The 72,089-nt window shown below is 44.7% G+C and overlaps 1 pseudogene; it reads left to right on the top strand.

The window, feature by feature from the left end:
• Window positions 1–16,292: 16,292 nt before the first annotated feature.
• LOC137504809 (RNA cytidine acetyltransferase pseudogene) lies at window positions 16,293–61,588 on the top strand (annotated as a pseudogene).
• Window positions 61,589–72,089: the final 10,501 nt, after the last annotated feature.

Genomic DNA, 72,089 nt, shown 5'->3' with positions numbered 1-72,089 from the left:
TTTGGGCAGCAAGATAACAAAGGCGATCTTCACCTGTCACAGCAGGACTTACCTTTTGAAAATCTTACCGCCCTCTTTGATTAAGTGACTTTCCGCTGGTGGGTCACACCGATCTCCCTTGTCCCATCCTAGTGATCCAGGTCTCAGGATTAATTTTCAGGGTTTCAGGTGGTCTCCCAGCGTGCACGCTTTGCAAGGTACCTCTCGGATAACCAGGACGCCGGAGCGCTCCCCGTCACTACGCGGTTGTCAGGCCCCGCCCACCTATGCATTGCGCCCGCCTCTCGCGGGCTTCAACTGGATGTGCGCGGCGGGGGTTCGCTTCCTCCTTTCCTCGCTTCAAGCCCGGTATTTCCCTTCCTGCGGCGCTAACATCACTTCCTGTCGTCAGTCCCAATGGGATCTTGCCGGTATGTGTGTAAAACACACTATCTTCTATCCGGCTTTTTGACAGATGATGCTCCGTCTTGCTTATAACACTTTTATAGATATCCGCATGGCAAACAGCATATCATAACTAGAAGGTAAGAGGTTTCTTCCATTTCTTTCTTATTTTACTTTACTGTGCGGAGAGAATTCACATCTTAATTCTTCATTCCTGCACTGTTTATATTCATTTAAAGTTCAACCAACAACAGTTCACCTAGCAACTAAGAATGGGGAAGGGGAAGTTTTCTTTGCATTAAGCATACACTTTTTTGCCCCATCTACAAAAATGGAGTATAATCCAGGTCATTATTTAAGCCTGCTGGTTCCAGGGCTTTCAAGGTGTAGATCCACCTGCTTTCTTTTTGGAGGAGGGCTTTTTCCCTATCACCTCCTCCTTTATCTGGTAATCTGTAAATGCCTTGACATTTAAGGCCATTCACCTTTCCCTGATGTACAGTCCCAAAATGTTCTGCCACACTACTCCTAAATTCTCCATTTTGTTGCATGCCGCACCTTATATCACTGAAATGTTGTCCGATCCGTTTTTTCAGACATTTTGTGGTCATACCCACATAGATTTTATCACATGGGCAGGTCAATTGGTAGACTACCCACTGCAATTAATGTAACTCCGTATTTCCCACTCTTGATCACCCGTTGAGTCTTTAAATGTTTTAGTCACATCCACATACGGACAAATAGAACAACCTCCACACCTAAACATGTTATTTGGAGGCTTTCCTCCCAACCACATCTTATCCCTAATTTTTGGAACCTGTGAGTGGATCAATGCATCACGCAGACTAGGGTCCCTGTGTGCTACCATTAGGGGTCTTCCCCCCCACCATTCTGGAAATCTCAGGATCAGTCAAAAGGACCGACCAATGTTTCTCCAGTATTTGTTGAATTTTTGACCACTGGACATTGAAAGGACTAATAAAACGAATAAGGTTAGATCCCTCTTTCTCATCTTTACCCTCCTCTGTCCCACTTAACAAAGATAACCGTGGCTTGTTCATGGCCTTATCTATACTGGAGCAAAATACTTCATGTCTATACCCTCTTTTTCTGAATCTGTCGTACATTTCACACGCCTCTCTTTTAAAATCGCCTGCCCGTGAGCAATTACGACGAATACAAAGAAATTGGCCCGTCGGTATGCCATCCTTAAGAATACGCGGATGATGGCTGGTGGCATGGAAGAGGGTGTTCCCTGCAGTAGGTTCCCAGAAGGTTTTTGTTAACAACTTCTGTCCCTCTACCCATATCCACAGGTCAAGAAAAGACACCAATAGATGGTGACACCAGCAGACACCAATAGATGCACTATATCAATTCCCGAGTCTCAGCAATCATGTTTAGTAACCTTAGAACCCCAGCATCTGAATTTTCCAACTTCACAGTTGAAGAACTGTGGTTCAGATTTGCAAACTCTGTGTTATGATACTTCTGTTTCCACACCATGCTCTAGTTCCGCGAATGGTTCAGAACATCTGTTATGTGAACCTGAAATCACAGAATCATTGCCTTATCCAGAAAATGTTCCAGTAAATTCGCCCTGTACCATGAATTACTCTGTAGTTCTGTCCAATGAAACTCAGGTCACAGAATCATTATGCTGTCCAACAGGTGCTTCCATGGTTCTGCCCTGCAACATGGACTGTTCAGTGATCCTGTCCAGTGAAGCTGAGGTCGCAGAGTCTTATGCTTCACCTAGTACTTTGGATACTTTAAGATCCCTAGTAGAGGACTCAGAGACTCTGCTTACTTCAGTTGGTGTTGCAGTGATATTCACCTGTTTAGCAGCTGTCTTAGAATTACAACCCACTCTAGTAAAACTTGATGAATCTCTGTCCAGTAAATCGGAAGCCATTGAGGCATTGTCCTCATCAGCAAGTGTTTTAGATACCTTACCCTGTACACAATCCGATTTAGCTAATGTTGTGGAATCCATGTCTGATGTTGTAGCAGCCAGGGAACTCCAGCCCTGTCCCAGCCCTGTAACATGGATAATTCTGACTCTCTGGTAAAAATAATAGAAGTCTCAGAATTTCAGTCCTGTTTAGTGAGTGTTCCTGAAATCCTGCCTTGTATCTTGGAAAGTTCTGGTTCTCTGTCCAGTGTAGCAGAGGTTCCGGGGTCCCCTTCCTTTCCAGTGAGTTCCTCAGTCTTGACCAGTTCAGTGGGGGCTACTGCAATACTGACTTGTTTGGCAGCTCTTTTGGAGCTCCAGTCCAGTGTAGTAGATGAGTCTCTGTCCACTCCAGAACAAGTTGTGGAGACCCTATCTAGTTCAGTGCATATATCAGAATATTTGTCCTGTCCTGTTAATGCCCCTGAACATGACTTGTTAATAACCTTGGTGAAATCAGTGACACTTAAGTCTGATTCTGCATTCTTTCGCGAGAGTCTAGTATCTGTAAAGTCTAGTCATGATGATTTTCTGCCCAGTCCTGGTTTTGGTCCTATCATGACTGCTGTGAGGTTCGCAGTTCCTTGACATGCCCAGAAGTTTCTCTCGTACCAGTGTGCCCAGATGTGCTCTGTGTGCCAGAATGCCCAAGTGTGTCTTGTGTGTCAGCGTACCCAGATGCTTCCTTAGTGGTGACATGTTCTGATATTGCCAGTCTGCCTGCATGCCTAGAGATGGTTCTGGTTCCTGAAAGCCTTGATCTTGATGTTTGTCCTTGTAAACCACTCTGGAATTGCCCTAGGTTCCATAGGGGTTCTTGATAGTTCTTCATGTGAGCCTAAAGGGCGTTCTAACCTCTTGGGATCTCTATGGAGCTTCAAAGTGTTCTGGGAGATTTCTGAGGAAACTTGTCCTGGTGCCTTGGACTGGTTCGACAGTGGGTACTGTGTTGGAAAGGACAGTTTCGGTGGGCATTGCATTAAAAGGTTTGGCATTTTTGGACAGTCCCTGGAAGATGTTGGGTATCGCTCGGAGAAGTTCGGGGGCTTTTTCCTGAAAATAACAGTTCTGATGGGTATCACACTGGGGCTTGTAGTACTGATGGACATGATTCTGGAGGTTCTGGTTCCGATTGGTTCAGTCTTGGTGTGACTGATTCTGGAATTAGGTCTTGTCGGGCTGTCCTGACATCCATGAGTTATCAGTCAGATCAGTTTGCTGGACTTTCTGCATCTAATTTTCCGGTTTGGGTGGTTTAGGAGAATTATGCCAGTTTCTATAGGCATCTGGAAGCCACCTTTAAAGGAGGGGGGTACTGTAAGGATCCCTCCTGTAGCGTATTCTGTCCGTTGCAGTGGAGCTGCAAACGGACAGTTCTGGCTTATCTGCTTGCATTCAGTGGTGCATTCGCAATAAATCTCAATGTCATTTGCAATCGCTCTGCAGTTCTGGGTAGCTCAGGATGCTGTCATCATTCCACCAATTGCTTGTTGCAGCTGAGCTGCGGCCAGATAACCCTGGATTTCCTGCATGCATGTTGTTACATAATACTGCATGTATTTTTTATGGGAGTCCTTTGCATTCACAGCCAGCTTGCAAATGGTAATCAAGCCAGCTCAGGATTGAGTGATTACCATTCACCTGTGTGGAAATTTGCTTGCTTGCATCCTTTGGCTGATGCCACCATAAAAGTCTCCCATTTCTGACCCCGCCCGACATAGCGTTCAGCTCTATGAGTTGTCGTTGGGTCTATGCTGTGAACGTTGTTATTGTAAATGTATAATGCCTTGCTCTGTATTGTCATGTCTGCTGGATGTTTGCTGACCTGCGGGGGTCAGTGAAGTCCTTCTGATCCTGATAGTTAGATTCTGCCAGCACCACGTTGGTGACTGGTAGTATTCCTTCTAGCCTTGTTCTTGAGGATGAACTATAGCAGTGGTTACCATTAGTTCGCTACTACCTGTTAATCTTGTCTATCTCAGTGTGAATGTCGCCGTCGCTGAAACAGCAACTAGATTGGCTGAGCATTCCGTCTGTCTGTCTGTTGTCTGTGTTGTTAATTATCATTATTTGTGCTTTAGCTAGTGAGTTATTTGAGAGCTACATTTTATATATTGCGCATCAGCACGATATATATGTACTCTAGTCAGTCAGTCTTGTACTTTGTAGTTATATATCTTAATATCTTAATATATCCCAACAGGGGACCTGACCTATATGTACAAAAAATAGTGATGTGGGGAAGTCACTTAATCGGTCAGCTGGGTACGTAGTGTTATACACCAGTGATCAACAGGTCTCTGAATCAGTACATATACACAAGAGGGACCTAGCACATGATTGTCATAATAAGTCAGTCTCACATCAATCATTTAATATATATATATATATATATATATATATATATATATATATATATATATATATATATATATATATATATATATATATATATATATATATATATATATATATATACATTTCAAATTAAAAAACACACTGTTATGTAATGAGAGGTCTTTGCTGATCCCCCCCCCCCCCCCCCCCCAGGCGGCTGAAAATCAGTCAACAAATACTGGGGTGTAGTTATTTACATCACAACAGGGTACTGATAAAACTGCAAGTGCAGGCATCTGGCATTTAAGAGTATGGTTAGTGTATCTGTAGTCAGGGCCGGATTTGTACTTTTTACCGCCCAAGGCCAACTATACTGTCTGTATGGTTGTTCTCTCTGTGTGCCCCAATGAGCATTTTACTTACTTTCCATCATTGGATGTCACAGACAATAAGTATTTTAGTAATATGCGTATAGATTATAAGTTGTGTTTTCCTTAAGAACTTTATGTTATGTTTGCCATTTTGTTAATGATGGACCCACTGTGTCACCATAAGAATTAGGCTGATATGTACCTGCAGGGATAGAGCTTACAGGTCTTGCAGGGACGACACAAGTACAGGACACAGAGTACGAAGGGTTAAAGCTGTCCTTGTAGATGGGGATGGCTGCACAGAACAGCTTTACTGCCCCTCACCCACCCTAAATTTCTGGTGCCCTAGGCCATGGCCTATGTGGCCTTGCCAGAAATCCGGCCCTGTCTGTAGTGAATGATTGATACAAGGCTCCCATCATTCACAATCAATCCAAGATACTCCTACAAAGTAGTAATTAGCCATAAAATGCCTTCACAGAAGGTACAAAGCTGAGGTATAAATGGGTGATATATTTACAATATTAACAGTGTGGGTGTTATTCATCTAGGACTAGTTTCACTCTACGAAAAGAGCTTCATCAAGAAATAGAACACACAGTGTATAAATCATAAAAAGTATCCCCCCACCAGCAGATTTTCCCCCAGCAATATAGCCCAAGACAGAGCCGGAGCAGGCATTACGCACTGCCCTTATATACAAACACTAATGGCTGTTTCAGCCACGCCTGTGTGTGTCCACACGCCTCAGTGTTATTTCACATTCATGCTCCCAGGTCACTCCATAGCCTCCAGGCGTTTAGCCCTGCAAATATCCAAACCCAGGATATCAGCATGGAGTCATACAGCCTCACTCTATGCTGTATCGTATTGGAGGAAGTGAAGTCAGCGGAGGGTTCCACCTAGACGTCACTGATTGGTCAGTATAGTGGCGCCATAGCAACACTCATAAGCTTGCAGCGCTGCGCGTATAGGGGAGAGGGAGTGACTGGAACTCCTCCCTCATTTCCTGATTGGACAGAAGGGCACTCCGTGGTTTGTTTGTAAACAAACCTACCTGACACAATGGGCATAGATCCTGCCCATATGTTGGCACAGGGGAGCGGGTTATAACAGAGGGGGGCAACATTTCTAAACATGCCTACGTGGTAATACAGGCTTACGTCCTGCCCATACTTTGGCACAAAAGAGCTAATGACAGAGAGGGGCAGTGCAATCCTAAAAATCCCCCCAAAAATCCCCAAGGGCCCTCCAGACCCAGATAATACAACCTGACTGCACTAGAAGGGATGCCTAGTGCAGTCCCCAGGAATTACTCTAAGATAATCTTAGCAAACGACAGCAAGGCTGACACTCCAGGAGAGTTTGCAGGAACAAACCATCCTGACCAGCAAGGGATTCTGGGAGAACATGGTATTTATACTGCAAGCCTTCAAAGGAGGCAGCTAGGCAATTTGCATGACAAGTGTATGCAAATTCCTCAGCAGAGCAACTCTGAAACTTGCAAAGCGAAGACAGGTCTCTTTTCCAGAGACCTGCAGCATTCAGACCTAAAGAATGGACAACCAGCTGTCTGCCTGTGCAGACAGCTGAGCAGATCCTTACATTACTATTGTTTCTCCATACCAGGCACATTGTGTACCTGCTAGGCTCAGGTGCCTTTCTCCGTGCTTTGCTTTCTTGGCCCCTTACGCTCGCTGACGCCTCGCAGGTCTGTATTGTGATCCTCATGACCTTTTACCCTTTTTTCATACAATATCACGATGTCAGGAACAATATTAATTGGTCCTTGTGGGACATTGTGTATTTCACCACACATGGGATTAGGGTGGGGATGGGGATCTGCCACACATTTCAAAACTACAACAAGGCTTCATTAAATGTGACCAAAGTCCAAATACACAAGCCCACATGTGTTGGTATGGAAAAACACAAGTCTGCTCCTATGTCTTTACTCCTGAACCCTGATCTAAGGACTAATATTTACCTGTCCCTTTATGATTCATCAGAGTGACATAATTTATGCTATGATCTTTGGGTCACCTTAACCTTTTTGGTTGGTTTCATCTTTATCTTTACATTCTCTGTTATGTGAGTCCATATGATTCATTTGGACTCTGTGTTTAGACATACCTGATACACATGGTCTCTCTCTACTTCACTTGTTTGGTGAGATCTCTCCTTGACTGCGGTGCGGTGCTTCTTTGGATAAATGGCATTGGATTTTAATATGTGTTGTATTTGTTTGCCTTTTAGAAATTGTAAATTCGCTTATATGACCTGACGAAGGGCATAATCAGCGCGAAACGGACTAGTGCCGTTGCCAATTCAACCATTATGCCAATTCTACTAATATGGTCCTTTTTTTCTGCCAGCCAAACAATTTGAATAAGCATTTATTGAGCCTCTTTATTCAAGTTACACAGATTTTTCATGTCAAGTTGTGTGTTTTGTATCAATAAAGTTTTTGTACTATCTTTGAGACACTGCATTTTTGCACAATTTTTTTGATATATTACATAAAGTCGAGTACTTATTGCGGCAGAGAAGTCAGTCAGTCATGCGGCGTGCGGAGATGCTGGGGGGGAAGGGGGGGGGAACTGCTGTGACATCACCCTTGAACAAAGTGTACAGCATACTTCACAGGTTGCTGTGGAACTTGGTTATCCTTTCCGACTGATTGTGATTTGGTAACCGTTCCGCCACATTGTGCTTATACCAAGGGTCTAGTAGCGTTGCCACCCAGTACAGGTCATTTAGCTTGTTTATACGGGGGTCCTTCAACAGACAGGCCAGCATGAAAGACCCCATTTGCACAAGGTTGGATGCCGAGCTAGAAAGATCCTCTTGCTCACTGAGCTCATGAATGGTCTCCTCCTACCCCAGCCATGTACAACACCATGGGTACCAGAAAGTTGACCGCAAGCTCCCTGGGATGCCAGCTGCGGTTGTTCTTCTGCCTCCTCCTCAATGCAACCTTTCTCCTCTGACTCCTCTTCCTCAGACGGCTCCTCCCTCTGCACTGCCGCAGGTACAGCAGGTGTTGAGGACAAGTCTGGTTCTGGTGGTGATGGTGCCCACAACTTCTCTTCCTGGTCACACTCGCACTTTTCGCAGGGCACGCTCCATGAATAATGCATATGGGATCAGGTTGCAAATACAACAGAACAGTAGCGCACCAATGGAGTAAATGAGCAAGCCGGGTGTACTCAGGGCCAGTCCTCAAGCCCCTGAAAGGAAGCAAAAAATGTACAAAATGGAGCACCTGGCGCTCAGTGAAAGTGAAAGCACAGTTATAGATCAATATGACCAATATAAGTCCCACAAAATGTCTATTCCAAAGGAACAAATATGTATACACAATTGGCGCTTCACCCAGTGGCGTCCCTACCATAGAGCGCAGGGGGGCGGGGCGCACCGGGTGACAGACACCCAGGGGGGTGTCGCCACGACCCCCCACATCAGCACAGCAGGAGGGGGAAGCAGGGCTAGAAGGAGAGGCTGTGGAGGCAGCGGTGGGGAGGGGGTAAATATCTCCCCCCCCTCCCTCACCTGGGACCTCTCCTTCTGCCTCTCTCTCCCCCTCCAGAAATTAGCGGCGACAAGTGCGGGGCGGCCGGAGGTGTATGGACAATTACTCACCTGATTTCCGCGTTCCAAGCGTGGAGCGCAGCGTCATGACGTTACAGGTCTCCGTCTTTAATGCCGCCCACTGTGCTTCCTGATTAGCGGAAGCACAGTGGGCGGCATTTGAGGCGGAGACCTGTAACGTCATGACGCTGCCAGCGCTTGGAACGCGGAAATCAGGTGAGTAATTCTCTGTACGCCTACGGCCGCCCCACACTTGTCGCCGCTAATTTCTGGAGGGGGAGAGGCAGAAGGAGCGGTCCCAGGTGAGGGACCCCTCCACAGCCCCTCCATCTAGCCCTGCTTCTTCCCACTCCTGGGGCACCTACATTGGGGGCAACTATACTAGCTTACTGGGGGCAACTATACTAGCTTACTGGGGGCAACTATACTAGCCTACTGGGGGCAACTATACTAGCCATACTGGGGGCAACTATACTAGCTTACTGTGGGCAACTATACTAGCCATACTGGGGGCAACTATACTAGCCATACTGGGGGCAACTATACTAGCCATACTGGGGGCAACTATACTAGCTTACTGGGGGCAACTATACTAGCTTACTGGGGGCAACTATACTAGCTTACTGGGGGCAACTATACTAGCCATACTGGGGGCAACTATACTAGCTTACTGGGGGCAACTATACTAGCCATACTGGGGGCAACTATACTAGCTTACTGGGGGCAACTATACTAGCTTACTGGGGGCAACTATACTAGCCATACTGGGGGCAACTATACTAGCTATACTGGGGGCAACTAAACTATACTAGCTATACTGGCTGGGGCAACTAAACTAGCTATACTGGGGGCAGCTATACTAGCTATACTGGCTGGGGCAACTATACTAGCTATACTGGGGGCAGCTATCCTGGCTAGGGGCAACTATACTAGCTATACTGGGGGCAACTATACTAGCTATACTGGGGACAACTATACTTACTGGGGGCAACTATACTAGCTATACTGGGGGCAACTAAACTATACTAGCTATACTGGGGGCAACTATACTGGCTGGGGCAACTAAACTAGCTATACTGGGGACAGCTATCCTGGCTGGGGGCAACTATACTAGCTATACTGGCTGGGGCAACTATACTAACTGTACTGGCTGGGGGCAACTATACTAGCTATACTGGGGGCAACTATACTAGCTATACTGGGGACAACTATACTTACTGGGGGCAACTATACTAGCTATACTGGGGGCAACTAAACTATACTAGCTATACTGGGGGCAACTATACTGGCTGGGGCAACTAAACTAGCTATACTGGGGGCAGCTATCCTGGCTGGGGGCAACTATACTAGCTATACTGACTGGGGCAACTATACTAGCTATACTGGAGGCAGCTATCCTGGCTGGGGCCACCTATACTAGCTATACTGGCTGGGGACAACTATACTAACTGTACTGGCTGGGGGCAACTATACTAGCTATACTGTCTGGGGGCAACTATACTAGCTATACTGGCTGGGGGCGACCATACTAGCTATACTGGGGCAACTATACTAACTATACTGGAGCAACTATACTAGCTATACTGTGGGCAACTGTACTAGCTATACTGTGGGCAACTGTACTAGCTATACTGTGGGCAACTGTACTAGCTATACTGGGGGCAACTATACTAGCTATACTGGGGCAACTATATTACCTACACTAAGGGCAACTATACTAGCTATATCGGGGGCAACTATACTAGCTATACTGGGGCAATGGCAGCGACATTCTCCAAGCACCCCTAAAGCACCCCCCAGCGTGAACTGACTTTCGGCGTCTAATAGATGCTGTGTCAGTTCACTGACAGCAGCAGCCCACAGCTGCGGCAGAGCAGGGCTACAGTAAAATGGCGTCTGAAGCCCTGCTCTGGAGACTTTGAATCTGCAGTGCAGGGCTTCAGGCGCCATTTTCCCATAGCCCTGCTCTAAGCGCGGGAGTTTCAGTTGCTTGCTTGCTGCATAGGATTGTGGGAGCAGGACGGAGGCAGGACAGGAGGTCTGCTGCTGCTTCAGGTGAGTAAATGTTTTTTTTTTAATTTATATTAGCAGGTGTATCGACTGTTCTGGCCAGGTCTGCTACATGATTGAAGTGTTTTCTGGCCAGGTCGGCCACATTATTGCATGTATTTTCTGGTCAAATCTTCCACATGATTGCATGTATTTTCTGGTCAGGTCTGCCACATGATTGCACGTATTTTCTGGTCAAATCTTCCACATGTTTGCATTTATTTTCTGGTCAAATCTTCCACATAATTGCATGTATTTTCTGGTCAAATCTTTCACATGCTTGCATGTATTTTCTGGCCAGGTCTGCTACATGATTGAAGTGTTTTCTGGCCACGTCTGCCACATGATTGCATGTATTTTCTGGTCAAATCTTCCACATGATTGCATGTATTTTCTGGTCAAATCTGCCGACATGATTGCATGTATTTTCTGGCCAGGTCTGCTACATGATTGAAGTGTTTTCTGGCCAGGTTTGCTACGTGATTGTATGCATTTTCTGGTCAGGTCTGCTACATGATTGAAGTGGTTTCTGGCCAGGTCTGCCACGATTGCATGTATTTTCTGGTCAAATCTTCCACATGATTGCATGTATTTTCTGGGCAAATCTGCCGCCATGATTGCATGTATTTTCTAGGCAAATCTACCGCCATGATTGCATTTATTTTCTGGGCAAATCTACTCACTTTATGTGTATTTTCTTGAGAAAACCTGCACAATTGTGAATTTTCTGGGAAAAGGCTCACCAAAACTTGGGCCCACTGTCTTTGCGTTGCACTTTTAAAGGGAACCCGAGGTGAGAATAATATTGAGGCTGCCATATTTATCTCCTTTTAAGCAATGCCAGTTGCCTGGCTGCCGTGCTGGTCCTCTGCCTCTAATTCTTTCAACCATAGATCCTGAACAAGCATGCAGCAGGTCAGGGGTTTCTGACAATATTGTCAGAACTGACGAGATTAGTTGCATGCTTGTTTCTGGTGTAATTCAGTTCACTACTGCAGCCAAATAGATCAGCAGGGCTCCCTATTGTTTAAAAGGAAATAAATATGGCAGCCTCCATATCACTCTCATCCCGGGTTCACTCTAAATTAGTTAGCTCCGCCCTCATCTGGTCATGGCCATGCCCATTTTTCACCGCAGTGCGCTTTGCGCGCCGTAGGTTATAGCCACACTCATTTTTTTTTTGGGGGGGGGGGGGTCTTTTAATACCCAGCACCGGGTGTCAAATGCCCTAGGTACGCCACTGGCTTCACCCCAATGGCAATGGGGATTGATCGTTCATGTACTGCACTAGAGTGACTACGTACAGTACCTCTATGGAGTGTATGCAAAATACTTCCCCAATGTGAACAGCGACCTCTCTGTTAATGTCCAGTCCGTTCCCGGGATGAAGAGGAGTCCTCCTGACTGAACGGGAATCAATGCTCGCGCGGAGACGCCAAGCCTGTCTCTCTCCATATCCACCGGTAGTGACGTCACTGCCTGCGTTCCAGTGCATACCAGGCACTTGTCGGCTAGTTCTTGGATATGGGAACACAGAAGGGACAGCGCAATTGTGCAGACTGCGCCAATAGCTGACAGCACTACGCATAAAAATACACTTAAGGACGGTTTCTTTGGTTTATTGCATGTCTAAGAACATATAATCCCAATCCAGATTTCAGCCCAACGCCTTCATCAGGGGATATATTGTACATACTATAGCAAGTTTATATAGGTACAAATACATACTCCCACTCCCACTTCTCTCTAATTAATGGCCGACAATACTGGAGGCGAGAGTGGACATTGTGGATATAAGCATATGTTGGCTGATGGTGTAATGGTTAAGGGCTCTGCCTCTGACACAGGAGACCAGGGTTCGAATCTCGGCTCTGCCTGTTCAGTAAGCCAGCACTAATTCAGTAGGAGACCTTTGGCAAGTCTCCCTTACACTGCTACTGCCAATAGAGCGCGCCCTAGTGGCTGCTGCTCTGCTCTGGCGCTTTGAGTCCGCAAGGAGAAAAGCGCAATATAAATGTTATTTGTCTTGTCTGTCTTGTCTTATGTGTTTGTGCATCAAGCTTAGCAAGTGTTAAAGGGTTAACTTAGTATTACTGTTTGTAAGCAACTGTCGTGTTACCTTGTAAGGCTAAAAGCCTGTCAGTGAAAGTAGGAACAGGGAACTGGGTTGACAAATGTGTTTGCATAGAACAGCAAACTGCCGTGGATATTTTTACTCTCCTCAGGAAATGAGCACGTCTGGAGGATGAGGCCCACTCTGTCTGGACATGAGACTTACACAGAATAAGGAACCACCAGGGAGCCTTGGTTTCAGTAGAGACATATAAGGAGAAAGCGCTGAACTCTGAACTTCTACTGGTCAGATACCAACTTTCACTGATGACACCGCCTATGACCTGACATCACCAAAGAGACACCCAGAAGACAACGGAGGACTATATAGGGGGGGTTGGCTGCGCGGGAAAGTTACTTCTCTTTTGGGTTGAGCTGTGCTTATCATAGACTCGTGTAATCCAGGGAGAAGCTGCACGTGTGTAATAAACAACGCTTTGTTTCTGAAATCAATTCTGTTTCCTCCGGTTCTTCTGAGTAGATAAGGTTGCTTTTTACATCAACATCTTTGGTCTTTTCGAACCGGAAGCACTGATCGTAGACGAATTGGACCTCTGGTCGAGTGCTGCTGGACGTCTAATCACAGCTGACGTCCACCCAAAGTCCTCCGGGGACCCACAAGGTAACCTGTCAACAGAGGCCACTCGACACAGACTCCATCGTCCTCAACAGCTGCTTCCAAAGAACCACAGACGGAGGAGACAGTTCAGAGACATCGCGTGCCACTCACTGAGGGTCCCGGGTCCATTGATTCTAACTGCAGAAACGTAAGTGTTACTTCCTTTTTCCTATTCACAGGAGTAGATGTGAATGTTTGAGTCGTGAGGTGATAGAAAAATCCTTAAGGTAGTCCAGAGAGAAAGGGACTGAAAATTGTTGTTGTCACAGCTCATTTGTAATTCTCAAACCCAGGCATGGGACAAGGAAGTAACAAACCCCGTCCTCTAGAGGCTACAGATGACGAGGTCATCATGCACAGAAGGGATCCTTCTTACACAAAGAAGTGTGGCCTCTGGCGGGCGCGGTTTCAATTCCCGGGTCACTTACACCCCAAACAATGCCGGGCCCTCATAAAACGTATTAAGGATGAAGCTAAAGGTGATGTGAGGTTAGAAAAAAGGTTTGGTCTGCAGCAAGCAGAAATATGGAAGGATGAGGCAGATAAGAAAAAGAAAGATGTTTGTTCATTTTATTTTGGGAAAAAGACTGATGTTGTTGAAAGTGACTATGTGACTGCACACACACGACAAGATGACCCAGAGAGTAGTGACGAGGAGGAGGTGGAGGACGAGGTAGTCGATAGGCGTGACCGGTCTCCTTCCCCCGTTAGCAGGTCACCCCGACTCAGAGCTAGATCAGTGGCCGCACATAGATCTGCGTCCGCCCCTGCTAACAGGACGACAAGCAAAAAGACTACATTTAAACTTGAACCAAAACAGACAGAGAAGAGAAGGGGTAGATCAAGGAAGGAGGAACCTGCCATCAAGGAGGAGGAGGCGGAGGCTCACCTACAGGAGGATTATGCCCATCCTCCTCCGCCCCCCTATGTTAATGTATATCCACCCTTGCCAAAAGAGGAAGTACATACAGCACCTTCCCCATCACTTGACCCAGTGGTGCAGTCTATGCCCATGATAGAACTCCCAAATGGCTCAGGAGGCATACAGGAGGTCTACAGACCTTGGACTGAGGATGATATGATTAATGCTCTCAAAGGTATACCTGCCCCAAAGGAAGATATAGCAGGCTGTGTGGGCTAAGGGGCTTGAGAGCTAGCTTTAAATTGACAGTATTAGAGTGCGACAGAGTCCTCAGGCGAATAAATGGTACTTCCTGGAGTGAGGTAGAAGAGAAATGGAAAATGTATCACCCTGCAGAAGGGATAAATGCACCTAAGCTTTTTGACTGGGGCAGTGGAGAGCTAAAAGATGCGTTTGAAGCGGTACTAGACCGCATGGAAACATATTACAAAGTAACCCCAGACTACAGTAAGCTTTCATCCATAACCCAAAAACCAGCTGAAACTGTAGATGACTTAGTAGCAAGGGTGATGGATGCTTTTGACAAATACAGTGGCCTTACAAGGCCTGCAAGCAGGACTGATGACAGTCCATGGGAGCAGCAACTTAAAGCCCAAATAGACAGATCCTTGCGAGAAGACTTGCAGTGGTTTATCCACAAGCATTTGGTGACCTGGCGTACTTGCAGGTTACAAGACTTTCTGGAATATGCTAGGCATGCAGAAAGAACTGCTAGGGACAAGAGAAAAAAAGCAAAAGAAAGTTAACACAGCTGCCACATATGCTCTAGACTATGACAGCAGCAGTGACAAGGACAGCAGTGATTGTGTGTATGTGAATGACACTGTGCCTCGCCCTAGGCGAAGGATCAGAGATTATGAAGGAAGACATGACAGGAGAGAATGTTTTTCTTGTGGTGAGAAAGGTCACTTTGCTCGAAATTGTCCAAAGAGGGAAAGAAGAAGTAGACCCACTGCATGACTAGATGGTACAAACAGCAGGGAAAGTGAGACTAACATTCAGCACCAGAGGACGTGTATAAACATTGAGTACGCAGACACCCATAAACCTGAAATAACCCTGCTGGTGGGAGGGAATAAGATCAGATTTCTGGTGGATACTGGTGCATGTCGCTCTGTCTTAGGAGCTTCAACTCACATTCGCTGGGAAAGAGCAGGCACTGTTCTGACTCGGAACGCAGGGGGAGGGGTGGAGTGCGAGCCCACCACTAAGCCCATAGAGGTCAGAGACCCCTTGTCAGGCATAACAGTGTCTTGCAGTTTTGTGATTTCCCACAAATGTCCTATAAACCTGTGTGGGAGAGATTTGATAGGTGACTTGCGACTGTCAATTGAACCCGGCAGAGACTCACTACAGATTAAAAGACTGAAGCAGCCATTCCCCTCCCCGCAGTCGGACGAGCATGGGAAAAGCATGGGCCTCCACTGGTATGGGATCATCCTGGGAAATGAAGTACTTGACTGGATGACGAGGGACGCAGGTTCCCCCAGTAATGACCAAGACGTGATAGAAGTACCTCATGTTACCACTCATGTCACACTTGATGGTAGCAGCGACACAGACTATGAAGCAAGCTTCCCACTGGGCATGACAGTAAAAATAGCTGTTGATGGCCTCTGGGAAGACAACAATGGGAACACACTGTATGAGGTCACAATTCCAGGCTGGGCTCACAGGCCAACTAAAGGCATATTGCAGGACACCCTGTACACACTTTCTGATTCAGCACCTCACATCTCCCTGTACAAACCAAAGTGGGGAAAGTGGGAGGTGGGGGGGGGGGAACTCCTGAAGAGATGGAAACAGGGGAGAACAACAGGGAACCATTATGAGAGGTTCTCAGAGTGTGTGGGCATCCTCACACACCTCACCAGTTTGCCTACCAAGGCCAACTGCAGGATGAAGTTAGAATGACATATACTGTCCAGTGTTCCTGAGAAGTTGTGGGCAATGTCTAAAACTGATGTCGGTCTGATAAAAAATTCTGAGCAAGTTGTTGTTGTACCCAAGGGCCCCTACAGGCCATACAAACCACAGTACCCTTTAAAGCCAGAAGCTATGGCAGGTATCCGTCCCATAATACAGGGCCTACTTGACAAGGGCGTGTTAATCCCATGTGACTCCTCCCCTTGTAACACGCCCTTTTTCCCTGTACTCAAGCCAGTAACAAAGGAATACAGATTAATACATGACCTACAAGCGGTTAATGCTGCTGTAATACCAAGAGCACCTGTGGTACCTGACCCTAACACCATACTAAATGGTATTACACCTACCTGCAAGGTTTTCAGTATCGTGGATCTCTCGAATGCGTTCTATTCAATCGAGGTCCACCCAGACAGCAGATTCTGGTTCGCTTTCACTTTCCAGGGCAAGAGGTATACGTACACCCGGATGCCTCAAGGGTACTGTGAAAGCCCAGCAATCTACTCACAGGAAATAAATCGCTCTTTAGAGCCCTTCCCTGTGCCAGAGGACTGCAAACTCCTCATTTACGTAGATGATCTTTTGGTAGGGGCCCCTACCGCTCAGAAATGTGAAAAGGTGACCATACAGTTGCTCTGCTTCTTGGCAGAGCAGGGTCACAAAGCCTCAAAGGCCAAATTACAGTTCTGTCTGCCTGAAGTCAAATACCTAGGCCAACTGATCTCAGCAGCTGGCAGAACCTTAGAGCAGACCAGAGTTCAGGCCATACAGACCATGACTAAGCCAAAAACAAAAAAAGACATGATGTCATTTCTTGGAACACTGAACTATTGCAGGGCTTGGATAATACACTGTTCAGCCCTAGTGAAACCACTTTACAATGCCATACATCAACATCCCATGGCACTCAATGACACAATTATATGGACTGATGAACTTAATGAGCAGTTCAAACGTTGTCAGCAAACACTTAAGGATCCCCTTGTACTCGCCTTTCCTGACTATACTAAGGCATTTCATTTGTATGTTGATTGCAGAGACAAATGCATGACAGCTGTAATGACACAAAGGTGGGGAGACAAACAAAGACCTTTGGGCTTTTACTCACGCCCACTTGATGCTGTAGCCTGTGCTTTACCATCCTGTGTTCAGGCTATCATTGCTGCAGCTACAGCTGTTGAGATTACTGCCTCTCTTGTGCTGTACCATCCCTTAGAAGTGCTTGTTCCACATGCTGTTCATGCCCTCTTGTTGCAGGATAAAATGACACTGCTTACTCCTGCACGCCATCTCTACTGTGCTGCCACCCTGCTGGGCCAGCCTCACCTAAAGGTGCAGCGTTGTACGACCTTGAACCCAGCCACACTTTTTCCCACATCAGATAACTCGACTGATGCTGAGGACCACCATGACTGTTTGCAAGGCTCTCGCAGAGAGTTTCTACCCAGACCAGACCTTCAGTCTGAGCCCTTGACAGAAGGTGCACTAGTCTTTGTGGACGGCTCAGCCTCCAAAGATCTAGTAGGCACTAATAGAGTGGGCTATGCAGTAGTGACTCTGGATGAAGTAAGAGAGTCCGGTAAACTGCCTATTAGTTATTCAGCCCAAGCTGCCGAGCTCCATGCCCTTACTCGTGCCTGCACGCTGTACAAGGATCAAGCTGTCACTATCTATACGGACAGCCATTATGCTTTCTCTACAGTGCATACTTTTGCTGCACAATGGCGTAACAGAGGCATGATTACCGCGGCAGGTAAACCTGTCCGCCATAAGTCCCTATTGGAACAGCTCTTACAGAGTGTCCAGCTGCCAAAGAAACTTGCTATAGTCAAGTGCGCAGCTCACAAAAATGATGACACTCCCGTCACTAGAGGCAACAACTTCGCTGATTCTGAAGCTAAGAAAGCAGCTGTGAGCGAGGACACTACAACACTAGCTACCTCACAGTCCTCGCTCACCTCCATTTCTATTGACATATTAACAGAATTCCAGCAAAATGTCCCAAAGGCAGAGCTGACTTCCTGGCTCAAAGCTTCAGCCACTCTCAATGCACAAGGTCTATATGCTGTAAACAACAAGGTCTTTCTCTCCAGGGTCTTATTCAGATTGCTTGCCTTAATGACACATGGTGTTACCCATGTGTCAACAGGAGGAATGATAGCTACAGCTACCGTCCATTTCCACTGCCCTGGCATCAGCACATTTTTTCAGAAATTTGTGTCACAATGCACTATCTGTGCACAGCATAATCCAGCAAAGGGGCTAAAACCACCCACAGGCACTACACCTATACCAGCCTACCCATTCCACACAGTAGCGCTGGACTACATTGAACTGAACCCCTCGGAAGGGAAGAAATATGCCCTGGTAATACTGGACATATACTCAGGGTGGGTAGAGGTTTTCCCCACAGCAAAAGCAGATGCACTCACGGTAGCAAAAGCACTAACTAGAGAAATCATACCCAGATGGGGAATACCAGAAAAAATGATCAGTGACAATGGTAGTCATTTTGTAAATGAGATCATCAAACAGCTGACAAGCACACTGCACATTGATGTAAGGAACCATTGTGCCTACCACCCCTAATCAGTTGGGGCTGTGGAAAGAGCTAATGGCACAATTAAAAATAAGCTTAGTAAAGCAATGACAGAAACAGGGAAAAGCTGGATGTGGTGTCTGCCATTGGTGTTGTTAAGTATGAGAATTACCCCAAAGAAGGGCAAATTGTCACCCTATGAAATTCTGTTTGGCAGGGTATACAGGATACCGACATTTGACGCAGTCCAAGGCTCCCCAGAGGAGTGGGAGCTCGCAGATTACTTAAGACACACCTGCAGACAGAGAGCACGATCACCAGGGAACCCCCCAGAGGGACCAGCTGTAAGTGAGGATTTACTTGTAAACCCAGGAGAGTGGGTATGGGTCAGAATCATTAAAAGAAAACATTGGAATACCCCCAGGTGGGAGGGACCGTACCAGGTTTTGATTGCTACCCCTACAGCAGTCAGAGTGGCGGAAAGGAACTCTTGGGTTCACCTGACACATTGTAAGAGGGCACCTGTTCCAGAGAAAGGGACAGAATAGGTAGCATCCTGCGAGGGGAGGTGGTGGCTCCTGGGGCTCTGGAGTGACAGGAACATTTGCTTGAGCTCCAGTCAAGATCACAGTCACAGCGGGTGGAGGAAAACGTTAGAGATCTTCCTCTATTCATAGCGGGTACAAGCCCTGAGCGGGATGACTGAGGAGATAGAACAGGGAGAGATGGTGCCCTCTACAGACACCCTAGAGCCCAACCCAGATGCAGATCAATCAGCCACTAGAATCCTCGCTCCCCAACCAGTCACTAGAATCCTCACTCCCCGGAGACTGGGACTCATGGACGTAGGCTTCCACAGAACCCCAGAAGGGAAAGCATACATAATTGTCTCAGCCCTGTCAGTAATTATGATGCTTGGAATTTGGACATGGGCGCTGCATGAACATGAACAGCCGTTCACTGAGGTAGTTCTCTCACCCATGTCAGACAGGACCGATTGGCAGCAACCACATTCCAGGCAAAAACGCAGCTTAGTGATTGCTACAAAAACTAAGAGAGACCAGGGACAGGTGGATATTACAAAGGAAGGCACCCAGCCAGTATTCTGCTATAATTCCTCAAGCATCCATGTAGCAACATACACCTTTGACTATTGCAATATAGTGTCCTGCCCACCAGTCCCCTGGCAATGCACCATGTACACTCGTGGACATATTTATGTGTGTGTGACAGATGACTACTGGGGAGCAGAGTGTGGGAATTGGGGAGCAGCAGCCTGGAACACTGGAGACGACTGGGGTTACAAACCTGACACAGCAATGACTCGAAAAGACACAAATGGTAAACCTCTCCGCGACAGAATGACCCTGATAAAGACAGGGACCTGTACTAACTATGGGCTTTGGGGATACCTGCTGCACCTATATACCCAATAACACAGGCCCAAATGGGAAAGTCACCATTGCTCTGCAGAAGTTAGAAGACCTGTCAATAGAGTTAAAACAGAATTCAGGGATCAATAACCCAATCTCTGACTGGTTCCAAAAAATGTTCGGATCATGGGCCTCCCTTTTTCAGAACTTTGGTGTCACACTAATTGCTATACTCTTTATATTCTGTTTGCTAGCGTGCTGTGTATTTCCCCTAGCAAAGAAATACTTGATGAGTTTCATTGAGACAAAGACTAAGATCACAATGTATAATGGTACAGAACTGTTACATGACAATGCTGCAATACCAGTCATAGACTTTTCCAGCATTTGATGTTTTCACAGTGAGCTATCGAAGTTAAGAATTGTAATGTTAGTTTTGCAGTAAGCTGCTTTAAAAGTAATAACAGGAGGGAAATGTGGATATAAGCATATGTGTTTGTGCATCAAGCTTAGCAAGTGTTAAAGGGTTAACTTAGTATTACTGTTTGTAAGCAACTGTCGTGTTACCTTGTAAGGCTAAAAGCCTGTCAGTGAAAGTAGGAACAGGGAACTGGGTTGACAAATGTGTTTGCATAGAACAGCAAACTGCCGTGGATATTTTTACTCTCCTCAGGAAATGAGCACGTCTGGAGGATGAGGCCCACTCTGTCTGGACATGAGACTTACACAGAATAAGGAACCACCAGGGAGCCTTGGTTTCAGTAGAGACATATAAGGAGAAAGCGCTGAACTCTGAACTTCTACTGGTCAGATACCAACTTTCACTGATGACACCGCCTATGACCTGACATCACCAAAGAGACACCCAGAAGACAACGGAGGACTATATAGGGGGGGTTGGCTGCGCGGGAAAGTTACTTCTCTTTTGGGTTGAGCTGTGCTTATCATAGACTCGTGTAATCCAGGGAGAAGCCGCACGTGTGTAATAAACAACGCTTTGTTTCTGAAATCAATTCTGTTTCCTCCGGTGCTTCTGAGTAGATAAGGTTGCTTTTTACATCAACAACATACAAATACCGAATACAAAAATGTTGCATAAACTACAACTCAGAAATTAATTAAATATACAATAACCAATACGTATGTCGATATAAGAGCGATGATAAAAAAAATATGAATATATAAAATTGAAAAATTAATTAGATAAAAAATTAATTGTATAAAAATGAAATTGAAATTGTATAAAAATAAAAATGAGATTAAATGTATTCGTCCTTAATAAAACCGTTAAGGTCTATGTGGGCATTCAGAGAACCAGGTCTGAGTGTGTCTAACTGGTATATCCACCGGGTTTCTAACTGTGGTAATGTTTTGATGGTGTTCCCACCTCTCCAATGGGGTTTTACAGAATCTATAGAAAAGCATCTAATACCTTCAGGAGATTTATTATGGCACTGAGAGAAATGCTCAGGAATACTGTGCAATTTTTCATCAGGATATTATAGATATGTTCAGACAAGCGTTTCTTTGTGGTCCTGCCAGTGCGGCCCACATATTGCAGGCCGCAGGGGCAGACAACCAAATAGACCACCCACTTAGTGTTACAAGTGAGAAATTGCTTGATTTTAAATTCCTTACCATTCACACGCGAAGTAAAAGTTTTGGTTACCCTCCCACCAAATTCACATATCTTGCAAAGATGTCTCTTTTTACATGGGAAAAAACCCCTTCAGATCAGAGAACATCAGCGGTCTTGTAGAAGTGATACAATTTTTTTACCAATTTACTGGCCATACAGTATTAGGTGGTCGTCTGTAGATTATACGGGGTTTTTTGGGGAGACTGGGGCCAATGACCAGATCTTTCTTTAAAATACCCCAATGTTTATTAATCACATGTTTAACAACATTGTGGTTGTTTGAAAAGGTGGTGACAAATGAATAATCACTATTGAGATTTTCATTAGCAATTTTAATCTTCTTTTGCAAACGGGGATTGCGTCTTACCTTCCTTTCTACAGAATTGGCTTCTAGGGGCATTGTTCAACCAAGGGCGGTAATGACAGCTATCATATCTGATGTAAGAATTCTGATCTGTTTCCTTAAATAAACTTTTAGTTCTTGTGGAAAGAATTAATGAAGGTTTTATAATCAATAGTGTGTATGCTTTTTTATGCTATTTTATATTCCTATGCTGCTATAAGAAATGTAGAAACAGCTCGCACTCCAGTAGAAAATGTCGTTCGGATGTGCCTGGATATGAGGAACTAGCAGCCACAAGTTCCAAGTTTCCGTGAATAAAGATTCAATCCGGCACCATCCAGTAATTGCTCTTTTACTTTATTAGATGAGTACTGACATTGTTTCGGAAAGACTAACCGCCTTTGTCAAGTATTGTCAGTATACTTGACAATACTTGACAAAGGATGTTAGTCCTCCGAAACGTTGTGAACAATGTCAGTACTCATCTAATAAAGTAAAAGAGCAATTACTGGATGGTGCCGGATTGAATCTTTATTCACGGAAACTTGGAACTTGTGGCTGCTAGTTCCTCATATCCAGGCACATCCGAACGACATTTTCTACTGGAGTGCGAGCTGTTTCTACATTTCTTATAGCAGCATAGGAATATAAAATAGCATAAAAAAGCATACACACTATTGATTATAAAACCTTCATTAATTCTTTCCACAAGAACTAAAAGTTTATTTATCAATAGTGTGTATGCTTTTTTATGCTATTTTATATTCCTATGCTGCTATAAGAAATGTAGAAACAGCTCGCACTCCAGTAGAAAATGTCGTTCGGATGTGCCTGGATATGAGGAACTAGCAGCCACAAGTTCCAAGTTTCCGTGAATAAAGATTCAATCCGGCACCATCCAGTAATTGCTCTTTTACTTTATTAGATGAGTACTGACATTGTTCACAACGTTTCGGAGGACTAACATCCTTTGTCAAGTATTGTCAAGTATACTGACAATACTTGACAAAGGCGGTTAGTCTTTCCGAAACAATGTCAGTACTCATCTAATAAAGTAAAAGAGCAATTACTGGATGGTGCCGGATTGAATCTTTATTTATGCTGCTATAAGAATCACGCTAATGTAATCAAACTAGTGTGCTAGAGTGACACTTTAAGATTATGATTATAGTATTGTTTTAAGGATTACACAATGTAACCAAAATGAATATGGATTTAGAAAAAAGGCCTGTAGACAAAGGATTCCCGCCTTTCTGCGTTGGTATAGTATGAGTGTAGATCTCTGCCAGTGTAAACTAGCGCGGGAATGCCCTCAGCTGAGTGAATAAAGATTCTCACTGTACATTGGCTAAAAGGAGAAAGTCTTGGAGTGCTGTTATTTCTTTTATCATTCTCCAGAGGCCATCTATAAAAAAAAATTTCAGATCTAAAAAATTAGCTGAAGCCATACTATACATGACCTCAAATTGTAAATTCCATTCATTATTATTAACCACTTCAGCCTAACTGGACGAAAATTTTCATCCAGTTAGGCTGCGCGCACTCCCGCGGGTCGCGCGCGCTCCCGTGAGCCCCCCTGTACGCGCCCTTGCTGCTGGCCGTTAGCCCAGCGATCAATGAAAGGGATTATAAATCCCTTTCACTGATCGGACCCCCCCGGAGAAAAGCCGACAGCGTCTCTTCAGACGCTGCAGCTTTTCTGAGCTTTGGTCTTCTTTCTTCTTCCTGGGAGGGAGATCGATCGCTCCCAGGACTTTTTGACTGTGGCCATCTTGTGGCCAAATAGCAAAGTACACCAAAAACACACTTTTTATTAAATAAATACATTTTTAAACATGAATAATCCCCTGTTTACCTCCTACACCAAAAAATACCCACATACAAGTTTTAATAAAAAAAAAAAAAAAAACATAAGGGTCTGAACTTTTTAAATATTCATGTTAAAGGAGTATATCAATATGATTAATTAAATTATGGGCTTCTAAATAGTGATGGACGCAAATTGAAAAAATGCATCTTTATTTCCAAATTGAATATCTGCGCCATACATTGTGATAGGGACATAATTTAAATGGTGTAATAAGCGGGACAAATTGGTAAATAAAGTACATAGGTTTTAATTATGGTAGCATGTATTTATTTCAAACTATAATGGCCAAAAGCTGAGGAATAATGATTGTTTTCCATTTCTTTCTTAATATTCCTGTTAAAATGGATTTATAATAAATTAATTCTCAGCAAAATGTATCACCCACAGAAAGCCTAATTGGTGGCGGAAAAAAACAAGATATAGATCCATTCATTGTGCCGAGTAGTGATAAAGTTATTAGCAAATGAATGGGAGGTGAAAGTTGCTCAGATGCAAAAAAAATTTCAACCCTGTAGGCTGAAGTGGTTAATGTGAGTGATAAATGAAAGTAACAATTCCTCATCCCCTTTCCAGAAAAACAGGCAATCATCAATAAACCTTTTCCACGATATCAATGGTCCCCCTTTAAAACCCCCTAAATGTAATTCTTCCCATGCTGCCATATATAAATTTGCCACACTGGGGGCATGCTTGGCTCCCATAGCTACACCTCGTTGTTGGCTATAGAAACGTTTTTCAAACCAAAAATAATTCTTAGTGAAAGAAAATATACATTTTTAAAAAAAAAATTCTACCTGAGGTTCTAACAAATTACCTCTGCCTTCCAAATATCCCATAATCACTTCTAAATGTGGTATGCACATGTATAACGATTTTACATCGGCGCTACATATGAATACTGGGTGATCTATTTTCTGGATATGCTGATTGACCTCGTCGAGGTGTAGGATAGCATCAAGGGTATCTGTAAGGCTTGGTGGTGTATTCTCCACAGTCAGCATGCAACGCATGAGCTGGCGTGGAGGAGGTACACACACTAGCACCAGGAAACAGGCTATCCCTAGTATAGTGGAGGGGAGGACTGACTCCAATAGGAGATTGTGGCGCACAGAGCCAGTGCAGATCTGACAGCCACAAACAATGCTTTCGTTATAACGTCTCAGCGCAAAGTAGCGCTGAGCGCATAAACCAGAACTGAGGAGATCAGGACAGGTAGACAGAATGAACGCTTGCTAGCTAGCGGCTATTTAGCGACAGCAAGCGTCCAAAACCAGACAGACTGGAATGAGGCAGCCAATGCGCTGCGGCGATGGCGTGCCTCACAAAGACAGGACAGGACAGTCAGAAAACAGCAGGATCAAGATAGATGAACGTAACACAGATAAATATACAATAAGTATGTTTTCCTAGCGTATTACAATTACAGCTATCAATGAAACTATTTGTAACGTCTGACTAACATATGTATATATCGGCAATGAACCGATATATGACATAAGCAGGAACGCTGACTAGGACTAGAGTAATACAGGGAACAGGACTCAGAAGGATTCGCTATCTCTTCGCAGAGATGAACGCAATCCACAAACGGTAACAGAACAGGATTCAGAAGGATTCGTTATCTCTTCGCAGAGATGAACGCAATCCACAAACAGTAACAGAACAGGATTCAGAAGGATTCGTTATCTCTTCGCAGAGATGAACGCAATCCACAAACAGAACCAGGAGCAGGGTAACTACCTCAGCACGGGTGGTCACGGTACGCGCAACCTACCAAAACGTGCTGGAAAGCTGACTAACTGCACACAGGATATAAACAGTTCGTGTACGTATACATCAGCGACACTGATGTATTAACGTAACACAAATACAAGGAAAATAATAAACGTGCTGGTATGCATATATATTGGCAATGAACCAATATATGATGCAAAGACCAGCAAAGTATCTTTATAACAAGAAACACGATCGGGGGCTAAAGCGACAGCAAGACAGGCTTAAGCTGAAGCTATGAAAACCCAAGGAAACCCTGCAGGAAGCAGATCTTTATACTGAGGTCATCCAATGGGAGCAGACATGCAGATTCCCACACCGGTGAATTATAATCAGTCACAAGCTGACAGCAGGGAAAGACAGACAAAGCTATGCAGCTTGCATGGAAATAGATCAGAACGGCCTGAGCTGCAGCACTACTACTTCCAGCAACAGCTGCTGCAGCAGCGATCATCACAGTACCCCTGCCCTTAAAAGCGGATTCCAGACGCTTTTCAAAACTGAAATTCCCAACAAAACAGTCTGACTGATAATTCATGATGACCGGGACAGCCCGGCAAGACCGAATTCCAGAATCAGTCCCCACAAGACTGGACCCATCAGAACCAGAACCTACAGAACCATGCCCATCAGTACTACAAGCCCCAGTGTGACACCCATCAGAACCATGATTTCCAGAAGAAAGCCCTCCGAAATTCCCTGAGCGATACCCACCGCCTTCCAGGAACCGTTCAGAAACGCCAAAGCCTTTGCAATGCCCACCGGTACTGTCTTTACCAACACAAAACCCACTGTTGAACCAGTCCAAGGCACCAGGACAAGTTTTTCTCAGAGACCTCCCAGAACACCTTGAAGCTCCAAAGAGATCCCCATAGGTCAGAATGCCCCTTAGGCTCACATGGAGAACTATCAAGAACCCCTATGGAACCTAGGGCAATTCCCGAGTCAGGGCCACAAGGACAAACATCAATATCAGGGCTTTCAGGGACCAGAACCATCTCTGGGCATGCAGGCAGACTGGCAACATCAGAACGTGTTCCCACTAAGGAAGCATCAGAGCACGCTAACACCTTAGACACACTTGGGCATTCTGGCACACAAAGAACATCTGGGCACACCGGCACAAGAGAAACCTCTGGGCATGTCAAGGAACTGTGAGCTTCAGGGTCAGCCAAGACAGGACCAAAACCAGGACTGGCCAAAAAAAAATCATCATGACTAAACTTCGCAACTACTGGACTTTTACACGAGAATGCTGGATCAGACTTAGATGTCGCTGATTCCAGCAAAGTCAGTAACAAATCAGATTCAGGGGCACTAACAAGACAGGACAAATCTTCTGATGTATGCACTGAACCAGATAGGGACTCCACAACTACCTCTGGACTGGGCAGAGACTCATTTAATACACTGGATTGGAGCTCATGAGGCGCTGCAGAACAAGTCAGTATTGCAGCAGCCCCCACTGGACTAGGCAAAACTGAGGAATTCCCTGGACAGGAAGGGGACTCTGGAACCTCTGCCACAGCGGCCAGAGAACCAGAATCTTTCAGGATACAGGGCTGGGTTTCAGGAACACTCATCAGACCGGACTGAAATTCTGAGATTTCTATTATTTTGACCAGAGAATCAGAATTATCCATGTTACAGGGCAAGACTTCTGAAACATTCAGAGGACAGGGCTGGAGTTCCTTGGCTGTTACAACACTGGAGAGGGACTCAACATTGGTTAAATCAGACTGTGTACAGGGCAAGGTATCTAACACAATTGCTGACGAGGACAATATTTCAATGGCTTCTGCTTTGCTGGGCAGAAATTCACCAAGTTTTATTAGAGCAGACTGTAATTCCAAAACAGCTGCTAGACAAGTGAATATTACTGCAACACCAACTGAGGTAAGCAGTGCCTCAGACCCTTCTGCTAGAGGGTTTGAAATATCCAAAGTACTGGGTGAAGCATAAGACTCTGCGACCACAGCTTCACTGGACAGGATCACTGAACAGTCCATATTGCAGGGCAAAACCATGGAAGCACCTGTTGGACAGCATAATGATTCTGTGACCTGAGTTTCATTGGAGAGATCTACTGCACAATTCATGGTACAGGGCAAATTTATTGGAAAATTTTCTGAACAAGGTAATAATTCTGCGATTTCAGGTTCACATAGCAGATGCTCTGAGCTATTCACGAAACTAGAGCGAGGTGTAGAAACAGGAAGATCAAGACACAATGTTTGCGCATCTGAATCACCATTCATTTGTAAAATTGGAAAATTCAGATGCTGGGGTTCTGAGTTTACTAGACAGGATTGCTGGGACTCGGAAACTGATGTAGTGCATCTATTGGCATCTGCTGGATCAGACAGGAGTTGAACTTTATTAACACAGGTAATTTCTGCAGAAGTGTTTGCAGAGACAGGCAAGATTTTTCTGGTGTCTGTTTCACTAAACAAAGAGTCATGAGTACTGGCTAGGCTGGACTCGGAAGTCAGCAGGACCTCTGGATTCTCTGCTGAGTAATTTGTGCAGGGCAAGGTTAAGAATGTATCAGTGGCTTCTGTTTTACTGGGAAGTAACACTGAGTTATCCATGGTACAGGGTGGAATTGCAGGAACTTCAATTTCACACAAAAAGAGCTCCGAATCACCTGCTGAATCAGCCAAAAGTGCTGAAGCAGGCGGGTCAGAACGCCAAATTTGCGAATTCGGAGTCACATAAAAATCATCCAAAATCAGTTCCCACACATCAATCAATGGAGCCACAAAGTCATACCCACACACACCAGTTTTTATTAGGTTATAGGCAGACTTAATGCATGCATTCAATACTAATTCACTTTTTGCACTGTAAAATTGACAAAATGAACTTGAATCATTCTTCCATTCATTGACCAGAGCTTCCATCTCTCCTTTCTCAAATGGAGGATTCCAAGCATACTTAACAGGCAGATCATGGTTTGCAGATATGATTGTAGCAGGGACATATATTGGGTTAATTAGCAGGTGATTGGCAGATTCCTTATTCCTAAGAATCTCCAATACCTGTAGCAAGTGCTGAACTGTAGTGTATGCAAACTTTCCTTGCTTCACAAATAAGTTGATTTGTTCAATACTCTGTAATATCTCCTCATAATCATACTCAGATAATTCTTTTAAACAAAAATCTTTATTTTCCCTAGCCAGGGAGGAAAGTTCATTAGTAGTTTCATAAGTCCATTTAACTCCCCTGAAAGACAATTGCATTTCATTATCTGTTAATGGCAGAATCTCATTATAGGTCTCAGTCGCTAAGGATAACGATTCTGCAGATTGGACACGTTTCTTAGAACGTTTGCGTTTTGCCTTTGACCTTGCGGTTTTTGGTGATTTATTCAAAGCTGCAGGAAAATTATCAGTAACACTTTCTGCTTACTGCTCATTCTTGCAAGCAATTGAAGGAGCAGCTGATTGGCCTGCTGCCAGGAGGTCATTAAGAGGAAAAGGCAATGGATCTATGCGCAACCAGTTATGGATCACAAACGCTAGAAATTCCAGCGGTCTATCTTTCAAATCGGAATGATTGAGAACATCAAATGCCCACTGGAATAATTCCCCTTTAAACAAAATATAACTTAGTTGGAGTGCCCAGGTTGAAACAGGAGTCACTTGGAGATCAGGATTGGTCAGGAACCTGGCACATTCAGAAAAAAACTCATTTTCTGTTTCAGAGCTAAGTTCTTCAAATTTCTTAAAGGAACAGGAACCATAATTAACAGTGTCATACTTTCTGGGAATCCCCCCCACAATGGGGATTGGTAATGGGGTTTTCATAATGTAAGGCTTGGTGGTGTATTCTCCACAGTCAGCATGCAACGCATGAGCTGGCGTGGAGGAGGTACACACACTAGCACCAGGAAACAGGCTATCCCTAGTATAGTGGAGGGGAGGACTGACTCCAATAGGAGATTGTGGCGCACAGAGCCAGTGCAGATCTGACAGCCACAAACAATGCTTTCGTTATAACGTCTCAGCGCAAAGTAGCGCTGAGCGCATAAACCAGAACTGAGGAGATCAGGACAGGTAGACAGAATGAACGCTTGCTAGCTAGCGGCTATTTAGCGACAGCAAGCGTCCAAAACCAGACAGACTGGAATGAGGCAGCCAATGCGCTGCGGCGATGGTGTGCCTCACAAAGACAGGACAGGACAGTCAGAAAACAGCAGGATCAAGATAGATGAACGTAACACAGATAAATATACAATAAGTATGTTTTCCTAGCGTATTACAATTACAGCTATCAATGAAACTATTTGTAACGTCTGACTAACATATGTATATATCGGCAATAAACCGATATATGACATAAGCAGGAACGCTGACTAGGACTAGAGTAATACAGGGAACAGGACTCAGAAAGATTCGCTATCTCTTCGCAGAGATGAACGCAATCCACAAACGGTAACAGAACAGGATTCAGAAGGATTCGTTATCTCTTCGCAGAGATGAACGCAATCCACAAACAGTAACAGAACAGGATTCAGAAGGATTCGTTATCTCTTCGCAGAGATGAACGCAATCCACAAACAGAACCAGGAGCAGGGTAACTACCTCAGCACGGGTGGTCACGGTACGCGCAACCTACCAAAACGTGCTGGAAAGCTGACTAACTGCACACAGGATATAAACAGTTCGTGTACGTATACATCAGCGACACTGATGTATTAACGTAACACAAATACAAGGAAAATAATAAACGTGCTGGTATGCATATATATTGGCAATGAACCAATATATGATGCAAAGACCAGCAAAGTATCTTTATAACAAGAAACACGATCGGGGGCTAAAGCGACAGCAAGACAGGCTTAAGCTGAAGCTATGAAAACCCAAGGAAACCCTGCAGGAAGCAGATCTTTATACTGAGGTCATCCAATGGGAGCAAACATGCAGATTCCCACACCGGTGAATTATAATCAGTCACAAGCTGACAGCAGGGAAAGACAGACAAAGCTATGCAGCTTGCATGGAAATAGATCAGAACGGCCTGAGCTGCAGCACTACTACTTCCAGCAACAGCTGCTGCAGCAGCGATCATCACAGTATCCTTTAGGAAGGCCCGGGTGGCCGACACCAAAGGTTGAAGGAATTGGTCAAGGTATTCCACCACCCGATAGGTGACCGAGTGGATGCCCGACACGATGGGCCTACCGGGTGGGGCCTCCTGATCTTTGTGTTGTTTGGGGAGTGCATATATCACTGGTCTCCTTGGATATTTGATATTCAGATAATCAAATGACTTTTGAGTTAGGATACCCTGTGTGAATCCATCGTTTAATAAAGATTCCAATTCATCTCTATATACTATAGTAGGGTCACCTCTTAAAGGTCTGTAAGTGTCAATATCGTTCAATTGCTGTTGAAGCTCATTAATATATGCATCCTTTTCCCAGACCACAATACCTCCCCCCTTATCAGCGGTCTTCAGAACAACTAACTCATCCTTACCCATCTCTCACAACAACAAGTGTTCATTCTTAGTGAAGTTTAATCTACTAAATTGGTTATGTTTAACACCAATCTCTCCCAGTTCATCCAAAACTACTTTCTTAAAAATATCCACATACTTGTTGTTCATTATGTTAGGGTTAAACAAGGAGGGCTTCCTGAGGTTGGTGTGTTGATAAGTCGGGGGGATTGGCTTGTGCGTAGTGGGGCATTCTGCTGCAAAAAACTTTTTTTAATGTTAATCTTTCTGATATATTTATTAACATCAATCATAGAGGATAAACTTGAGACCTTTATCAAGAATCTTTTTCCTATCATCAGTCAATGTTACATTTCCAACTTCAAAAATACCCTCAAAGTTGGAAACTATTCTCTCAATCTTTTTTTGATCTGGGGTAAAGTTTCCTTCCTCCCCTTCCTTCCCGTCGTCTCGGAACCTTTTTCTTTCCCATTCTTGATGGTTGTATCTTATTGGTTTGGGTCTTTGAAGTGTTGGCAAAGGTCTGGGTTGTGGTTGGTTGTATTGGGTTGGACCCACTGGTCTCTTGGGATGTGTCGGGTGGACATATGATGTCCTCCGTGGGGAGGGGTGGTAATGCAGGGTCTGAAAAGGGGTCTTGGGTGCTAAAGGGGCGTATCTATTATACGTGGGAAAAGGGAATTTGTGATACTGGTCCTCTGGACAATTATAAAGTGGATACTGTGGTTGATAGGGTTTATAAAGTGGACACTGTGGTTGATAGGGTTTATGTCATGGTCGTTGAAAAGGTTGTTTAGGAAGTGGCTGATACGGGTGATGTGGGGGGGGGGGGATCTTGTCATCACGTGGAAATTCTGTTGGTTTTGGTATATGTTTGGTTTTTTTTTGCCATTTATACGATTCAAAACTTCTTGCTTTTACTCATGGCTAACACGGTACAACACTTTACTGCTTCTACTATGCTGAAAGATACCGCAATGTACCGCACATTCCTGGAACTGAAAAAAGACCTAAAGAAACTTGCACAGCTGGACAGCGACATCTTTTTCCTGACTACATGCAAAAAGGAGAACCTTATACCACAAGGACTGAGGATACAGAATCCCACCCTGCATACATACAATAGCAGGTTTGCAGAACAAATCTGCAGGAGGAGCTCAGAGAGAGTACGAAACAACCTAATAAAAATCTGCTATAACATGAAGAGGATTGTGAAGGACCATATACAAAGTCTGAAATCATCTTTAACTGATGACCCCACAGGAGCATGGGAACAGCTACAGACCTTTTATAGGAAATTGCAGAGGATCTTAATTAAAAACAAGAAGAAAAAACTTCAGAGACTCAAAATAAAGAGTGGACACCTGGATACCGCAGCAGCAGAGAAAGAGCAACCCACAGGTGTCATTAACCTTTCCTCTTATCAGGCCACTGAAGCTGAAATGGCAGTACTGTCCAAAGGCCTGTCATTTTGCCCTGCAAAGCCCATAGACAAGATTGCACTCTGTGGTGATATGGAACAATTCTTCAGGAAGCTACGTCTCAAGGAACACTACTATGACAAGGAATCTTGCAACACTACTGATAATGAGCCAACACACACCAGATCCACAAAAAAACGCGGATGGACCCCTGTAGTTTGAAAAAATCCAACCCTGGACAAATACATCAACAAATTTAGATGCCAAATCTCTGACAGGGTTCTGAATAAAAGAAAAACACTGGCTTATAACATAACATTGCAAGAGCAACAAGCTATCACATCCCTTAAGGAGAATAAGGACATTATTATTAAACCAGCGGATAAAGGGCGTGCCATAGTCATCATGAACACCAGTGACTATATCCAGGAGGCACAAAGACAGTTGTCTAACACCATGCACTATGCCAAATTAGAGGAGGACCCAACAAAAAGGTACAGGATGGCACTCAATAGGATGGTAAAGAAATTGCCCGTAAACACCAGGCTTCATGTACAGACTCTTATCCCGGAAAAGCCGAGAACCGCCTGCTTTTACATGCTTCCCAAAGTCCACAAAGAGGGGAACCCAGGAAGGCCCATAATCTCAGGGAATGGAACTCTCACAGAGAATATCTCAGGGTGGTTGGAAAACATTTTGAAGCCTCTAGTCTGTAAAAGACCCAGCTACATACAGGATACTACACACCTCCTGAACCAACTGGCAGCCATTGGCCCAGTGCCTGAAGGCACCATTCTTGCCACTATGGATGTAGAGTCTCTATACACCAACATTCCCCACAATGATGGTATTGCGGCCTGTCGCAAATATCTTCAAGGTTTGGGCACACCTATAAACTCAATTGCTGGACTAATGAGATTCGTTCTCACCTACAATTATTTCACATTTGGGGAGGACCTCTACTTACAGCAAATGGGAGTGGCAATGGGCTCACGGTTTGCACCGCAGTACGCAAATCTCTTCATGGCAAAGATTGAAGAAGAATACCTGAATACTTGTCATATAAAACCCATGGCCTACTTCCGTTTTATCGACGACATCTTGATCATCTGGTCTGCAAGTGAGGAGGATCTTATCCAATTTCACAGGAACTTCAATGCCTTCCATCCCACAATCAAACTGAAATTGAGCTACTCTCACAGGGAGATTAACTTTCTTGACACCACCATATACATCAAAGAGAACAGCTTACAAACGTCCATGTACCGCAAACCGACGGATCGTCCCACATACCTCAGGTATGACAGTTTCCACCCCAAACATATAAAGAATTCCATAATTTACAGCCAGGCAATAAGATGCAATCGGATCTGTTCTGACAAGGATGACAAAGACAAACACCTGGATTACCTGAAGAAGAATTTCATAAAACAGGGATACAATCCTCTAATGGCTGAGACCCAAATCAAGAAAGCTAACAACATCCCTAGGACTCAGCTCCTGGAGTACAAGCAGAGCCAGGAAGAGAGCCGTGTCCCACTGGTAGTAACCTACAACCCACGCCTGGAAATCTTAAGAAAGATTGCAAAAGAACTTCATCCTGTTCTACACAAGGATCAGAGACTGAAAAAGATGTTCCCTGAACCTCCCCTCCTAGCATTCCAGCAGCCACCCAATCTTAAGCAGATGATAGTGAGGAGTGCCTTAAATAGGCAAGAACAGAATGGAACATTCCCCTGCCGAGGGAAAACGTGTGGGACCTGTAAACACATCCATTCCACTGACAGGATACTAATACCAGGTACACAACAGGAATACAAAGTACAAGGCACCTTTTCCTGCGACTCATCTAATGTGGTATACGTGATCATGTGTGCAAAATGCCCCAAAGGAATTTATGTGGGAGAAACAAGTCAACCACTGCGTGATCGCATGACACACCACAGATCCACTATTAACAGCATGAAAAAGGATAATACAAAATATACTGATCTCCCAATACCAACACACTTTTGTTTACCTGGACACAGTTTAAGCGATTTTCGCGTCACTGTATTAATGGGTGGCTTCAAATCGGGAAACATGAGACTAACACAAGAAACTAAGTTTATACATTGGTTCAAAACTGTAGAAGATGGTTTAAACAAGGACTCTAACTTCTTGTGCTGGTACGATGGGTTTTAAATGCCACAATTCTTTTAATTTTCATTTTTCAATCTTTTTATTAATTTTTGTGCCATATGCTGTGTAAGATGGAATTCACTGTCACTATTCATTTTATTTGCTTTCAGGTGCTGGCTTTAAATGCCACAATTCTCTTAAGCTTAGAATTAATGGTGCATGTAACCAGGCCAGTCACCATTTGAATTCGGAATTTACGATGTCTCCCCATCACCAGAGTCTGCTTTATGTCATGTTGAGGATTCTATTGATCTTATCAGTTTAGATAGGATGCCTAGGAAAGCCTCCTCAGTAACAGTTAAGGCATCTAATTACATTTATGTTTGCTAAAGAATGTTTCTCCTCTGTATGTCAGTGTATATAAGCTGTGTTTTTCAGTTTTGGTCAGGAACCAGTCCGACGAAGGCTTTTTATAAGTCGAAAGCTCACTGTTTATCCATCTCTAAGTTAGTCAATAAATATGGTATCATCCTGATTCAAAACTTCTTGCTTATACATGTGTTTAGACCTACAGTCCACTTTATCCCATTTGATTTTTTTGCATTTCTTATCCTTGATCACCCTTGACCAAGGCCTCCTGGCACACCTTTGAAAGTCTGGAGTAATCATCCAAAGCCTTCAAAGGCTTCTTTCATAAGATCAATACCATAACTCATAGATTTTAGTTTAGCTGTTTTATGAGTAATGATAATTTCCATAGCTCTAATCGAGCATCCCTCTAAAACACCAACCGTGGGATCAGGTTGCTGATGGTGCCTTCACTTCACCAGGTTGTTCATCTCCTCAAACGGACGTATGGGCTTGCAGACATTGCGCATGAGCCTGCTGTAACGTGGCAAAACAATCCTCAGATTCCCTGTCCTACCACCGTACTCATAGAGATACTCGCTGACAGCTTTTTCTTGTTGGAGCAGGTGGTCAACATTAGCTGTATTGAATTCCAGAGAGTCGGGCTGTTGCAAATCAAGCACCTCACTGGCAGGTTCTTTTCCGCTGGATCTGTGAATCTGTGAAAAACGCACCATGGCCTTGAAGTAACGCCTGAAATGGCCACACACCTTCCTGGACTGCTGGTGGACCTCCTTTAAGCCTTACTTACACACAAATCATTGTATATTAAGGTTCAACACATGTGCCACGCATTCCAGCCGTCAACAGGTTGACCCAATGTGCACTGTACGTGATTATACCTGCCCTGACCGTGCTTTCCAGAACAAAGTGTGTGATCTCTGGCACACATCTCTGTGTGCCAGAGATGCCATGACTTGTCTTTCCACATGATGGTACAGGTTGGCAATTGCCTTTTTGGAAAATAAGTTTCTTCCCGGTACCTTCCACACCGTGTCCCAATGGCAACAAGTTTTCTGAAGGCCTCAGACTCCACTAGCTTAAATGGTAAAAGCTGGTGGGTTAACAGCTCTGACAAGCCAGCTGTCAGATGCCAGGCAAAGGGGTGACTCTGGCTTCTTCCGCTGACTGATGATGAGCAGGAACTGCTTAAGGTGAGAGGCGGCGGAGTGGAGGGTGGTTGAGAGGGGGCAAGGAAGAAGATGCTGCTGGACAGGGTTGGACTGGCCCGGCGGGGGAACTGGTATTTTTCCCGGGGGGCCCCGCCTCCACGTCTCCGGTGGGCCCCGGGGCCCATTTAAGTTCTGCCACAGTTTTTTTTTTACTTTTTCTTTTCCCCTCCAGGGGTCCCACCTCCGATTTCTCCCTCACCTCGGGGGCCCCCCTCCTGTCAAGCGCGGCGGCAGAAGACTCAGCTACAGGTTCCGGGCTCCAACAGACGCTAGAGCTCCAGCCGCCTGGTCCACTCTGTCTCCTCCTCTGCAGTCTGAAATGCTGCTCGCACTTCTTCCTGATTCAGTGCGAGCAGCAGAGGAGGAGACAGCGTGGAGCCCGTAGCCTGTAGCTGAATCTTATGCTGCCACGCATAACAGGAGGGGGCCCCCCGAGGTGAGGGAGAGAAGGAAGGAGTCGGGCCCCCCTCCCAGCACCTGCAAAACTTTCCTACACTGCAAGTAGCACACCAGCCCGCCCACCCGCCCTCCCTGTAATGGACATTAGCCCACCTGCCCTCCCTCCAGGTAATGGACATTAGCCCACTCACCTACCCTTCCTCCAGGTATTGAACATTAGCCCACCCACCCTTCCTCCAGGTAATGGACATTAGACCACCCACCCACCTTCCCTCCAGGTAATGGACATTACACCACCCACCCTCCCTCCAGGTAATGGACATTAGCAGACCCACCCTCCCTCCAGATAATGGATATTAGCCCACCCTCCCTCCCTCCCTCCTGGTAATGGACATTAGCCCACCCTCCCTCCCGGTAATGGACATTAGCCCATCCTCCCTTCCCGGTAATGGACATTAGCCCACCCTCCCTCCCGGTAATGGATATTAGCCGACCCTCCCTCCCGGTAATGGATATTAGCCCACCCTCCCTCCCTCCAGGTAATGGACATTAGCCCTCCCTCCCTCCTTCCAGGTAATGGACATTAGCCCACCCTCCCTCCCTCCAGGTAATGGACATTAGCCCACCCTCCCTCCCTCCAGGTAATGGACATTAGCCCACCCTCCCTCCCTCCAGGTAATGGACATTAGCCCACCCTCCCTCCCTCGGGGTAATGGACATTAGCCCACCCTCCCTCCCTCCAGGTAATGGACATTAGCCCAACCACTCACCCTCCAGGTAATTGATATTAGCCCACCATTTCTCCCTCCAGGTAATGGATATTAGCCCACCCTCCCTCCAGGTAATAGTCATTAGCCCACCCTCCCTCCAGGTAATGGATAATAGCCCACCCTCCCTCCAAGTAATGGATATTACCCCACCCGCCCTCCAGGTAATTGATATTAGACCACTCTCCCTCCAGGTATGGATATTAGCCCACCCACCAGGTAATTGGTATTAACCCACCCTCCCTCCAGGTAATGGATATTAGACCACCCACCCTCCAGTTAATTGATATTATCCTACCCACCAGGTAATTGACATTAGCCCACCCTCCTTCCCTCCAGGTAATTGACATTAGCCCACCCTCCTTCCCTCCAGGTAATTGACATTAGCCCACCCTCCCTCCAGGTAATTGACATTAGCCCACCCTCCCTCCCTCCAGGTAATTGGCATTAGCCCACCCTCCGTCCAGGTAATGGATATTAGCCCACCCTCCCTCCCTCCCTCCAGGTAATGGATATTAGCCCACCCTCCCTCCCTCCACGTAATGGACATTGGCCCACCCTCCCTCCCTCCAGGTAATGGACATTGGCCCACCCTCCCTCCCTCCAGGTAATGGACATTAGCCTACCCACTCACCCTCCAGGTAATGGGCATTAGCCCACCGTAATGGACATTAGCCCGTCCACTCACCCACCCTCCAGGTAATGAACATTAGCCACCCACCCTCCAGATAATTGATATTAGCCCACCACCCACCCTCCAGGTAATTGATATTAGCCCACCCACCCTCTCTCCCTTCAGGTAATTGACATTAGCCTACCCTCCCTCCAGGTAATTGACATTAGCCCACCCTCCCTCCCTCCCTCCAGGTAATTGACATTAGCCCACCCTCCATCCCTCCATGTAATTGATATTAGCCCACCCACCCTTCCGGTAATTAATATTAGCCCACCCTCCTCCAGGTAATTGATATTAGCCCACCATTCATCCCTCCATTTAATGGATATTAGCCCACCCTCAGTCCAGGTAATTGACATTAGGCCACCCTCCCTCCCTCCAGGTAATGGATATTAGCTTACCCTCTATCCCTCCAGGTAATGGACATTAGCCCACCATCCCTCCAGGTAATGGATATTAGCCCACCGTCTCTCCAGTTAATGGATATTAACCCACCCACCCTCCAGATAATTGATATTAGCCCATCCTCCCTCCAGGTAATGAATATTAGCCCACCCACCCTCCAGGTAATTAATATTAGCCCACCCTCTCTCTAGGTAAATGACATTAACCCACTCTCCCTCACTCCATGTAATTGACATTAGCCCGCCCTCCCTCCAGGTAATTGATATTAGCCCACCCACCCACTTTCCAGGTAATTGATATTAGCCCACCCACCAGGTAATTGATTTTAGATCGACTTACATTCTTAGATTTATTGACTAAAGGTCCGTACACACGCCGGACTGGAGGCAACGACGGGTCCGTCGTCACCTCCCGCTGGGTGGGCGTTCCAGCGACAGTCCGGCGTGTGTACAGTCTGTCTGCAGACTGATACGGCTGTTTCTGAGGGCGGATCGCTCATGTCACTGACTGTCCTCAGGAGCTCACAATCTTATCCTACCATAGTCCTAGTCTAATGTCTTACCATATTATTATGTATTTGTGGCTGGATGGTGTAATGGTTAAAGGGTTCTGCCTCTGACACAGGCGACCTGGGTTCGAATCTCGGCTCTGCCTGTTCAGTAAGCCAGCACCTATTCAGTAGGAGACCTTAGGCAAGTCTCCCTAACACTGCTACTGCCTATAGAGCGTGTCCTAGTGGCTGCAGCTCTGGCGCTTTGAGTCCGCCAGGAGAAAAGCGCGATATAAATGTTATTTGTCTTGTCTTGTCTATTTATATATTACTGACGTCTTCTGCAGCACATTACAGAGTATATAGTCATGTCACTGACTGTCCTCAGGAGCTCAAAATCTATACCTACCATAGTCCTAGTCTAATGTCCTACCATATTATTATGTACAGTATTTATATCAGGGCTGTGGAGTCGGAGTCGTGGAGTCGGAGTCGTGGAGTCGGGCAATTTTGGGTGCCTGGAGTCGGAGTCAGGAAAAATGCACCGACTCCGACTCCTAATGAATTTGTAACTGTAATTAAAATAGAAAATATGATAACATGTTCTATTTCTCAGATAATAGTCATTAAAAATAATGTATATATACAGTATATATACAGTAATAGCTGTGCTTAGTCCACAAAAATGAAATAAACCAATCAAAATTAGTTACTTGTGCTGCTTCAATAAAGCAGTCCCCGTATTTTTAAGAAGAAGGTTTGGTTGGGGTGCGCTAGAGCCTATATTCCCACTGACCCCTAAGGGGAGCCACCCACTATCACAATATACTGATAACAACAAAAAAACTTGCAGAGGGTGTCTTCAAAAACAATGACTCCATACACTCACAACCTCAGCACAATTCAAGCAGCCTCAATTGCCAAGACAGCACTCCCTATGTCATAGGATTTGAATGACAGTCTCAGATGTCAAATAGACTTGCTATGTAGTGATTATTGTCACTTGATTGTAACAAAGCCCCAAACGAAGATTATCATGCAGAGGATACAAAAGAGGAACTATTAAGGCAGCCTTCCATTCAACATTGTTTTCACTATTCCTTCAATTACAGACATTGGCATTGAATCGGTTATTACACCAGCATCCGGATTCGTGGTTGCCTGACACTCGGGCTGTACCATCAAACCTTGCAACCTCCAACAGTCCCTTCAGACCACATGCAATGAGGATAGTTTTATTGCCCGTTTTCCAGAGTCAAGCTTACACAGCTGTTTCAAGTGGTGTCGTTTTACCACAACTCTGATTGCAGACTTTGTTACACAGTCACATAGAAAGCATGCCATGCAGAGCAGACATACAAATGCGAATACACAGTGTTGCCCAGCGGGCTCTCACCACCGCTGGTTGATGTGTCTTGAAACACCTTGTTGTCCTGCGTATATTATTATTATTATTTTAGTATTTATATAGCGCCGACATATTACGCAGCGCTGTACAGTGTATATATATATATTGTCACTAACTGTCCCTCAAAGGAGCGCACAATCTAATCCCTACCATTGCCATATGTCTATATTATGTAGTGTAAGTACTGTAGTCTAGGGCCAATTTTTTTTAGGGGGAGCCAATTAACTTATCTGTATGTTTTTGGATAGTATCAACTCCCAGTTCCGCTGCTCAAGAATTCATTTGTCGGGGGAATTCACTTGCAGAGACGCCAGGCTTTGCAATTAGCGTGCACACCGCACTGGTGTTCAGGTCAGCTGATCGTGACGGCCGTGTCACGTGACATGTTTCTCTCAGCTAAACTCCGAGCTTTCTCAAACGTTGGTCAGGATTGGCTGCAGCCTCTTTCATTATATAGTCACGTGCTTATCCTATTAAAATTCAGACCTATTCTACCTGGTAACATATGATGCTGCTATGGGACTATCGCTCACCAATTCACAGCTATTTAGGATCTTAACTGTTTCAATGCTGGCTGCTATTAAGGCTCTTCTCAGAGCAAAGATACCAAATTTTTTTTTCACATGCACACTTCACCGTATCAGATGGCTCTTCTATATACTCAAAAACTATTGGTACTCCTCTGTCCTCCTCTGTCATATCAAGTGGAGCGGCTGTGGTGCTAGCAGTGGTTTGGCTCCCTGGAAAATGGTGGTAAGTTGTTGTGGGGTGCCCTAATTAGAGCAGGAGGAGGATGGTGCATCAAGAAGGTTCCGTGCGGAAGCTGTAAAAGATGGGGTGTGTGGGGGGAAGGTCCGTGAGGGACTGCAGGCTGATTGGCTGCCATGTGCCTGCTGACTGTGATGTAAAGGGACAAAGTTTAGCCCAATGATGATGTATGGGGGCGGATCGAATATCGCCATGTGGCGAGTATGAATAGCTGATGTTCGCCATAAAAGCCTCTCCGGCGAACCGATCGGGCCATCTCTACTGAGGACGTCTTTGCTCTCGGAAGCAATGTTAGCAGCCCATATCTCTGCTAAAGTAACTGATAATATGAAGAGCTTCCATGACACATGGCCCATATGCAATTAACTTTTTCAGTAGGAGACAGTTAGATGGCGAAAACGCAGTCTATTTACTTGGTACAGCGCTGCGATCTTAGGCAGCGCTGTACAGGGGGACAGCCATGCCACTCAGCAATCTGCTGTGATAGGATGAAGCCTATCACAGCCGATCGCACTGATAGGCTGACGGGGGGAGGGAGGGGAAAAAATTATTGAATTTATTTAAAAATAAATAAGAGAAATATTTATTAAGAAAAAAATAAACATTGAAAACATCATCTAGGAGAAAACTCAGGAGAAAAAGTGAATTGAATATGAGCCCTGGACTCTAGAGAATACCGGCCTTTCTTACATTCATTATGAGTTATTCCATCCTTCTCTGGTCTACTCACATGTCAAAACAAGGTGTTTCTGAGTTTATATGGTTCTTATGTTTTAAAGTTTACAGTCATTTTCATTGTTCTTTCTTTCATTGATTTCTCTTGTGGCTATTAAAGGGATACTGTAGGGGGGTCAGGGGAAAATGAGTTGAACTTATACAGGGCTTCTAATGGTCCCCTGCAGACATCCTGTGCCCGTGCAGCCACTCACCGATGCTCTGACCCCGCCGGCACAGTGGTTTTCAGACTTTAAAGTCTGAAATTCCAGAAGTGAACCGGAGGCGGGGCCGGAGCATCAGTGAGTGGCTGCGCGGGCACTGGATGTCTGCGGGGGACCATTAGAAGCCCCGGGTAAGTTCAACTCATTTTCCCCCGACCCCCTACAGTGTCCCTTTAAGTCACTGTTGTAAAATACTGTCACAGCCCCTGCGTTGGTTTTACTTGCGTTATGGCCACTATTTTCTGCAAATAACCCAATAAACATCTTTGAAACTAAAATTGATCTATAGATGCTGGCATGCCTGTCCAAAGACATACAGCAAGGAGGCAGCAGCATGAGTCCTCCGAATCTGAGGAATCCCCGGAAAAGCCACCTCCACCAGATCTGGCTGACTCACCTACCTCCCAGGAAGAAGCAGCCCAGCTGGACCCCAAAGAGGAGGAGGCTGCAGGCTGTGATCCAGGATCCTGATGGACCCCCTGGCACATCTCCCCAGGCAGGCAGAGCAGATGATCCCCCAAGGCAAATCCTCCCCATTTGGGTCAGTACGCACAGGCAGCAAGTTAGTACAAAATTTGTTTAATATTTTAATCTTAAACATTAGTTGTATACCCCTTTTTTGATATTCATCTCATATTTTTGTTAGATTCAAGAGGTTGATACATGTATTTCTCTTTTATTTTACAGCACTTGCTCGAGTGGATGCACTGGTGGCCCAAATGTGAGAGATAGTTGGGTTGCTGCAGGAGGCCATAGGCTAATTAGACCAACACTAAAAATTATTTTTATAAATAAATGTTGTGATTCTTTTAAATTGTGTGGTGTGATTTCTTGTCAAACAAGAGTGAGCATGCACACATCCAATTTTTAAATAACAATTGGTCAATGTGACCACCTCCACGTACTATAAAAAATGAAAATTAGTTAGTAGTTGTAAATCTGTTATGTGATTATCTGGATAATAAAAATTTAGACAATCTAAATTGGATGTCTGTATGCAACTATCATTTTTGTATTTGACTATTAGTTCTATGTTAAACAGACAATTTGCAAGATGTGTGTTAGGCCTGGAACCCACTAGCAGCGATTTTCAAAGCGCTTGTAAGACTATGGTGGTTTATTTTTTATACACCACATCTCTCAAGTGGGATCACACCAATAGCATTACATTAACAAGAGATTTTAAAATCACAAGCACTTAAAAATGGCTTTTGCAAAGCACTGCTAGTGGGTTCCAAGCCTTACAGTCATTTGGCTATAGCATAATAATGGCATTATTGAACAAATTCACAGAAGAGTGAACTTTTGGATAATGATGTTCAGAATATGTCTGAAAAGGGAACATTAGCCATAAGCTAGATTGTAAGCCTTTGGGCAGGGTCTTCTTCCTTTTGTGTCCTACCTGATCATGTACCTCCATTACTGTGAACCCATGCTATGCATCTGAGTGAACCTAACTTGCCTAATCTCCATGCTCCATCCAGTGACTGACTAAGCATTACCTGGTACTCATATTGTGCTGTGTGATCTGGTTTTCTTGTATTCCTGTATTGTCATATTGCTGTATGTCACCCCTAAATATTGTCTGTAACCTAAATTAATGTTCAGCGCTGCGTAATATGTTGGCGCTTTATAAATACAATAAATAAATAAATAAATAAGCTTACTCTTTCAAGTTAGCCAATAATTTGCATCATCCAGATTTTTAACTTGCTGCTTTTAATAATGGGTAACAGTACAAAATTTTCATTTTTTTTTTTGTAACACTGTTTTTATTAGAACAAACGTATCGCTCATATAAAATACTGTATGTGATCAGTAGCAGAAATCATAATACTCAGTAGTACAAGACATCCAGCGGGTAGAATTTACACAGATTTGCCAAAAATAACATTGAACATGAATGCATCTGTATACGGGAACAGTAAATTCGGGCGCCTGAGGCTAGTGGACAAATCGGGCGCCGCCATTCACTCCTATAATAAATATCGTTTAATGGGCGCCCGATAGGAAAAAAGGGCGCCGGAGAAAAATAACGTTTTAAAAGCGGCGCCCGGAGACTTAATGTTTTATTACTGTTTCTCATGATTACACATTATTTAATGATTTATACATTTTTAAATTTTATTTTTAAACGAAAAACAGTACAATATTTTTTTTAAACATTATTTTTTAAACGAAAAACAGTACATTTTTTTTAAACATTATTTTTAAACGAAAAAACTAACAGGGGGGTCTTAGGTTTAGGCACCAACAGGGGGGTCTTAGGTTTAGGCACCAACAGGGGGGTCTTAGGTTTAGGCACCAACAGGGGGTCTTAGGTTTAGGCACCAAAAGGGGGGTCTTAGGTTTAGGCACCAACAGGGGGGTCTTAGGTTTAGGCACCAACAGGGGGTCTTAGGTTTAGGCACCAACAGGGGGTCTTAGGTTTAGGCACTAACAGGGGGGTCTTAGGTTTAGGCACCAACAGGGGGGTCTTAGGTTTAGGCACTAACAGGGGGGTCTAGGGGTTAGGGGTAGGTACAGGGAGGGTTACTTAGGCACCAACAGGGGGGGTCTTAGGTTTAGGCATCAACAGGGGGGTCTAGGGGTTAGGGGTAGGTACAGGGAGGGTTACTTAGTAATTATTTTTTTTTAAACGTTATTATACGTTTCAGTATTTAAACGAAAGATTAACGTTTTTACAATTGCCGATTTAATGCACATTATTTAATGATTTATAACTTTAAAAAACATTAATTTTAAACGAAATACAGTACAATACATTTTTAAACGTTATCCATGCTTATCGTTAAAAACCCGGCGCCCTTTTTTCCCAGCGCCCCTTTTTAACGTACGCTCTGTATACACATATGTTTAGCTAAATCTTAAACATCACCCTGGTAGAATATTAGGTATCATAATAAACAGAAGAAGAAATATGTTTCTGCAGTTCTCTTTGAATTTCTGCATTGATGAGCATATCAAAATAACATTTAAAAGTCCTAAGAACAAACATCAGATATGAGATCAGAGTTGATCCCAACTGAAAGTAACAAATAGAGAGAAAAAAAGAAAGGAAAGGGTTTAAAGGTTTAGAAAGAGTAGAGAATGAAAGTCCATTGGTCTTGCCTGCCCCTGTGTCATATAAAGCATAATAAACATAATGGACGGATCCCCCGATACCAGTTCCAGATCTAACTATTTAAAGAGAATCTGTATTGTTAAAATCGCACAAAAGTAAACATACCAGTGCGTTAGGGGATATCTCCTATTACCCTCTGTCACAATTTCGCCGCTCCTCGCCGCATTAAAAGTGGTTAAAAACAGTTTTAAAAAGTTTGTTTGTAAACAAACAAAATGGCCACCAAAACAGGAAGTAGGTTGATGTACAATATGTCCACACATAGAAAATACATCCATACACAAGCAGGCTGTATACAGCATTCCTTTTGAATCTCAAGAGATCATTTGTGTGTTTCTTTCCCCAATGCACTGAAGTTTCAGGCTGCTCTTTTCTTCCTGCAAACAGCTTTGCCCTTGTTTGTAATTCCTCAGTATGTGAAAGCCCAGTCAGCTCATAGGATGATTTATCCAGCTTGTAAAAGATAAGAGAGAAGAGATAAGCTGCTCTAATCCTAAATAATACACAGGCAGTGTGCAGAGAGGGGCCAGAAGGGGGAGTTCATAGCAGAACCACAACACTGAAGAACTTGGCAGCCTTCCAGACACAGGCCGACAAGTCTGACAGGGGAAAGATACATTGATTTATTACAGAGACTGTCATAGTAGAAAGTGCTGCAGTTAGCCAGAACACATTAGAATAGCTTTTGGAACTTGTAGGATGATAAAAAACAGGATGCAATTTTTGTTACGGAGTCTCTTTAAGGAAGCTATCTTAGTTAATGAACAATGTCCAGAGCCTCGCCATATGTACTTAGAAGTTTCAGAGATAGTTTTATTTGCTCAAGGAGGAAGATGATTCAGGAAATATGTTTCCCATGGCTCCCAAATCAAATCATATATTTGTTCCGTATCTCTAAGTAGGGCAGTAAGGTACTCTATGGACTCAGTCCAGTTAATCTTGGCAATCATCTCATGAATAGTGTGTGTGTGTGTGTGGGGGGGGGAATGTTACGCCAATGTGTGAGGCAATAGATAGATTGCTGTGAGGATATGTGTAATGCTGGGGATACATGGTACGTTTTGTACCGTGTATCGAGCCGCACGATAGATTGCGGCGCGTCCCCGCTCGTCTCCACGCGCGGCTGAATTGATTCCTGCTTGTACCTGCGGGCAGCTTCTTATCTTCCGCTCGTTTCTTCTATTGTCCTGCCTGCCGGTATCGAGCACGGAATCGATCTGGCGGGGTATCGAACACGTCGGAAATTATCAATCGAGCCATCAGCGGCTCGAGTGATAAAAAAAAAAAAATCGCACCATGTATGCCCAGCATTATGAGTCGGATAGAATTTTTCTTAATCTTAGGTAAATGTTTACCCAGTATCATATAAAGAGGATCTAGGGGAAGTAATACATCAATGACCTGTGACATCAAGGTTTGAACTTCAGTCCATAAAGGCTGTATTTTTGGACAACACCAAAAAATATGTTCAAGGGTGTCTGTTTGACCACACTCTCTCCAACAACAATTAGATATTTCTGGATATATTTTGTATAACACATCTGGGGTTGTATACCATCGGAATAACACTTTGTAAATATTTTCTTTAACTTGTGTACATATAGAAGCAGTGATGCTCATCTGGATTTCGGATATCCGACCATTTTTCCACTATCCGGCCAGATCCGGATTCCGGCTAGTTAGGCAGAAATCCAGATAGCTATCTGCAGATAGTTTGACGGCCGACCCGGATATCCGCAGATTTCTCCCAGATATCCGAACCCGAATTACAGGTTCGGTGGCAAAAAGAACTGACTCTCTCTCTCACTTTCTCTCTCTCTCTCTCTCTCTCTCTGGTCTTGCAGGGATTTCTAGTATGTCAAAAGCAAGCTCACATACTTTGTCCAGGAATCGAACCCAGGTCAACTGCATGGAGGCCAGCCATGCTCACCACTATACCACCAACCACACACACAGCAAAGGTGTAAAGAATAGCGGAGATGCCGCCGCAGAGACTAGCGGCATGGCGGCTATCTCCGCGTATCAGCCAGCGGCCTCTGCCGCGCGGTTAAAAGCTCAAGTTATGCCTGGTCTTTCCATTGCTCACAGGTTAAGGGATATGCGCGCGCGCGAGCAGAGCGACAGGACCTTTATGCAGCTAAGAGGGGAGTCAGCTGATCCTGCGGTCAGCTGACTCCAGCGGGCATCCGGACTGGCTGAGGGATGAGGACGGCGCTGTGGAGCTTGCTGGGTATATATAGAACAGACCTGGCAGTAGCTCTGTGTCTGCTGTTGCGTATGCTATATTTGTGTTAGCTCTCAGACCTCAGTCAGTTCCCAAAGTGTGTTAGAACCAGCCGGAGCTGGGAATTCACACTTAGCTAGATTCCGTTGATAGCTTAAAGTACTAGTGCATTGTTTATTTGTTATGACCTATTGCTTCCTCTGACTATATTTCCGGTTGTCGATTCTGTACCTCTGTCTTTCTGATTCACGTTGCCAACCAAGCCTGTCCCTGACGTTGAATCAGTCTTCCGATTCTGTACTTTGTCTGTCCGCTCGTTGCCAAACTCTGCTTGTCTGACCACTTTACCCGCACTGGCGGGCCCTGCCACCAGTGAGGGAAATCAGTTTCCTGCACCAATCTCCTAGGTGTAGGATACTGCCTTCTAGGCAGGATACCTGCTCCTCAGGTATCCTAGACTGCTGTACTATCTTTGTCACTTGCTAGGCTGCAGTACGGTCTGTCTCTCTCCAGCTCAGGCTGCAGTACTGTCTGTCTCACTCCAGCTTAGGCTGCAGTAACGCCTGAATCAAACCGGGCTACAGTACCAATTGTATCAACTACTCCTAGTCTGCAAGACAGTCCGCTCTATCTGTCCTTCATGAGAGCTTGAGTACAGCTCTACTGTGGTTCTCCCCTTATACTGTGCACCAAGCACTACTAGGCTGTAGTACACTCTGAATCACTTGTTCTATAGGTGATCAGATATCAAGCATTGTTGTATCATGCACTTTAGCCTTCTTGCCTGCAGTACTGTCTGACTCACCCCGCCATTAGGTGAGCATCAGCTGCAGGCTGGGTCACCCGCCCCTCGGGTAGGCTCCTTCATCTGTATTACTGTTACACCCAAAACACGATCCTCCACTGGTTGTCACATGTCAGGCTATACTAGTATTATTGGTGATTCTGTAGATCACCATATAATCAGGTATACCATCTATATTATTGGTGATACTGCAGATCACCAATAATCAGAAATATCTGTGTTGCTGACACCAATCGTTACAAAAGGACAGCACTTTGAAGTCTGGAAGATTCCAGGGCAAGGGTGGGAAGGATGAAAAGCTAGGTGGCCATTCAATCATTCCTGCATAACCTAAAGCTTACTTATAGACAGTCATATGAGACACATGCCAGGTGCAGGACTGTGTGGTGAATGATCCTATAGACAGTCATACGAGACACATGCCGGGTGCAGGGCTGTGTGGTGAGTCAACACATTGGGTTAAGACTTTACCAAATCCAATGCTCCAATATGGGTAAGCATAGCTGGCCTCCATGTAGTTGACCTGGGTTTGATTCCTGGCCAAAGTATGTGAGCTTGCTTTTGACATACTACAAATCCGTGCAAGACCAGAGAGAGAGAGAGAGGGGTGGGGGTATGTTTTTAGCTTCTAAAACAGTCAAGAAGCCTTTAAAAGACCATTTCCGGTTTTCAATCCGGATATCCGAATCCGGCCGGATACTGGGGTCGGGTATCCGAATTCAATTCGGGTTTCAAAATTGCAAACTCGGATATTCGACCCGGATCGGATATCTAGGTATCTGGATCTAAATTAGTTCCAGATAGTGAAAAGTGGTATCCGAGCACCCCTGCATAGAAGTAACTTTAGCATTTTCCCAATTGGAAGACCAATCTTTTGAATCAAAGGATGATTGATTACTTGTTCCCATTTACCGTATTTGGCGCCGTATAAGACGCACTTTTTCTCCCTAAAAAGTGGGGAGAAAAAGTCCCTGCGTCTTATACGGCAAAGGCAGGGAATCCCCGACTTACGAACGCCCGCCGATACGAACCGCCGACCCGCCGCCATCGGGGATTCCCTGCCTTTGTCCCCGCTGTGCCTGGCTTCCCCCCTGATGCGTCTCCTCCCTCCCCCTTGTGTCTCTGTGGCCCCCCCGTGCGAGCAGTGGCAACAGCTTACCTCCTCCATCTTGCCCGCGCCGATTGAAGACATCCGGCTTCTCCGTGCGGCTTCCTCTAGTGTCGGGCATCTAATGACGCGTCATTGATGACGCGTCATTAGATGCCCGACACTAGAGGAAGCCGCACGGAGAAGCCAGATGTCTTGATTCGCCGCGGGCAAGATGGAGGAGGTAAGCTGCTGCTGCCGCCGCTGCACTGGGGGGGCCACAGAGACACAAGGGGGAGGGAGAAGACGCGCAGGCAGGGACACGAGCCAGGCACAGCGGGGACACGGGGGCTGCCAAACGGGCACAGGGGGCTGCCAGGAGGACACGGGGGCTGCCAGGAGGACACAGGGGGCTGCCAGGAGGACACAGGGGGCTGCCAGGAACACACAGGGGGCTGCCAGGAACACACAGGGGGCTGCCAGGAACACACAGGGGGCTGCCAGGAGGACACAGGGGGCTGCCAGGAACACACAGGGGGCTGCCAGGAACACACAGGGGGCTGACAGGAACACACAGGGGGCTGACAGGAACACACAGGGGGCTGCCAGGAGGACACAGGGGGCTGCCAGGAGGACACAGGGGGCTGACAGGAACACACAGGGGGATGACAGGAACACACAGGGGGCTGACAGGAGGACACAGGGGGCTGCCAGGAGGACACAGGGGGCTGCCAGGAGCTGCCAGGAGGACACAGGGGGCTGCCAGGAGGACACAGGGGGCTGACAGAGGGACACAGGGGGCTGACAGGAGGACACAGGGGGCTGACAGGAGGACACAGGGGGCTGACAGGAACACACAGGAGGCTGACAGGAACACACAGGGGGCTGACAGGTACACACAGGGGGCTGACAGGAACACACAGGGGGCTGCCAGGAGGACACAGCGGTCTAACAGGAGGACACGGGGGAGTCCAGGACATGGAAGGACAAGGGGGTCACACCAGAGGACACAGGGAGGAGACATGGGGCATACAGGTGGAGACATGGGGCATACAGGAGGACACATGGGGACACATGAGGAACATAGGAGGACACCATTTGGGGGAGGACATGTACAAGATGCTCCTGATATATAGACGCTCCAGACCAGGTTTCGATTATTTTTTTCCCCTGATTTTTGCCCTCTAAACCTGGGTGCGTCTTATATGCCGGAGCGTCTTATACGCCGCGAAATACGGTAGTCATATAGGCATGTTGTGTTTTAATAGTGACAAATTTATCTAGAAGTATATTGTAAATTGAAGAGATAAGGCCTTTCTGATGACCTCTAGTATAACATATATATGTTCAAACTGGGTATGAAAGGGAAGAGGGTCTACTCATTTACTATATGAGCTCAAAAAATGGCTAATTTGATAGTATTCTAATTGTAATTGAGGTGATAGTGAAATCTTTTCTTCTAATGTAGTTTTGTTTATAAGTTTTCCAGTTGAAAAGTCAGTCCAGTCGTGGATATTAAAATACTCAATGGTATACCATCTTTCCATAAAGTCAGGGATGAAAGCAGAATTACCCAGAATCGGGTATAAAGGAGAAGGGGATGACCTGAGATGAGCGGTTATAGCAGTGTTGCACCATATATGAAAAGTGAAGTTAATTGTAGGTAAAAAATTAAGTAATGGGAGTTTAGGAGGATGTCTAGACCAAATTAAAGATGCTAAGGAAACGGGACATACAGTGGGATGCGAAAGTTTGGGCAACCTTGTTAATCGTCATGATTTTCCCGTATAAATCGTTGGTTGTTACTATAAAAAATGTCAGTTAAATACTGTATATCATATAGAAGACACACAGTGATATTTGAGAAGTGAAATTACGTTTGTTGGATTTACAGAAAGTGCACAATAATTGTTTAAATAAAATTAGGCAGGTGCATAAATGTGGGCACTGTTGTCCTTTTATTGATTCCAAAACCGTTTGAACTAAATATTGGAACTCAAATTGGCTTGGTAAGCTAAGTGACCGGTGACCTACAGTACATACACAGGCGAAATCCAATTATGAGAAAGAGAGTATTTAAGGGGATCAATTGCAATTTTTTCTTCTCTTTTAATTTTCTCTGAAGAGTAATACCATGGGGGTCTCAAAACAACTCTCAAATGACCTGAAGACAAAGATTGTTCACCATCGTGGTTTATGGGAAGGATACAGAAAGCTGTCTCAAAGATTTCAGCTGTCTGTTTCCACAGTAAGGAACATATTGAGGAAATGGAAGACCACTGGCTCAGTTCAAGAAAGCTCGAAGTGGCAGACTAAGAAAAATCTCAGATAGACAACCCACAGACCAGCACCAAAGACCTACAGATCTTGCTGCGGATGGAGTCACCGTGCATCATTCAACCATTGGGCGCACCTTACAAAAGGAGATGCTGTATGCGAGAGTGATGCAGAGAAAGCCTTTCCACCACCCATAGCACAAACAAAGCCGCTTGAGGTATGCTAAAGCACATTTGGACAAGCCAGCTTCATTTTGGAATAAGGTGCTGTGCACTGATGAAACTAAAATTTAGTTATTTGGGTATAACAAGGGGCATTACGCATGGAGGAAATACAACACAGCATTCCAAGAAAAACACCTGCTACCTACAGTAAAATATGGTGGTGGTTCCATCATGCTGTGGAGCTGTGTGGACAGTGCAGGGACTGGGAATCTTCTCAACGTTGAGGGACGCATGGATTCCACTCAGTATCAGCAGATTCTGGAGACCAATGTCCAGGAATCAGTGACAAAGCTGAATCTGCACCGGGGATGGATCTTTCAACAAGACAACGGCCCTAAACACTGCTCAAAATCCATTAAGGCATTCATGCAGAGGAACAAGTACAACCTTCTGGAATGGCCATCTCAGTCCCCAGACCTGAATATAATTGAAAATCTGTGGTGTAAGTTAAAGAGAGCTGTTCATGCTCGCAAGCCATCAAACCCGAAAGAACTAGAGATGTTTTGTAAAGAGGAATGGTCCAAAATACCTTCAACCAGAATCCAGACTCTCATTGGAACCTACAGGAAGCGTTTAGAGGTTGTAGTTTCTGCAAAAGGAGGATCTACTAAATATTGATTTCATTTCTTTTTTGTGGAGCCCACATTTATGCACCTGCCTAATTTTGTTTAAGCAATTATTGCACACTTTCTGTAAATCCAATAAACTTCATTTCACTTCTCAAATATCACTGTGTGTCTCCTATTTGATATATTTAACTGACATTTTTTATTTTAAGAACCAACAATTTATACAGGAAAATCATGATGATTAACAAGGTTGCCCAAACTTTCGCATCCTACTGTATACTCCATGCCTCAATAAGGCCCCATTTAGTAAAAACTTTTAGATTTGACCATTCCGGGAGTTGTCTTCAGTGTGCAGCTTGATAGTAAAGCTTCAGGTTAGGTAGCCCCAGGCCAACTTGTTCTCTAGATGCTAAGAGGACTGAGTTGTGAATCCTAGGACGAGAGTTATTCCATATAACTTTCAGGAATGCACATTGTAATATTTTGAATTGGTTAGAAGGTACTGGGAGAAAGTGTTTCAAAAAGATATAGGAGACGTGGTAATACATTCATTTTAAGAGAATTTAGTCTACCTATCCAGGAAATGTTATAAGCTGTCCATTTATGGAGATCTTGCAGGATAGACTGTATTAGTGAGGTAAAGTTTGCCCTGTATAATGTAGAATAAGTAGTTGTTAGGAAAATTCCTAAGTATTTGATAGAATGAGTCTTGCAATTATAGTTGTAGGAGTGTTGCAGGGTAGTAAGAAGGGTTGAGGGAATTTTAATCGGTAAGGCATCAGCTTTATCCTGATTTAATTTAAAGTGATCCTTAATTCTATTAAAAAAATGAGATTGACTCACCTGGGGCTTCCCTCAGTCCCCTACAGCTGATCGGTGCCCTTGCAGCCCCGCTCCGATGCTCCAGGACACGCCGGCAAACACTTCCGGTTTGGCCGTCACCGGCCGACAGGCATGGAAACGCGAGTGATTCTTCACGTTCCCAGCCATATCGCCCCCTATGCTGCTATTGCAGCCTCCTCCGATATTATGGCTGGGAACGCGAAAAATCACTCCCGTTCCCATGCCTGTCGGCCGGTGACGGCCAAACCGGAAGTGTTCGCCGGCGTGTCCTGGAGCATCGGAGCGGGGCTGCGAGGGCACCGATCAGCTGCAGGGGGCTGAGGGAAGCCCCAGGTGAGTAAATCTCATTTTTTTTTAATAGACTTAAGAATCACTTTAAAGCCTGAGATGGATTCAAACTAGTAAAATAGAGTGAAGTACAGGAAGAGAAGTGAGTGGCCGGATAAGTGTTAGCAGAATCCTTCCAGGCTGGGGGCTTTAGATGAGGGGAGAATTTGATAACCTCCAAAATGTCTTTATTAAAGAGAATCTGTATTGTTAAAATCGCACAAAAGTAAACATACCAGTGCGTTAGGGGACATCTCCTATTACCCTCTGTCACAATTTCGCCGCTCCCCGCCGCATTAAAAGTGGTTAAAAACAGTTTTAAAAAGTTTGTTTATAAACAAACAAAATGGCCACCAGAACAGGAAGTAGGTTGATGTACAGTATGTCCACACATACAAAATACATCCATACACAAGCAGGCTGTATACACCCTTCCTTTTGAATCTCAAGAGATCATTTGTGTGTTTCTTTCCCCCTTCTGCTCTCATGCACTGAAGTTTCAGGCTGCTCGTTTATTCCTGCAAACAGCTTTGCCCTTGTCTGAATTTCCTCAGTATGTGAAAGCCCAGCCAGCTCAGAGGACGATTTATCCAGTTTGTAAAAGATAAGAGAGCAGAGAGAAGCTGCACTAATCTAAATATCACACAGGCAGTGTGCAGAGCGGGGCCTGAAAGGGGGAGTGCATAGCAGAACCACAACACTGAAGAACTTGGCAGCCTTCCAGACACAGGCCGACAAGTCTGACAGGGGAAAGATACATTGATTTATTACAGAGACTGTGATAGCAGAAAGTTTTGCAGTAAGCCAGAACACATTAGAATAGCTTTTGGAACTTGTAGAATGATAAAAAACAGGATGCAATTTTTGTTACGGAGTCTCTTTAAAGAGAACCCGAGGTGTGTTTAAAGAATGTTATCTGCATACAGAGGCTGGATCTGCCTATACAGCCCAGCCTCTGTTGCTATCCCAAACCCCACTAAGGTCCCCCTGCACTCTGCAATCCCTCATAAATCACAGCCTCGCTGTGAGGCTGTGTTTACATCTGTAGTGTCAGTCTCAGCTGCTCCCCCGCCTCCTGCATAGCTCCAGTCCCTGCCCCCGTCCCTTCCCTCCAATCAGCAGGGAGGGAAGGGATGCAGGCGGGGACTGGAGTTCTGCAGGAGGCGGGGAGAGCAGCAGACTGACACTATAGAGATAAACACAGCCAGCTCTGACAAGCTGTTTGTCAGCAGCGTGGCTGTGATTTATGAGGGATTGCAGAGTGCAGGGGGACCTTAGGGGGGTTTGGGATAGCAACAGAGGCTGTGCTGTATAGGCAGATCCAGCCTCTGTATGCAGATAATATTCTTCAAACCCACCTCGGGTTCTCTTTAATAATTGGGATATTCAAAAATGTAAGATTATCTTCAGTCAGGTGGGGAAGGCACAGCTGTTTTAAAAAAAATCATACATTTTAGAGAGATGTGTCTAGAAGCATAGGGGTTTAGGTAAGTTGTATAAATGTTTGTAATATTCAGTGAAGATCTGTGCTATTTTTGGGGGATAGTGATGTGTTGCACCATTAGAATCTTTCATGAAGTAAATAAGCTGTTGGGAGGATTTAGGTTTGAGTTTTCGTGCTAGTATAGTGTGGAGTTTATTACCCTCTTTGTAAAAGAGTTGTCTGGTCCATTTCAGGCTTTTTTTCAATTGAATGGATTGAAATGAGCGTATCTCTTGCTTAAGGGATTGTATTGTGGAAAAGTGGGATTGGGTGGGGTCAGTTTGAAATCAAGTATGGGCCTTTTTAAGGTCAGATTGAAGAGTTAATTACGGTGGCTTGCAAAAGTATTCAGCCCCCTTGAAGTTTTCCACATTTTGTCACGTTACTGCCACAAACATGAATCAATTTTATTGGAATTCCACATGAAAGACCAACACAAAATGGTGTACACATGAGAAGTGGAACGAAAATCATACATGATTCTAAACATTTTTTACAAATAAATAACTGCAACGTGGTGTGTGCATAATTATTCGCCCCCCTTTGATCTGAGTGCAGTCAGTTGCCTATAGACATTGCCTGATGAGTGCTAATGACTAAATAGAGTGCACCTGTGTGTAATCTAATGTCAGTACGAATACAGCTGCTCTGTGATGGCCTCAGAGGTTGTCTAAGAGAATATTGGGAGCAACAACACCGTGAAGTCCAAAGAACACACAAGACAGGTCCAAGACAGGTCAGGGATCAAGTTATTGAGAAATTTAAAGCAGGCTTAGGCTACAAAAAGATTTCCAAAGCCTTGAACATCCCACGGAGCACTGTTCAAGCGATCATTCAGAAATGGAAGGAGCATGGCACAACTCTAAACCTACCAAGACAAGGCCGTCCACCTAAACTCACAGGCCGAACAAGGAGAGCGCTGATCAGAAATGCAGTCAAGAGGCCCATGGTGACTCTGGACGAGCTGCAGAGATCTACAGCTCAGGTGGGAGACTCTGTCCATAGGACAACTATTAGTCATGCACTGTACAAAGTTGGCCTTTATGGAAGAGTGGCAAGAAGAAAGGTTGTTAACAGAAAGCATAAGAAGTCCCGTTTGCAGTTTGCCACAAGCCATGTGGGGACACAGCAACCATGTGGAAGAAGGTGCTCTGGTCAGATGAGACCAAAATGGAACTTTTTGGCCAAAATACAAAACGCTATGTGTGGCAAAAAACTAACATTGCACATAACTCTGAACACACCATCCCCACTGTCAAATATGGTGGCGGCAGCATCATGCTTGGGGGGTGCATCTCTTCAGCAGGGACAGGGAAGCTGGTCAGAGTTGATGGGAAGATGGATGGAGCCAAATACAGGGCAAACTTGGAAAAAAACCTCTTGGAGACTGCAAAAGACTTAAGACTGGGGCGGAGGTCCAACTTCCAGCAGGACAATGACCCTAAACATAAAGCCAGGGCAACAATGAAATGGTTTAAAACAAAACATATCTATGTGTTAGAATGGCCCAGTCAAAGTCCAGATCTAAATCCAGTCGAGAATCTGTGGCAAGATCTGGAAACTGCTGTTCACAAACGCTGTCCATCTAATCTGACTGAGCTGGAGCTGTTTTGCAAAGAAGAATGGGCAAGGATTTCAGTCTCTAGATGTGCAAAGCTGGTAGAGACATACCCTAAAAGACTGGCAGCTGTAATTGCAGCAAAAGGTCGGTCTACAAAGTATTGACTCAGGGGGCCGAATAATTATGCACACCCCACTTTGCAGTTATTTATTTGTAAAAAATGTTTGGAATGATGTATAATTTTTGATCCATTTCTGACGTGTACACCACTTTGTATTGGTCTTTCACGTGGAATTCCAATAAAATTGATGCATGTTTGTGGCAGTAATGTGACAAAATGTGAAAACTTCAAGGGGCCGAATACTTTTGCAACCCACTGTATTTGTGGGTGGTCACTTTTTTACATTTTGTCCCTTTTACTATATATAATCCCCTAATAAACACTTTGTGTGCTTCCCAAGGTATTTTAGTGGAAGAGACTGAGTTAATATTGGTGTCAAAATATGATTGCAATTCTATCACAAATCTAGAGAGAAGATCTTTGTCTTGCAAGAGAATTTCATTTAATCTTCAAAAAGTTGGCTTGTGTTTATAAGAAAGTATATCAATTTCTGTACTGACTGCTTGGTGATCAGACCATGCAATCGGGTGGATATTAGCCCCTGTCAAGACAAGAGGCAAGATGTTGTTAGCAAAAAGGTAATCCAGGCGGGAATGGGATGCATGAGGAAGAGAGAAGAAGGTATACTCAATAGAAGTTGGGTTAGAAATTCTCCATAAATCTAATAGTGTAAGGATCCTGTCTGTTGTAGTGGAGCTGCAAGCGGACAGTTCTGGCTTATCTGCTTGCATTCGGTTGTGCATTTGCAATGGGTCTCATTGTCATTTGCAATCACTCTGCAGTTCTGGGCAGCTCAGGATGCTGTCATCATTCCACCAATTGCTTGTTGCAGCTGAGCTGCAGCCAGATAGGCCTGGATTTCCTGCATGCATGTTGTTAAATAATACTGCATGTATTTCTTATGGGAGTCCTTTGCATTCACAGCCAGCTAGCAAATGGTAATCAAGCCAGCTCAGGATTGAGTGATTACCATTCAGCTGTGTGGAGATTTGCATACTTGCATCCATTGGCTGATGCCAGCATAAAAGTCTCCCTCCCATTTCATACCTCGCCCGTCATAGTGGTCAGTACGCCGATCTGCTGGGCACCTTGTTACTCTGTATAGTTCTGTTATTGTAGTTCTATGCGACCTTATTACTTGTGCTTTAGCTAGTTCTTGATAAATATATATGCAGACTTGCTAATATATATTCATCCCTTAGTTGAGCCGTTTGTTATTTTTCTTATTGTTGTGTATTGCCTAGTTCCATGCTTGATGGACGTTCGCTGAATCCGCGGTGGGTCAGTCAAGTCCATTATCCAGATAGCTTGGATTCTGCCATCACCACGTTGGTGACTGGTAGTATTCCTGCTAATCTAGTTTCTGGGAACGTAACTATAGGCTGCAGTTGCTATTAGTTACGTTCTATCCTGTAGTCTTGCCTGGGTTGATGCTTGCTGGTGACTGTTGTTAGCCTGCTTACTCTGCTTCTGTGGACGTGACTGTGAGCTGTGGTTGCTACTAGTTACACTTCAATCTATAGTCCTGCCTTGTACCTGTTTGAATGCTTGCTATCACTAAGGCAGCACAGTGCGAACTAAGGAAGCGCAACATCGCACTGCGCTGCCATTGTGTTTTATTTGTAGCGATATTGGAAGCCCAGAGCTGCAGTTGCTCTGGGCAGCCTGTGTAACCTCTTCCATTATCCAGCTCTTAGCCTTGTTGCGCTGGGTGGTCAGAAAGTATGACCCCCCAGCATTACATTATGACGGGCCAAACCCAAACCAACATGGAGGAGGGCTGTAACACAGTGTATTATGGTTCTTTGTTTTTTAAAAGATTTGAAAAGCTTGGCCCTGAAACAGCAGACACATTTTTGCATGAATGTGTTAGATTTTTGTCAATGTGAACAATTTATAGCAAAGGACTTGGATTCAAAGAACGAGGAGGTACAGTGCAGTTTTGGCAAAATCTTGTAGAAAAACGTTATTAGTACAAAATATCAAAAAATGTTTAAAAGCTTTTTCAATTCCACACATATCATCATTAGTCTTCATATGATCGAATCAATGCCATGAGGCATGAATGATTGAAGCCAATAAGTAAATATTGTATTCTGGCTTGGTTTAATTTTGAAGGAGATTTTTGTATTTTACAGGCAACGACACATGTTCGTTTCGGGCTCCTTATATCGTAAATTTGCCCTTCATCAGGCCACAATACAAGTTTCTGTATAGCAAAGAGAATCAGCACAAGGCCAGAAAGTTATAAAAAATTAGATGCAGGCATCCAAACCAAGCAGATGCACATAGGGAGTATTCCACGGCGTCACGAAGAAGAAACGCTGCTAAGCTGGAGATCCTAGCTATAATGGCGCTTATCGCTGTTTAAATATCCGCACTTTGAGTTCATTTTCAAAGGCTTCGACTCTCTGCAGTACCAGGAGCATCTGGACTACGAGATCATCCAGTCCCTGAACCCGGAGTTTGAGAAAGCTGTGGTCCGAGTCAACGTATTCAAAGAGCACCGACAGACCATTCAGTACATACACCCGGCAGATGCGGTGAAGTTGGGTCAGGTGGAGCTGGTGGTGATCGATGAAGCTGCTGCCATTCCTCTGCCTCTAGTGAAGAGTCTGATGGGACCCTACCTGGTATTCATGGCATCCACCATCAACGGGTATGAAGGAACGGGACGCTCCCTCTCGCTTAAACTCATCCAGCAGCTCCGGCAGCAGAGCGCCGAAAGCCAGGTCTCCATCACGGCCGAGAACAAGTCCACGAGCAGCCAACGCCTGGCCTCAGCCCGGACCCTCCATGAGGTGACGCTGCAGGAATCCTTACGATATGCCCCCGGGGACCCGATGGAGAAATGGCTGAACGATCTGCTGTGCCTGGACTGCCTGAACATCAGCAGGATGATCAGCGGATGTCCCCTGCCAGAGACATGTGACCTATATTATGTGAACCGGGACACGCTGTTCTGCTACCACAAAGCTTCAGAGTCCTTCCTGCAGCGGCTAATGGCGCTATACGTGGCGTCTCACTACAAGAATTCACCCAATGATCTTCAGATGCTGTCTGACGCTCCAGCACATCATCTCTTCTGTCTCCTCCCCCCAGTCCCTCCCACCCAGAAGTCTTGGCCGTCGTTCAGGTCTGTCTGGAAGGAGAGATCTCTCGTCAGTCCATCATGAACAGCCTGTCTCGTGGGAAGAAGGCATCTGGCGATCTCATCCCCTGGACGATATCTGAGCAGTTCCAAGATCCCGACTTTGGCAGCTTGTCAGGGGCGAGAGTGGTGAGAATCGCCGTCCATCCGGATTACCAGGGGATGGGGTACGGCAGCCGAGCGCTGCAGCTACTGCAGATGTATTACGAGGGGAAAGCTGCCCTGCCTGGAGGAGGAGTCCGCCAATAAATCGCAGGAGATCACGTCAATAAGCAGTGAGGCCGTCAGCCTTCTGGAAGAGACGGTCACCCCTCGGAAGAATCTGCCGCCCCTCCTCCTCCGCCTCAGTGAGAGGCCGGCCGAGAAGCTGGATTACCTGGGGGTCTCCTACGGGTTAACCCCAAAGCTGCTGAAGTTTTGGAAACGCGCCGGGTTTATTCCCGTCTACCTGCGGCAAACCCCGAATGACCTGACGGGGGAGCACTCCTGCATTATGCTGAAGAGTTTGCAGGAAGAGGAGGAGTCTCAGCAGGAGCCTTGGCTGACGGCGTTCTGGAAAGATTTCAGGCGACGTTTCCTGTCTCTGCTGTCCTATCAGTTCAGCAGTTTCTCTCCATCGGTGGCCTTGAACATCCTCCAAAACAAGAACGTCAAGAAGGAGTCTCAGAGCTTGATCACCCGCTCAGAGCTGGAGGCGTCCTTCACACCCTACGACCTGAAGAGGCTGGAGATGTACTCTCAGAACATGGTGGACTATCACCTCATCATGGATCTCATTCCTGCCATTTCTCGAGTTTTCTTCCTACAACGTCTTGGAGGCCTCAACCTTTCGGCAGCCCAGTCTGCTCTGCTATTGGGCATTGGGCTGCAGCATAAATCGGTGGACCTGCTGGAGAAGGAGATTGAATTGCAGAGCAGTCAGCTGATGGGTCTGTTTAACCGAGTCATGCGCAAAATTGTCCAGCTATTTAACCGGATCCAGGAGAAGGCCGTGGAGGAGGAGATGGTGGCGGTCAGAGAGGTGGTCATGGAGCCAACCCTGAAGTCCCTCAATGAGGATCTGGAAGATGCAGCCAAAGAGTTCCAGCAGAAGCACAAGGAGGAGGTGCAGAAGCTCCAGGGAATGGACCTGCGCAATACGTCATCCGGGGAGACGATGAGGAATGGAACGATGTCTTGAAGAAGACCGGCCACAACGCCTCGGTCGTCAGTGTGAAGAGTGACAAGAAGCGGAGACTGGATCAGCCGGAGAGGAACTCCTCTGGGAAGTTTGGAAAGAAGCTGAAGAAGAACAAAGACAAGAAGCCAAAGTTTGGGAAGTAACCGGCTGGGAAGACGAGGGCGATACAGTCTGTCTCCTCCTTCCTGTACAGATACTGTTGAGGAGCCTGTTGCTAGGATACCTGAGGTGCAGCCTGTTGCTAGGATACCTTGATGGTGCTGTATATAGTCTGAGGTACAGACGTTCATATGTGCCTTGTGTGTAACCAAGAGATGCGAGTTTTATGTAAATTGTATAAATCGAGTAAAGTAGGAAGTTTTGCTTTAAAAAAAAAAAAATAAATAAATATCCGCACTTAGCGCCCTACGATAGTCAATGCGCCTGCGCGGGCGCATTGACTATCGTAGGATGCTAAGTGCGGATATTTAAACAGCGATAAGCGCCATTATAGCTAGGATCTCCAGCTTAGCGGCGTTTCTTCTTCGTGACGCCGTGGAATACTCCCTATGTGCATCTGCTTGGTTTGGATGCCTGCATCTAATTTTTTATAACTTTCTGGCCTTGTGCTGATTCTCTTTGCTATACAGAAACTTGTATTGCGGCCTGATGAAGGGCAAATTTACGATATAAGGAGCCCGAAACGAACATGTGTCGTTGCCTGTAAAATACAAAAATCTCCTTCAAAATTAAACCAAGCCAGAATACAATATTTACTTATTGGCTTCAATCATTCATGCCTCATGGCATTGATTCGATCATATGAAGACTAATGATGATATGTGTGGAATTGAAAAAGCTTTTAACCTCCCTGGCGTTCTATTAAAATCGCCAGGGAGGCTGCGGGAGGGTTTTTTTTAAATTAAAAAAAAACTATTTCATGCAGCCAACTGAAAGTTGGCTGCATGAAAGCCCACTAGAGGGCGCTCCGGAAGCGTACTTTCGATCGCCTCCGGCAATCGAAAGTAACAAGATAGGCCGCAATGAGCGGCCTATCTTGTTTCGCTTTCCTCGTCGCCATGGCGACGAGCGGAGTGACGTCATGGACGTCAGTCGACGTCCTGACGTCAGAGCCGCCCGATCCAGCCCCTAGCGCCGGCCGGAACTGTTTGTTCCGGCTACACTGGGCTCGGGCGGCTGGGGGGACCCTCTTTCGCCGCTGCACGCGGCGGATCGCCGCGGAGCGGCGGCGATCGGGCAGCACACGCGGCTGGCAAAGTGCCGGCTGCGTGTGCTGCTTTTTTCAGATTGAAAATCGGCCCAGCAGGGCCTGAGCGGCGACCTCCGGCGGCATACCCCGAGCTCAGCTCGGGATTACCGCCAAGGGGGTTAAACATTTTTTGATATTTTGTACTAATAAAGTTTTTTCTACAAGATTTTGCCAAAACTGCACTGTACCTCCTCGTTCTTTGAATCCAAGTCCTTTGCTATAAATTGTTCAGGTTTCTTTGGGCAAGGTGGATTGCCCTTAAGAGGACTTTGTGTTTTGATCCTTCACTTTCAATAAAAAAGGACGATACCCAATTATACGCATCTAGATTTTTGTCAATTCCAGACTTCCAAGCTACACCTTTCTATACCTGGGCTGATCAGATAGTTTGCACTCTCTTCAAAGGCAAGCTTTTTGTTTGGGCAGTTGATGTTTTGAATCACACTACTCTGAGAGAAAAGCCTCTAGAATTCATAGCTTTTGTGATCCATAACTGGTTAAGAATTTCTCCATTACCATATCCTCTTAATGAACTCCTGATTGCTAATCAATCAGATGTCTCTTCAGCAGCATTTAAAAGCAATCTGTATGCAGCAAAGTCAAAAAGTCTTGCATAAAACTAAACGTAAACGTTCCAGAAAATGTTCCCAACCAGCAGTGTCATCCATAACAAATGTGCATCAGACCCATAGTCAGACTCTGCCATTAGAAGATAATGAAATTCAATTGTCATTCATGGTAGTCAAATGGACCTATGAAACTATCAATGAACTTTCCTTGCTAGCCAGGGAGAATAAAGATTTTTGTTTAAAAGAATTGTCTGAATATTCTTATACGGAAATATTACAGAGTATTGAGCAAATCAAATAGTTTGTGCAGCAAGGGAAATACCGCAGCATAATCCTCCGCAGAACTATGTCCCTGACGGAGGTTACAGATTTTGCGTACAGCAGTGGCAGCTGTATCTGGATCATCATAAATAATAGCCATGGCATCAAATAAATCATAGACAGAATTTAAAGCCTCATGGTTAGGTGGTAAATTGTAGGCCCAAGTTTGGGAATCACCCTGCAAGAGTGTTTTTACCAGGGTGACCCTCTGATGCTCATTGCCGGAAGAAATAGTTCTAACTTCAAAGTAAGACTGACAGCGATTACTGAAATTGCGCAGGAGCACAGGACAACTCACGCCTTGGTCTCCATTTTGTCTTAAGAACTGTTTACAAAAATTGCCATTGCATTCTTTGAGTTTGTCTGTAGAGGTGGTCCCTAAGCAGTATGTACAGTTTTGTGATGTGTTCTCTCCACAATCAGCAGACAAATTACCTCCGCATTGTTCCTTAGATTGTCCCATCGATTTAAGGCCAGGTACTATGCCTCCTAGAGGTCTTATCTACCCCCTGTCTGGTCCTGAGAAAAAAGCTATGAAGGAGTACATCAAAGAAAATTTAGAGAAGTGTTTCATCCGCCCTTCTAGTTCTCCGGCCGGAGCAGGGTTTTTCTTTGTTCAGAAGAAGGATGGAGGTCTGAATCATGCATTGATTATAGGGGTCTGAATAACATCACCATAAAGAACAAATAACCCTTACCGCTTATAGAGGATTTGTTCTCACAAGTCAATGGGGCACAGATATTTTCCAAATTAAACCTCAGAGGGGCTTATAACTTAATCAGGATCAGACAGGGGGATGAATGGAAGACCGCTTTCAACACACAAGACGGTCACTACGAGTACCTGGTGATGCCTTTTGGGTTGTGTAATGCACCGGCTGTGTTTCAGGATTTTGTGAACGAGATTTTTAGGGATATATTAGGTAGATTTGTTATCGTTTATTTAGATGATATTCTTATTTTTTCCAAGAATATTGATGTACATCGTCAACATGTTAAATTTGTTCTAAAGAAATTGAGAGAGAACTCACTTTATGCTAAGATTGAGAAGTGTGTTTTCGAGGTCAGAGAAATTCCATTTCTGGGATATATCATCTCAGATTCTGGTTTGTCTATGGACAAGAAAAAGGTTGATGCAGTGTTGGAGTGGCCTCAACCTCTCGGTCTGAAACCGTTGCAGAGGTTTATCGGTTTCATGAATTATTATCGCAAATTCATTTGCAACTTTTCTACCATCATAGCCCCCTTGACTAACATGACCAAAAAAAAAGCCGATCCTTCTAATTGGTCTGTTGAGGCGTCCCAGGCCTTTCAGACCCTCAAGGAGGCCTTTTGTTCTGCCTCCATCCTCATGCATGCTGATGTCCTCCGACCCTTTATTGTCGAGGTTGATGCCTCAGAGATAGGGGTAGGTGCTGTTCTATCTCAATATTCTGGTCAACCAGAACGCTTGCACCCTTGTGCGTTCTTTTCGCGTAAATTCAGTTTGGCGGACAGAAATTATGACATTGGTAATAGAGAATTGTTGGCAGTTAAGATGGCATTCGAGGAATGGAGGCATTGGCTGGAAGGGGCAGAACACACTATTACTGTGTACACAGATCACAAGAATCTGGAGTACATAGAAGGAGCTAAAAGGCTGAATCCCAGGCAGGCTCGCTGGGCTTTATTCTTTTCCCGTTTCAGGTTTATCATAACATATAAACCTGGGAACAAGAACGTAAAGGCAGACGCATTATCCAGATGTTTTGATCCTGTTGAGTCACTACCTGTTACTCCTTCTAACATACTTCCAGAACATATTGTCATTTCTGTAACCAAATTGTCAGCTGATTTATTGGAATCACTGGCTCAATTTCAGGCAGAGGCCCCGTCGGGGAAACCTTCTGAGCAATTGTTTGTCCCTTTGCATTTACGACTATCTGTACTGAAGCAATGTCACTGCAGTAAGGTAGCTGATCATCCAGGTGTGACCAGAACGTTGAATTTACTCCAGCGGCATTTCTGGTGGCCTTCCATCCGTACTGATTGTAAGGAATTTGTGTCAGCATGCACTATTTGTGCTAGAAGCAAAGCGAGCAGGAATGCTCCTGCTGGTACGCTACAACCGTTGCCAGTTCCCAGTTCTCCCTGGACGCACATTTCTATGCACTTTATTGTAGATCTCCCTGCGTCCCAGGGAAAAACGGTTATCTGGTTGTCGTGGATCGGTTCAGCAAAATGGCACATTTCATACCACTGGAGTTACCTTCTGCCAAAGAATTGGCTGATTTGTTTATTGAAAATATTTTTCGATTGCACGGCATTCCAGAAAATATTGTATCCGACAGAGGGGTGCAATTTGTGTCCCAGTTCTGGAAAAACTTTTATGCACATCTAGTTATGTCCTTATCCTCTGGATTCCATCCTCAGACAAATGGCCAGACGGAAAGAACTAATCAGTCTCTTGAACAGTTTCTAAGGTGTTATGTTTCTGAGTCCCAGGAAGATTGGGTTCAGTTTTTGCCGTTTGCAGAATTTTCTCATAACAATTTATTGAATGCCTCTTCCAAACTTTCTTCATTTCAGTGGTTTTCGGGAGATCTCCCAGATTCTCCTTTGTCCCCTCTTCTTCCTCATCCTTCCCAGTTCTGCAGGATTGGGTGATCAGGATGTGAGAGATTTGGGCCTCAGTCAATCGGAACTTAAAGGAAGCTGTTCTCAGAAGCAACAAGCGGATCGTCATCGCTCTCTCTACCAGCAGTTTTCTCCTGGAGATCGAGTATGGGTTTCCACGAAAAATATTGGTTTGCGCCAGCCTTCGGCCAAACTCGGTCCCAAATATATTGGTCCTTTCTTTATTTCTGAAAAAATTAATGAAGTAACCTATAAGGTGTCTCTACCGGCTTCCATGAAGGGAAGCAGGTCTTTTCATGTTTCTCTGCTGAAGTCTGCTGCCAATGCTGATATTGATTCCACTCCCCCCCCCCCTACATTATACTTTGCATGCAAACCATATTAGAAGCTAAAGTTCCTCCTAGTGTAATAAATGTTAGCACTTGTTTTGGATGCAGGGCATGCATTTTTCAGTCTAATAGAGGCGGTGTATGCCTATGCGATTAACCATTCAATTGCAGCATGTGTTTAGGGATGCGCAGCCTTCCCCCCATTTTTTCTTAACTCTGCAAGTATATAACTATCAGGTTAGCTGCTCCCAGCCCCTCCTCCTGAGTTTCCTGTTTGCATGATAAGTAGTAGCAGTTTTGCATATGATTTGCATCTGAATTGAATGCAAAGTGTGCAGAAAGCCTATTAGAGGTGCTGCACAGCTGGTTGTCATTTCAGATGCAGCCTTAGTGGTATGCGCTGGCGCTCTCCTCACTGTCCAAGAGGCATGGCGAGTTCATAGAAGATTTTATTTTTTGTCACAAGTTAGTGGAAAATGACACTTTGTGACAAAAAAAAAGAATAAAAAAAGTTTCCATTTCTGCTAACTTGTGACAAAAAAAATAAAATCTGCCACAGACTCACCACGCACCTCTCTGAATACTTTGAGGTGTCTACTTTCCAAAATGGGGTCATTTTGGGGGGTTCTAAATTGTAAGTACCCTGTAAAGCCTAACAGTGCTCATAGGACTTTGGGCCCCTTAGCGCACCTAGGCTGCAAAAAAAATGTCACACACGTGGTATCGCCGTACTCAGGAGAAGTAGTATAATGTGTTTTGGGGTGTATCCATGCTGGGTGGGAGAAATATCTCTGTAAATGAGATTTTTTTTATTTTTTTACACACAATTGTCCATTTACAGAGATATTTCTCCCACCCAGCATGGGTATGTGTAAAAATACACCCCAAAACGCATTATACTACTTCTCCTGAGTACAGCGATACCCCATGTGTGACCCTTTTTTGCAGCCTAGTTGCGCTAAGGGGCCCAAAGTCCTATGAGTACCTTTAGGATTTCACAGGTCATTTTGAGGCATTTGGTTTCCAGACTACTCCTCACGGTTTAAGGCCCCTAAAATGCCAGGGTAGTATAGGAACCCCACAAGTGACCCCATTTTAGAAATAAGGCACAACAAGGTATTCCGTTAGGAGTATGGTGAGTTCATAGAAGATTTTATTTTTTGTCACAAGTTAGCAGAAATTGATTTTAATTGTTTTTTCACAAAGTGTCATTTTCCACTGTAACCCTGTGTGTTTTTCATTGCAACAGACACACACACACCAAGGGTTAAATATGCATTTAGTTTTCGTGGAAAGTGCTGCTGTAAAGGGAGCCTGCAGGTGCTGCTAGGGGGAACCCATGAGCAGGATAGAGGAGAGAGAAGCTGGGCATGTGCAAGGGGGGAAGTAACAGTTGGGTTTTTAGCATTTAAAGGCTAGTGAGGGGGAGGAGCCCTGTAAGCCTTAGAGACTGAGTTGATGATGTAGCAAGAAATGAGTGTAATGTGGAGGATATAGAGCAGAGGCACAAAACAAGAGACCAGCCATTGGTGAGACAGTCTGAGCAAGGCAGAGGCACAGACAAGAGAGCACTACTGAAAACTAAAGTAAGGAAGAAAAAAAGAGCCGCAGACAATACAGGAGAGGAGAGCAACCACTCACAACTACAGGCCAGTAAAAAGCAGAAATACTGGAGAGATAAGCATAGGTGCTCGAATACCCCTTTTCAAAATCCGAATTGATCTGGATCCGGATACCCAGATATCCGCATCCGATTCAAATATCCGCATCGATTCGGATATCCGCATTCAAACATTCTGCGATCTGTGTTCATGCAGATATCCGCATGCAGATATCCAACATATTCGGATATCCGCATAGAAAACCGGAAGTGGCCTCTAAATTGCTTTTAAAATGTTTTTTTTAGGGTAAATGAGGCATGTAGCATCATTATTTTTTAAAGGGGAAGACTAATTCATGATGTGGGGACTTAAAATTACCCCCACCCCCCCAAAAAAATGGACAGTCAATTATTAACATCAGGAGTCTAGGTTCCAGGATTCAGAAAGCGGTCGTACTGCCGCAGTTGGGGCCTCCCCACAACTGGGACAGCACAGACACCTCCCAAAAAATTACACAGCAATTGTGTTTAGATAGTTCGCCATGGCACTTGGTGGTACCACGGCTCAGTAAAAAAAATAATTCACCAGGCTTATGGAGCCTGATGGTTGTGGTGGTAAAGGGTGGTAAGGCAGGCATAGTGATTTCCAGCCACTTCATTTTTCCCTCTTGCCAACAACAGGGGCCAGGAATTCACCAACCACTCAAGCCTGATTTATTTTCAGGAAAGTCAGTCTGTCCACAGACTGGGTGGACAGACGAGAGCGCTTTTCACAGACTGGGTAGACAGACGAGAGCGCTTTTCAGTCACCACTCCACCGGCCGCACTGAAGAACCCTGTCGGACAGCACGCTGGAATGGTGGCAAGCAAGGACTTCCAGGGCGTACTGCGCCAGCTCGCTCCAAATCTCCAGGTGCTTTTTTTTTTTTTAATTCTTTTTATTGAATTTTATTAACATGACAAACTAGCCAAAGATTGACTCACTCACAGGTGAGTCCACACACAAAAAAAACAACAACTCATAGTACAACACATGGTACAAAACTAGAAACAATCCACCACCCAATGGCCACCCCTTCTCTCCCCTCCCCCATCCCCCCCTCTACCACCAAGATATATATACTCATTATGCTGATTTGTTAAATACACTAATAGTCAGGGTATTAATATACACATAATAAGACTATAAATCATGGTATGTATTACAACAGTTGTAATTTGTTAGACTTCTGGGTTTATACAGTATCTTTATTACTGGTCCAGGACTTCCATATTTTATCAAACTTTTGTGGACATCCCCTCGCTATATACGCCGCCTTGTACAGGTGTAGTGACTCATTTATTAATTTTTTCCAGTATTGAATAGAAGGTGATTCAGCCTTTTTCCAATTAAGTATAATAGCTTTTCGGTAGTAATACAGTAAGATACCAATAAGTGTTCTTTGTGCTCTGGTAGGTGCAATTTTAGTAGTGTCCCCTAGAATACAGTACACTGGTTCACATGGCATATGAATTTTTGTAATCTTAGTAATATACTCACAAATACCTTTCCATTTTGATGCTATGTTGGGACAGAACCATAGCATATGATCTAAATTTGCATTGTTGGCAGCGCATCTCCAGCATAGCACAGGGTTTAATGGATCAAATTTGGATAGTTTGGAGGGAGTCAGATACGCTCTGTGAAGGATTTTAAATTGGATCAGTCTATCTCTAGTGGCTATTAGATATGAGAAGGGTTTGATGCACACATCCTCCCATTCTTCATCATCAAGACTCGGAATCAAAGTAAGCCAGGATTGTTTATAAGTAGTAATATGTGGCTCAGTTATAAGAATGATATGCTGATAGATTTTAGATAAGGCCTTAGTAAGGTTTTCACTTAGTAAAGTATCTTCTATTTCTGAGGTGGTCAATCTAACTATAGCGTTACCAAATTGTGCACCATATGCATGCCTTAGCTGAAGAAAGCGGAAGAAGTGGGTGTTAGGTAATGAAAACGTTTCCTTTAATGAATCAAATGGAGCTAGATTTCCAGACTGCACAATGTGATGTAGGTGAGACACGCCTTTAGAGATCCAGATTATAGGATCAGGTATAGTGTAAAATTGTGGCAGCTTTGGATTATTCCATATAGGGGTATGAGGAGTTTATTGTCTGGGGGGCGGCTCCACTTATGTACAAGATCCCAAGCCTTGATGACTATTCTCATATTATTAGTTAAAGGATAAGGTGCTGTGACCCCTCTATACAATATTTGCTTGAGGGCCTTAAAAGATCCAAGGAGAGCAGCGTCTAATACTGTCGCAGCATTCGTAGGGTCTTGAGTCAGCCACTAATTAGCAGTTACAAGCTGGCTGGCTAAAAAATATTTAAGGAAATCAGGGAAGGCTAGTCCGCCCTCTGTCCACGGACTTTGAAGTTTTTTAAGACTTATTTTGTGGTTTTTATTATGCCATATGAAGGATATTAATATAGATGTAAGTTGCGAGTAGAACCGACGGGGAATCCATACTGGACAATTTCTAAACAGGTACAGGTACTTTGGTAGCAATTTCATTTTAATCAAATTTATTCTGCCTATAAGTGACAAGGGTAGACATTGCCAGCTTGCAAGTTTTTGCTTTGTGTTTTGCATTAAAGGTATTATATTATCGCTGTAAAAATCTTTGGTATTGTTGGAAATCCAAACCCCTAAATATTTAGTTTTAGAGACTATTTCCATCGAGGAGGGAGGTAATGATGTAACATTCAGTGGGAGAACCTTAGATTTGGCTTGATTCACCAGAAGGCCGGTATATGGAGCAAATGTTCTAAATATCTCCATAGCTCCTTGAAGGGATGTCATTGGATTCGCTAGGTATATGACCAAGTCATCAGCATACAGGGATACCCTCTCCTCCAGCCCGCCCACAGCAAATCCCTGTATGTCCTGAGATTGCCTCAAGGCTGTTGCTATTGGTTCCATCGCGATGGCGAAAAGGGCTGGAGAGAGAGGGCACCCCTGCCTAGTTCCCCTGAGTAACCTGAACTGTTCTGAGAGCTGTGTACCAATTTTGATTTGTGAGGTAGGGGCTTTGTAAATAGTTTGTATCCAAGATATAAGTTTCTCACCAAAACCAAGCTTTTTAAGGGTAGTCCATAAATATGGCCATTCGACCTAGTCAAAGGCTCGCTGAATGTCCATAAAAGCTAATGCTCGCGGTATGCTAATGTTTTGTGATGATTGGATATGCGTAAAAATCCTTCTAAGATTTATGTCTGTGGTTTTATGTGGCATAAAGCCAGTTTGGTCTGGGTTAATGATTTCTGTAATATATTTATTAATTCTAGTTGTGATTATTTTAGTAAGGATTTTAAAATCATTATTTAGTAGGGAAATTGGCCTGTATGACTGGCAGTCTAGCGGGTCTTTATCTGGTTTTAATATTAGTATAACATGAGCCTGATAAAAGGAGGGAGGGAGCTCTCCACTAAGTAGACACGTATTTAATATATTTTTAAGGTACGGAGCTATTATCCTCGCATATCTTTTGTAAAACTCAATTGGTATTCCGTCTGGGCCTGGTGACTTCTGTGGCGGGAAAGATGAAATAGCATCTATAAGTTCTTCCTCTGTGATTTCAACCTCTAATTCAGCTGAAATTTCTTCAGAGCTTCATAGTATAGTAGAGTTTCATAGTATTTATAAAAGGTTTGAATGATTTGGGGGGGACATGCAGAAATCTCACCCGATGGCAAACGGATTTCAGGAATGTTAGATTGAGCTGTTGGATTCTTTGCAAGATTAGCCAGGAGCTTCCCATTTTTGTCCCCTTTTTCAAACACAGCTTGTTGCCATTCCAGTATAGAGATCTTAGTGAGATCAGTCATGTGTAGGTTTATATTTCTTTTTGCCTGCCTGAGGTCATTAAAATTGGTTTCCCCAGGAGAATCTGCATATACACTCGCGGCATTTCTTTCCGAGTCTTGAAGAGAATTAAGGGATATGTCATAATTGTTCTTTCTGGCGCTAATCTGACTGATATAGTCTCCTCTTATAGTAGCCTTAAAAGCATCCCATAGTATTTTATCGTTCGCTGATTCTAGATTTAAGTCCCAGTACTGCTGAATTGCAGTGTTAATTTTCTCCCCTATTTCTTTGTCAGTAATCCATTTTGGATCCAATCTCCATATAGATCTATTAAG

This window comes from Hyperolius riggenbachi, chromosome 4 (assembly GCF_040937935.1).
Source record: "Hyperolius riggenbachi isolate aHypRig1 chromosome 4, aHypRig1.pri, whole genome shotgun sequence".
NCBI lineage: Eukaryota > Metazoa > Chordata > Amphibia > Anura > Hyperoliidae > Hyperolius > Hyperolius riggenbachi.
This window is presented reverse-complemented; position numbering and strand designations above follow the sequence as displayed.